At 43.4% G+C, this 72089-nt stretch overlaps 1 protein-coding gene and 1 long non-coding RNA gene across 2 annotated transcripts; one reads left to right on the top strand and one right to left on the bottom strand.

Moving 5' to 3' along the window:
* Window positions 1-14506: 14506 nt before the first annotated feature.
* ddias (DNA damage-induced apoptosis suppressor) lies at window positions 14507-46831 on the top strand. Its single transcript, XM_034188207.1, has 6 exons — window positions 14507-14671; window positions 20860-21021; window positions 23697-23805; window positions 39052-39359; window positions 44973-46175; window positions 46221-46831. The coding sequence occupies exons 1-6, from the start codon at window positions 14550-14552 to the stop codon at window positions 46741-46743; spliced, it is 2427 nt and encodes an 808-aa protein (XP_034044098.1). The 5' UTR covers window positions 14507-14549; the 3' UTR covers window positions 46744-46831.
* Window positions 46832-55108: 8277 nt separating this feature from the next.
* LOC117502407 lies at window positions 55109-56423 on the bottom strand. Its single transcript, XR_004558289.1, has 3 exons — window positions 56413-56423; window positions 55681-55685; window positions 55109-55194 (listed from the first exon to the last, which is right to left on the bottom strand). It is a non-coding gene; the product is annotated as an uncharacterized LOC117502407 (long non-coding RNA).
* Window positions 56424-72089: the final 15666 nt, after the last annotated feature.

Raw genomic sequence — 72089 nt, 5'->3', positions numbered from 1 at the left:
GCCGGGAACTCGACCTTGTGACGTTTGTTTGTGAGACGCTGAGGACCGCGCCTGGGTTTGACATATCGAGCCCGTGAAGCAGGGAAGGGTGAGGACACATGCTGTCAGCACACGCTAAAGGTAATTAAGTGATTAAGCAATTGTTGATAGTATCTTGGTGTTTTGTTACACAGTAAACTGAGACTGTGAAGAGAATTGTGCAGCTTGCTTCTCACTGCGGTGGCGTGCAGGATAAGTGATCCTCCACTTGTTGTGAGAGGCTGCTCATTTGCCTAAAGTTAAAAAGAAACATTGACCTAAGTGTGTTGCTGATAGCGTGTGTTATGCGAAAGATAGAGTTGTATCTGCTGACTCATCTCACCTTCTCTTTGCTCCACAGAGAATCGGTTTGTCGTGTCCACCTGGGGGGTGTTTGGCGATGGTAGTGAGTCCAGGAGCGCCGGGCTTTAATCCTTGCGGGCGCTGGAGAACGTGCCACTTATCACTCCACCAGAGGGACGCTTTTTATGTTTTACATTTGTAAGCACAGGTGAAAAATAAATTGTTTTCTGTTGGGAACCGCCTTCTGGTTATTTTAACTGCTGGGTTCTGTCAGACGCAGGTCCGCTCCTCAACCCGCGTCGACACATAACAGACAGATTTAATCTGTCACAAGCCTAGTAAATTAGTATATGTCTGTTTACGCTTTCCATATTCTGTCATTGTATTTTTGGTTTAAGCATCAAAACCAAATTATTGTTTTATTTTGGATTTTTTTTAAAGGTAGAATTCAACAGGGCATGTTTATTTCCATTTTAAAAACATTTTTTGTCCATAATACAACCAGAACTGCTTCATCGCGAACTACTGTCTGAATAATGAACTATTGTCTACTGTTTAACTTCACACCGGTAACTGTTAGTGCCATTTTACGCATCACTTTGTGCACGCTTTTATATCCATCTGTATAATTGCAAACACGTGAATGTGTTAAATGCTCATCACTGTGTCGCTGTTGTGCACATCACTCTGATGACTTTTTGTTTTCACGCTATCAATGGTTCCCAGCATCACCTCTGTGTACCGAGGTCAGCAGTGGAACAATAGATGTTAGGACAATAGTACAATAGAAAGGTTTGTATGCCACCCAGGATTTTTGCGTGACGCACTGCACATTTCCACAGTCGCTTCACTTTTGATCATAGGCGTAGGAGGGGGCGACCACCCCCCTGGACTCGGCAAAATGCTCAAATTCGGGCAGATGGGCTGGGAAATTCGGGCATGGGCCATGCTAAGGAAAATAGGTTTATGTCTAAAAAATATTCCAAAAGCCAAGAAAAAAAAAAAATTGATGATGAAATTTTACTCGAAAGTGTGATGACCATCATCAGTGTAGAAGTAAAACAGATGTCTTCAACTCTATAGAGTCTAGTGCCAGGGTCTAGGGTTGTAAATGCCAGCATGAAGCCCATTCCTTCCAGTCCAAAGCCCAAGCAGTGCTGGCTTCTGGTGGAGAGTAAGAGAACTAAAGGCCACCGGTGGACCAACCAAAAGAGGTATACAGTGAGGAAAATAAGTATTTGAACACCCTGCGATTTTGCAAGTTCTCCCACTTAGAAATCATGGAGGGGTCTGAAATTGTCATCTTAGGTGCATGTCCACTGTGAGAGACATAATCTAAAAAATAAAAAAAAATCTGGAAATCACAATGTATGATTTTTTAATAATTTATTATTAGTATTTCAACACCTGAGAAAATCAGTGTTAATATTTGGTACAATAGCCTTTGTTTGCAATTACAGAGGTCAAACGTTTCCTGTAGTTTTTCACCAGGTTTGCACACACTGCAGCAGGGATTTTGGTCCACTCCTCCATACAGATCTTCTCCAAATTTTTCAGGTTTGGACTTTCAGCTCTCTCCAAAGATTTTCTATTGCGTTCAGGTCTGGAGACTGGCCAGGCCACTCCAGGACCTTGAAATGCTTCTTACGGAGCCCCTCCTTAGTTGCCCTTGCTGTGTGTTTGGGGTCATTTTCATGCTGGAAGACCCAGCCATGACCCATCTTCAATGCTCTTCCTGAGGGAAGGAGGTTGTTTGCCAAAATCTCGCAATACATGACCCCATCCATCCTCCCTTCAATACGGTGCAGTCATCCTGTCCCCTTTGCAGAAGAGCACCCCCAGAGTATGATGTTTCCACCCCCATGCTTCACGGTTGGGATGGTTTTCTTGGGGTTGTTCTCATCTTCTCAACATGGTAAGTAGAGTTGATTCCAAAAAACTCTATTCTGGTCTCATCTGACCACATGACCTTCTCCCATGCCTCCTCTGGATCATCCAGATGGTTACTGGTGAACTTCAAACAGGCCTGGACATGTGCTGGCTTGAGCAGGGGGACCTTGCTGCCCTGCAGGATTTTAAACCATGACAGCATCATGTGTTACTAATGTAATCTTTGTGACTGTGGTCCCAGCTCTCTTCAGGTCATTGACCAGGTCCTCCTGTGTAGTTCTGAGCTTTCTCAGAATCATCCTTACCCCACAAAGTGAGATCTTGCATGGAATATCAGACTGAGGGAGATTGACAGTCATCTTGTGTTTCTTCCACTTTCTAATAAATAATAACAGTTGTTGTCTTCTACCAAGCTGCTTGCCTGTTGTCCTGTAGTCCATCCCAGCCTTGTGCAGGTCTACAGTTTTGTCCCTAGCGTCCTTAGACAGCTATTTGGTCTTGGCTATGGTGGACAGGTGGAGTGTGACTGATTGAGTGTGTGTGTGAACAGGTGTCTTTTATACATGTAACAAGTTCAAACAGGTGCAATTAATACAGGTAAAGAGTGCAGAATAAGAGGGCTTCTTATAGAAAAATTAACAGGTCTGTGTGAGCCAGAATTCTTGCTGAGACTGACGTATGAGGCTTAGCATGTGTTTTCTCATTGTGGGGGGAACTACAATCCGCATCCCTTTGTACACTATGCCATCAATGACCACTAGTTAGCTTCTTGAGTCCCAGTATGGTTGAACTTGTGTGGGAACTTCTCTCCTGTGTTCTGGCCAACCTTTCTGAATGACCTGCTGGAGAATACTCAGTTCCCCTTTGGTGCGTTTTTGTAACTCAGCATATTTCTCATCACTCACAGATAGGAAACTTAGCATAGAGACACACTCTAAAGTACCTGCCTCTGGCTTTTTGTCAGACAATTGTACTCTGGACAGAGCACAACATGCGCATTGGAGTAGATAGCAATGGTTTCTTATAAATGTCCTCCAGTGGTTTGTGATCATTGAAGACTGTGACATGCTTTCCAAATATGTAGTGATGAAACTTAGTGCATGCATGGACGATGGAGAGCATCTCCCTCTCAATCTGCGCGTAGCGCGTCTCAGCATCAGTCATTGATCTCGAGGAGAAGGCAACAGGCTGGTCATCTTGTACCAGCACAGCTCCTAGGCCTGTGCTGCTAGCGTCACAATAGATCTGTACTGGTTTGGATACATCGTAAAACCTCAGCACTGGGTGATGAGTGCAATGGTGTTTGAGCTTGTCAGATGCTCGCTGTTGTGCAGGCTGCCATGCAAACTCTACATAACTTTTGATGAGCTGTCTGAGTGGGGCGTCTGTCTCAATTAGTTTGGGGATGAACTTTGACACTCAACAAAAATATGAACGCAACACTTTTGGTTTTGCCCAAATTTTGTATGAGATGAACTCAAAGATCTAAAACTTTTTCCACATACACAATATCACCATTTCCCTCAAATATTGTTCACAAACCAGTCTAAATCTGTGATAGTGAGCACTTCTCCTTTGCTGAGATAATCCATCCCACCTCACAGGTGTGCCATATCAAGATCAATCAATCAATCAATTTTTTTATATAGCGCCAAATCACAACAAACAGTTGCCCCAAGGCGCTTTATATTGTAAGGCAAGGCCATACAATAATTATGTAAAACCCCAACGGTCAAAACGACCCCCTGTGAGCAAGCACTTGGCTACAGTGGGAAGGAAAAACTCCCTTTTAACAGGAAGAAACCTCCAGCAGAACCAGGCTCAGGGAGGGGCAGTCTTCTGCTGGGACTCGTTGGGGCTGAGGGAGAGAACCAGGAAAAAGACATGCTGTGGAGGGGAGCAGAGATCGATCACTAATGATTAAATGCAGAGTGGTGCATACAGAGCAAAAAGAGAAAGAAACAGTGCATCATGGGAACCCCCCAGCAGTCTACATCTATAGCAGCATAACTAAGGGATGGTTTAGGGTCACCTGATCCAGCCCTAACTATAATCTTTAGCAAAAAGGAAAGTTTTAAGCCTAATCTTGAAAGTAGAGAGGGTGTCTGTCTCCCTGATCTGAATTGGGAGCTGGTTCCACAGGAGAGGAGCCTGAAAGCTGAAGGCTCTGCCTCCCATTCTACTCTTACAAACCCTAGGAACTACAAGTAAGCCTGCAGTCTGAGAGCGAAGCGCTCTATTGGGGTGATATGGTACTACGAGGTCCCTAAGATAAGATGGGACCTGATTATTCAAAACCTTATAAGTAAGAAGAAGAATTTTAAATTCTATTCTAGAATTAACAGGAAGCCAATGAAGAGAGGCCAATATGGGTGAGATATGCTCTCTCCTTCTAGTCCCCGTCAGTACTCTAGCTGCAGCATTTTGAATTAACTGAAGGCTTTTTAGGGAACTTTTAGGACAACCTGATAATAATGAATTACAATAGTCCAGCCTAGAGGAAATAAATGCATGAATTAGTTTTTCAGCATCACTCTGAGACAAGACCTTTCTGATTTTAGAGATATTGCGCAAATGCAAAAAAGCAGTCCTACATATTTGTTTAATATGCGCTTTGAATGACATATCCTGATCAAAAATGACTCCAAGATTTCTCACAGTATTACTAGAGGTCAGGGTAATGCCATCCAGAGTAAGGATCTGGTTAGACACCATGTTTCTAAGATTTGTGGGGCCAAGTACAATAACTTCAGATTTATCTGAGTTTAAAAGCAGGAAATTAGAGGTCATCCATGTCTTTATGTCTGTAAGACAATCCTGCAGTTTAGCTAATTGGTGTGTGTCCTCTGGCTTCATGGATAGATAAAGCTGGGTATCATCTGCGTAACAATGAAAATTTAAGCAATACCATCTAATAATACTGCCTAAGGGAAGCATGTATAAAGTGAATAAAATTGGTCCTAGCACAGAACCTTGTGGAACTCCATAATTAACTTTAGTCTGTGAAGAAGATTCCCCATTTACATGAACAAATTGTAATCTATTAGACAAATATGATTCAAACCACCGCAGCGCAGTGCCTTTAATACCTATGGCATTCTCTAATCTCTGTAATAAAATTTTATGGTCAACAGTATCAAAAGCAGCACTGAGGTCTAACAGAACAAGCACAGAGATGAGTCCACTGTCCGAGGCCATAAGAAGATCATTTGTAACCTTCACTAATGCTGTTTCTGTACTATGATGAATTCTAAAACCTGACTGAAACTCTTCAAATAGACCATTCCTCTGCAGATGATCAGTTAGCTGTTTTACAACTACCCTTTCAAGAATTTTTGAGAGAAAAGGAAGGTTGGAGATTGGCCTATAATTAGCTAAGATAGCTGGGTCAAGTGATGGCTTTTTAAGTAATGGTTTAATTACTGCCACCTTAAAAGCCTGTGGTACATAGCCAACTAACAAAGATAGATTAGACACCATGATTAGTGCACAGGTGTGCCTTAGACTGTCCACAATAAAAGGCCACTCTGAAAGGTGCAGTTTTGTTTTATTGGGGGGGATACCAGTCAGTATCTGGTGTGACCACCATTTGCCTCATGCAGTGCAACACATCTCCTTCGCATAGAGTTGATCAAGTTGTCAATTGTGGCCTGTGGAATGTTGGTCCACTCCTCTTCAATGGCTGTGCAAAGTTGCTGGATATTGGCAGGAACTGGTACACGCTGTCATATACGCCGGTCCAGAGCATCCCAAACATGCTCAATGGGTGACATGTCCGGTGAGTATGCCAGCCATGCAAGAACTGGGACATTTTCAGCTTCCAAGAATTGTGTACAGATCCTTGCAAGATGGGGCCGTGCATTATCCTACTGCAACATGAGGTGATGTTCTTGGATGTATGGCACAACAATTGGCGTCAGGATCTCGTCACGGTATCTCTGTGCATTCAAAATGCGATCAATAAAATGCACCTGTGTTCTTCGTCCATAACAGACGCCTGCCCATACCATAACCCCACCGCCACCATGGGCCACTCGATCCACAACATTGACATCAGAAAACCACTCACCCACACGACACCACACACGCTGTCTGCCATCTGCCCTGGACAGTGTGAACCGGGATTCATCCGTGAAGAGAACACCTCTCCAACGTGCCAAACGCCAGCGAATGTGAGCATTTGCCCACTCAAGTCGGTTACGACGACGAACTGGAGTCAGGTCGAGACCCCGATGAGGACGACGAGCATGCAGATGAGCTTCCCTGAGACGGTTTCTGACAGTTTGTGCAGAAATTCTTTGGTTATGCAAACCGATTGTTTCAGCAGCTGTCCGAGTGGCTGGTCTCAGACGATCTTGGAGGTGAACATGGTGGATGTGGAGGTCCTGGGCTGGTGTGGTTACACGTGGTCTGCGGTTGTGGATGTACTGCCAAATTCTCTGAAACGCCTTTGGAGACGGCTTATGGTAGAGAAATGAACATTCAATACACGAGCAACAGCTCTGGTTGACATTCCTGCTATCAGCATGCCAATTGCACGCTCCCTCAAATCTTGCGACATCTGTGGCATTGTGCTGTGTGATAAAACTGCACCTTTCAGAGTGGCCTTTTATTGTGGGCAGTCTAAGGCACACCTGTGCACTAATCATGGTGTCTAATCAGCATCTTGATATGGCACACCTGTGAGGTGGGATGGATTATCTCAGCAAAGGAGAAGTGCTCACTATCACAGATTTAGACTGGTTTGTGAACAATATTTGAGGGAAATGGTGATATTGTGTATGTGGAAAAAGTTTTAGATCTTTGAGTTCATCTCATACAAAATGGGAGCAAAACCAAAAGTGTTGCGTTTATATTTTTGTTGAGTATATGTTACAAATCCCAGGAAGCGACGTACCCCCTCTTTGTCCGTAGGTGGCGTCATGCACCTGACAGCCCCTGTTTTAGCAGGGTCGGGTTTCAGTCCTTCAGATGTAATCAAATATCCCACGTATGGCACTTCACTTTGTCGGTTGTGGCATTTGTTGAAGTTAAGTTTCACGTTGTAACTTGTAGTTCTCTCTACAACCTTTTTCAGGATTTCATTGTGTTCTTTCATTGCTGGCGCTGCAATCAGGATATCATCCATTATGCCAGTAGCTCCGCTGATGCCCACGAGCATTTGGTTCATGATGCGCTGAAAGATCTCTGGTGCACATTTGACACCAAATGGCAATCTCAGCCATCTGTATCTCCCTATTGGAGTGTTGAAGGTCATCAGGAAAGATGAAGCCTCATCCAGTTCAATTTGTAGAAAACCTGACTTTGCGTCAAGCACAGAGAATACTTTAGCATTAGGCATTGTGGACACGACTTCTTCTATTGTGCGCATTGGATAGTGCTCTCTTTTGCTGTCATTATTCAGGTCACTAGGATCAATGCAGATTCTGAGATTGTCCTTTTTTGTGACTGCTACCATGGAACTGATCCACTCAGTTGATCAACTTTGGTGATGTGGCCGTCCTTAACCATCTCATTCAGCTTTCTGATGATTTTGGCTCTGAGTGCAACTGGCTGCCGGCGCACAGGATGAACGACAGGTTTTACTTCAGGATCAATCTTGATTGTGTATTTACCTGGCAATGTTCCTGTAGTACACACGAGCTCTGGGAAAGTTTTTAGACCAGCAGGTGTGTTTGTGGAAGTCTTGTTTACTTGGCCCACTTTAGACACAACATTGCTGTTTTGTAGAGAGTCCAGTCTCAGGATCAGGCCTAAAGCCTCTGCCGTTGTGCCGCTGAGCACATTCTCTTGTGCAGTGTCCACTATTTCTAACTCTGCTTTGGTTTTGCTCTCTTTATACAGGTCGACTGCTGCAACTGGCTTTATTTTGTGATTTGAGTAGGTTCTGAGCACTCTTTTAGATGACTTCAGCTCACCTGAGTGGTCGAGAGACTGATAGCAGTTCAGAGTCAGTGTGTTGCACTTTGCACCTGTATCTATCCGAAACTGCACCATTTGAGGCAATATGGCAATGTCTACTAACCACTTATCACCCACCACTGCAATTGGAACTGCATCTGTTGTCAGATTTATGTCCAAAATTTCCCCCTCACTCTTGTCATTCAACTCAACATTGACTGCTTTAACAGAGCGACTACGACATACTGACGCCCAGTGGTTTGGTTTGTGACAGCAGGAGCATATTGAGCCTTTAGCCCACTTTTGCTGATTCCACTTGTATTTGGGGTCTTTTCCACATTTTGACCAAGTTTTATTTTTGCCATGCACACCTTGTTTTGAATGTACGGGCTTTTGCTGACTGGATTTGTATGACTTGTTTTGTACAGTGAACTTTGGTTTGTTTGACACTGCGGAGACCTGCACATCCTGCTTCCTGTTAATTCTAGAATAGAATTTAAAATTCTTCTTCTTACTTATAAGGTTTTGAATAATCAGGTCCCATCTTATCTTAGGGACCTCGTAGTACCATATTACCCCATTAGAGCGCTTCGCTCTCAGACTGCAGGCTTACTTGTAGTTCCTAGGGTTTGTAAGAGTAGAATGGGAGGCAGAGCCTTCAGCTTTCAGGCTCCTCTCCTGTGGAACCAGCTCCCAATTCAGATCAGGGAGACAGATACCCTCTCTACTTTTAAGATTAGGCTTAAAACTTTCCTTTTCGCTAAGGCTTATAGTTAGGGCTGGATCAGGTGACCCTGGACCATCCCTTGGTTATGCTGCTTTAGACGTAGACTGTGGGGGGGTTCCCATGATGCACTGTTTCTTTCTCTTTTTGCTCTGTATGCATCACTCTGCATTTAATCATTAGTGATCGATCTCTGCCCCCCTCCACAGCATGTCTTTTTCCTGGTTCTTTCCCTCAGCCCCAACCAGTCTCAGCAGAAGACTGCCCCTCCCTGAGCCTGGTTCTGCTGGAGGTTTCTTCCTGTTAAAAGGGAGTTTTTCCTTCCCACTGTAGCCAAGTGCTTGCTCACAGGGGGTCGTTTTGACCGTTGGGGTTTTTCATAATTATTGTATGGCCTTGCCTTACAATATAAAGCGCCTTGGGGCAACTGTTTGTTGTGATTTGGCGCTATATAAAAAAAAAAAGTTGATTGATTGATTGATCCTCCTCCCGAACAATTTTCATTTGCATTTGTGACAATTCAAACTGCTGGGGGATTTCTATTGCTTTTGTTGTGTGGGCCGCCAGAAGAGGAGGTACTGCTGGCCCACCACCAGAGGGCGCCCTGCCTGAAGTGCGGGCTTCAGGCACGAGAGGGCGCTGCCACCCCACAAGAGCGGGTGACAGCTGTCACTCATCGGCTATGACAGCTGTCACCAATCATCTGCTCCTCACCCCTAATAAAAGCAGGACGACACCTCCACCACATCGCCGAGATATCGTTCTACCAAGGAGGTAATGTTCTCAGCCTGAGTGTTATCACTACTAACGTTTCAGTGAATACGTTGTTGCAGCTGCTTTCCTGAGGAACCGGCGTATGCTGCGACTGCTTCGCTCTGCATCCCGCCAGTTAAGTGATTGACAGTAGCTACACGAGTGTGGATGAGAGGTGGAGGTGGAAGAACCACCATACTTGTTACAGGGTGTACACACACCCACACCTGACTGTTTTTGCTCTTCGCCAGCAGTACCAGATCCGACACGCAGAGACGGTGGCCACCTGGGGACTCGGAACTTGGCGGCTCCAGTATTCTCCTGGTTCGGTGGCGGAGGAAATCGTGTGGTTCCGGTTCTTCTCCAGACGGACGTCTCCTATCGTCGAGCCTGCCCACACGACACCTTGATTGATTGATTCTGTATTCATTCTATAATCTGCTGTGTGTAGTTGTGGCATTCACAACAGTAAAGTGTTCATATTTGACTTCTTCTATTGTCCGTTCATTTGCGCCCCCTGTTGTGGGTCCGTGTCACTACACTTTCACAACAGCTTTGGCCAGTGTCAAATCTTCACCTTTGTCAAGTAGCCTCTCTTGGACACGCTTTTCTCTGACGCCCTCTATTATCGCATCAGTCAGCAGGTCATTGGGATCTCTGTACTCACAGTCCAGTAGAAGTAGCCTCAAACCCTTCAAAAAGTGATCAAAACTTTCGCTTGGTCCCTGTTTCCTTTGCTTGAAACGGTGCCTGGCAATCCGCTTATTTTTCCGCGGTCTCACGTAGCCAGCAAACTTATCCAGGACTTTATTTGGGTCGTCTTTTCACCCTCAGCCCAGTCGAACGTTGCATCGATTTCTCTGCCCTGCTCACTGATACATATGCCGATCCAGCCTGCCTTGTGTTTTGGCTCCAGCGTGGCTAGTGGACCCGCAAACACAAAGCTCACATGGCTGCGAAACCTCTGAAACTCCTGATACAAGTCCCAGTCGATTTTAGGGTGGCCAAACTGCATTGTCATAGTTGCGTGGGTACTGTTCTTGACAGTTTTCTGACACCATGTAATGTACTTATGGTGTGTAAGTACGAGAAGACAAGAATGAGACCGGCATTGCTCTAGCTGTGTTTTATTTTTTTGAAGAACCAGGAAGTACGGGCAGCAGTCAGGGACATACAGCATATATGACTTTTCACATGCATACATTACATTAAGAACATTCTACACTCCCATTAAAAACTACACAAAAGTCTTTCACAGCGAATCAACACGTATTAAAAAAAAAACAAACAAACAAAAAACAAATTCAGTGACTTTTATACAATTTTACAATCTCAGTGGTATTTTTACAACTCTCAGTTAAATCAGATTTCAAGACAAAGTAAGTGGATTTGTCTAATACAGAGGTTTTAGTTAAACTACAGAGTTGGCACATGATATAACTAGTCACTTGCCCAATTCCAGATCATTGCCTGTTCCGGATCACTGCTGTAGTATTTGCGCTGCCATTTCTCGTAATCAGCGCAAATAAGCTAATACTTGGTACCAATGGAAAGACTGATGTTTTGTCTACAAACGACCACAAGCTCGACCGGATCCAGCCACCCTTGTGATCAGCAGAGGAATCAAAACATTCGGTGTCTGTGGTATGCACGCTTTTTCTCACTCACTCATTCCTGCAAGTTTTAAAGTAACAATCTCTAAGACGTAGCAAAGGTGAGTTAGCCAATCTGTGTTTTTGGTTCTAGAGTGGGAAAATACTTACTTACTTGGGCAGAAAATGTCAGTGTTATGTGTTGCTGTTTAATTGCTGCACGCATTTACTGTATCTCCAATGCGAAAATTTGCCAGTTGTGGATCACTGAAGCAGCAGCCTCGTGTCAGTACTTGTGAGCCATGTGTACTTTGGGGGTCATCTCAACATCACCAATGGGCATGAATGTGGGGGCTTTTACTTTTTAACCCCTTAATGCCCATCGTTGCATATATGCTACAATCTCTGACTCAAATTGACTTGTATGCCTGTTGTCGCAAATTTGCAACATACCATCATTATTATTATAACATAAAGTCATTACCAGAATACCCAATATTACTATCTAGGTTTTGTGCAAAAGTGAAATTAATAATCTCAACATTATTTACCATCTACTTAAAGGCAAAAACACACACAAAACATTTTTTTATATACAGCTATATAAATTCGGGCATTAAGGGGTTAATTCAGGAGAAATCTCACCTCCACACTTAATTTTTTGCTCGTAAAAACGTATAACAGTGCCATTCGAAACTAAGTAAATTCTCATTTAATAAGTATAATTTATATCATTTTGTGTTCAAAACACATTCTCGGGCACAGTGTGTATTGTTCTGCATTAGAAGGGCTCCAGCCAGATCCCAGGAATGCCCTCAAAGTGACACACTGTCGTGATCCAGAACGGTGCAAAGTGATCCATTTCCGGCAAATATTTTGCACCACACATAATGTGGCTTCACACTTTAAGTAGAAGGGCATCCAGACTTTTTCAGCTAGATAACATCCAAATACCCAATACAACAATACCCAATAAAGGACATTCAGTTGCATTATGGCTCCGTATAGCAGGACTTTATAAAAGGTGATCTGGAACTGGGCAACTGTCTGTAACATGATATAGCTAACATTTTCAAAAATCAACAGATAATACTTTCATTTGCAAATGCACAAAAGACTCAGGTATTTGTGTGTCGATTGCTGGAGACTGATTGGTTTTGTGTCTCCAAGCAGATTATCTAGGCCAGAATTAATCTTTTGATCAATGCCAATCAGTTTATTATTATTATTATTATTATTATTATTATTATTATTATTATTATTCTTTAACTAGATGCCCCGAAAAAATAGACCAGTCTGGTTAATTTTGGAGCAAGATGGGGGATGATGACCTTTGAATGACCTAAAAAGTAATCTTTAATTTCTCAAAAAACGCAGCACAAACGAAAATTTGAACGGTACAAATTTGCACAAACGAAGCACTAACCACTCAGTGTGTTTGCTTGGATTTTTTACATGGATGGGGGGGGGGGGGGTCAGCTTCACAGAGCTGGTTATGGTTAGGGTTATTTTTTTTGTTTTTGTTTTTCCCCTCTCCTTCCCTTATATCCGTAAGACTTCATTAATGCTTCACCCTACCAGGTGGTGGCGGTAATGCACCGTGTCGGTTTGTAACCCTTAGTGATGGCAATTTCGAAGCCTCATGAACCAATGAGCCACTGCAACACAACTGGCTGAAAATCGACACACTGCTTCGACGCGTTTGATACAGTTTGAAGGGTGACATCTGCTGGATTGCTTTGAGAATTACCTTGAGCGAGTGCCCTGACAAATGTTTGTATTAATTCATGACTGATGTGGTTTGTTCTTGAAAAATAATAATAAAAAAAATGTCATATGTATTATTGTGTCTTTTTAAAAGTGAGAAAGACATGTGCTTCTGCATCTGGTGCTTATGTTACTGTAATTTGTAAATTAGAATAGAGGGGATAGGAGACAGTGATTGTGCAACGTTCAACAATTTTTATTCAAAAAAAGAATAATTTCAACAGTGCTGGACTTTAATCGGCTCCTCTTCTGCCTCACCACCTCTCCAGCTTTGGAGAAGACCTGCTCGCAAGGCACTGATGTTGCTGCATCGACAAATATTTTTTGCCATTCTCTGTAAATTGGGATAGACTGCGACTTGTGTCGCCCAGTATTTGAGCGGCTCTTCTTCTCTGGAGGTGGGCATGTGTTGGGTCAAACCTTTGTAGTAAAGCCCTGAAGGCTTTGCTCTCCACTATGTTGAACGGTTGTGCATCTTCCACAACATAGTCCACCAGTGCCTCATCCAAACCAGCTTGTCTGCCTTTAATGGAAATACAGTCTGACATGCTGAGCTATTTTTGTTTATGAGTATGTTTTAATCTTAGATAAAGAATAAAATACAGGTTACATGGCCTGATTCCTGCTCCAGGAGCAGCAGCCATTGTCGTCTCGGGATGTTTGGACCTCAGGTGTTGCAGCATTGAAGACGTATTGTTACTGTACCTCAACTCTTGAGCACAAATCAAGCACTTGACCTTTTTGAGGCTTATTAGAGCAAAGTGCTCCCAAGCGATTGATTGTGCTCTTTTTGGAACTGGCTCCTCCATGTCCCTTCCTCACCACTACTCACTCTCTCACACTCACACACACACACACACACACTTCTCACACCTTTCACTTCAACAAAATCACAGCTCTTCAGTCACTCAGCTCAGTCTCTGATCTACCTATAGTCTAACCTATAACCTATGTTGATGTACTGTGTGAATGTTGTATATGAGTGGATGCCTGTCTATGTTAGATCCTATGTATGTAGCTAACTATACTAAATAAACTCTAAACTAGACCTAAATATAAACTAATGCTTTCCTTGGCTTCGATTCACGTGGTAATTGGCAATAACAGTGTCGCTAGCAATCTCCTCCTCGCAATAACCCACGGTTTGAGCTGCGATTCAGATCTCATTTAAATACTTGGCGGGTCGTATTGAAACCCCCAGATTATTCGAATTTTCCGCGAAGCTCGACACGTGGTGTGACGTAACGAGGCCTAGCTCGCAGTGGTCACGTGATGGGGGCGTGCTCGAAACGCTGCTCACTGAAACTTCTGGTTCAAAAAGCTCGATGCTGTGTCGAGCAGACTGACTCGAGCTTAACAGTGGCTTAACATCACTAGCAACCCCCCCCCCCCCCCAAAAAAAACCTCGTGTCGGAACCTTTGTTTCAATCGTTTACTCCTTCGGAATGTTTTTGGTGAAACACAGGAAGAACGCAGCGGGTGTTTTGATTTTTTTTTTGTAACCAACGATTGAAGAATCGAAGTCGGCGCTTTTCTGTTTGCTGTAAAACTAATGATTATGTGTTTTGGGCGCGCAATGTTAGCGATTTTATTGTATTTAAATGTCTGTCAGACGGATTTTGGTGCAGTGCGCTGTTTTGTCTCTACAAGACACATGCATGTTTTATCCGTGTTGTAAATGCTGCTTCTCACGGATAGACGTTCAACAACATGACCTGAAAATGTAAGTCAAAAACACCATTTAATTCATGACAGTTTGAACCGCAAACTCTTGCCGTAAGTTGTCAAATGTTCTTAAAAGGCACAACTTCACATTTGTTTCCAGGACCTCAAAGCCTGACTGTTAAGTGCCACAGTCTAGGGCACTGGCAACGCAACTGACAGATACAAAAAAAAAAAGGAAGAGAAGGCGCGAGTGCAAGGTGCTCAAAAAGTATAACACTTTATTATTAACAAAACATAACAGAAGAAAATACGGCAAAAGGTTAAAAACATGCTGCAGCAAAAGGAAAACCCAGACGCCCTGGAGCATGTGGCACGCTGGACTTTTATACTCCCAGGTGGGCATCAGCTGGCAGGTGCTGTTGATCAGCTGGTCAGATCTGAGATGTGGAGGCAAGGCAAAACAAACAAACAAACAAACAAAAAAAACATGCGTAACACCTCCCCCCATAAAAGCCGAGCCTACACTTTCCAGAATAAAAGTTACAATAACACCCTGTCTTAAGGCCTCAACCATGCCAAAAGGATATAGATACCCACCACCACTCACAACAAAGTGGTGATGGTGGTCTTCAGTCTAGCGATACAGCATCAGCTATGATGTTAAACTTCCCCTTCTTGCGCAGGTTGTAGCTCTGAGCCAGGAGGGCTCACCGCATCAGCCGTTGGTTCTGATTGTACATCTGAGCTAAAAAAAAAAAAACGAGGGTTGTGGTCTGTTGACACAGAAACCGGAACATTAATAGAACCAACATACACATTAAAATGCTGAAGGGCTAGGAGCATGGCCAATGTCTCCTTTTCATTTGTTGAATAATGGAGCTGGTGCTTTTTAAATTTGGTAGAAAAGTATGAGACTGGATGGGAAACTCCAGCCTCATCCTCCTGTACAAGCACGGCACCAGCACCAATGGCACTAGCATCAACTTCCAAACTGAAAGGTGTAGAGCAGTCTGGAGCTAAAAGAACAGGGGCACTGCACAAGAGTGACTTAGCTGCCAGGAAAGCCTTTTTACATTCTACTGTTCAAACGAATGGTACGGACGGGCTACAAAGAGCAGTGAGAGGGGCAATTAGCACAGATAAATTCTTGCAAAAACACAGGTAATAGCCAACAAGCCCCAAAAACCGGCGCAACTCTAGGCGAGTAGTGGGAGTTGTGTAGGAAAGTATAGCTTCAACTTTTGCATTTACAGGCCGTACCTGTCCATGACCAACCATTTTCCCAAGATAAGACACGGTAGCCCTGCCAAAATCACATTTGGTCATGTTTAGCGTCAAGTTAGCTTGAGACAAATGCTCAAAAACCTCATATAGGGTACGAATGTGCTCAGCCCAAGTATCTGAATAGACAACAATATCGTCCAAATACACATTGCAATGAGCTACATCACTTAACACTAAGTGCTTAAGCCGCTGGAAAGTAGCTGGTGCATTTCTCATACCAAACGCCATTACCGTATACTGTAAGAAATGGTCAAGCGTCACAAAGGCAGAGATCTCCGAGGCTCTAGCTGTAAGTGGAACTTGCCAGTAGCCTTTTAACAGATCTAACTTGGTGATGTGTACTGCTGGACCAATACTGTCTATACAGTCCTCCAAATTAAACATAGCCATCACTCACCAAACCACAAAACCGTCTCCAAACAAGCCACAGCTAATCGCTACACAGCTGATCCCATTCACAACAGATTACACACACAGCTGACTCACCAAAACGCTGCGCGCAAAACCACGAAGTCATCCAATCACGTCAATTACGTGCACCCACGCTCCACTCACACAGGGCCACAAAAGACAAAACCAGCACACTATAATCACTTGGCAGCCCACACAATTATAAAGGAATCCCAGAACCCCAGAAAAAGAAAAAAAAAAACCTAGTCTATCTTCTGGAGCTTGCCGGGCTCGAGGCCACTGTGAAGCCCCCACCAGTGAATACACACCGCCCAGGATTTGCCCCCAAAATAACAAACTAAAACAAAAAAACGGGCGCCCGATGGAATGGTGAACAAAAATCCACCAAGCTGGACACCCCCCTAATCTAAACTTCACAGCAAAAAACAAACCCACAAAAGCACAAACACACCCACACAGAGTGTACACACACAGACAAAAAAAAATGCCATACAAATCAGCCCTCGATCCGATCCAACCTAACAGCAATCCCGGACGAGCCCCCAAATCTGTTACCTGCCACAGTCTAGGGCACTGGCAACGCAACTGACAGATAAAAAAAAAAAAGAGGAAAAGAAGGCACGAGTGGAAGGTGCTCAAAAAAGTATAACACTTTATTATTAACAAAACATAGAAGAAAAGAAAATACGACAAAAGGTTAAAAACATGCTGCAGCAAAAGGAAAACCCAGACGCCCTGGAGCATGTGGCACGCTGGACTTTTATACTCCCAGGTGGGCATCAGCTGGCAGGTGCTGCTGATCAGCTGGGCAGATCTGAGATGGAGGCAAGGCAAAGAAAAAAAAAAATCAACATGCGTAACACTGACCATGAATCAAAAAGTTTTTCTCAAATTTAGCCTGTTACATACATTTACATATACATATTTAAAACTTTTACTATTGCTTTAAAACAGTTTTTTTAAAATAATTGGATTAAAAAAAATCTGTTTAAGTCACATTTGAAACAATTTAAAAACAGTTTTAATGATTACATGATCATGGGGTTAGATGTGTTCCACAGAGGTAGCACCAAAATGTCCATTTGGTGTCACTGGGTCATTCTGTCTCAGATCACCCAAAAAAGGTGACTTTTTTTTAAACCTCACCCCTCATATTTTGATGAAATTTAGTATATACAGTGAGGCAAATAACTATTTGATCAAGTGTCAATTTTGTAAGGTTTCCCACCTACAAAGAATGGAGAGGTCTGTAGTTTTTAATCGTAGGTACACTTCAACCGAGAGAGAAAGACTCTAAAAAAAAATAATAATAATTGAATTCATTCAGAAAATTACATTGTATGATTTTTAAATAATGAATTTGCATTTTAATGCATGAAATAAATATTGAATACAATAGAAAAACAGACCTTAATAGTTGGTACATAAACCTTTGTTTGCAATTACAGAGGTCAAACGTTTCCTGTAGTTTTTCACCAGGTTTGCACACACTGCAGCAGGGATTTTGACCCACTCCTCCATACAGACCTTCAGATCTTTCAGGTTTCCAGTTTCAGCTCCCTCCAAAGAGTGAACTGAGTTCAGGTCTAGAGACTGGGGAGGCCACTTCACTACCTTAAAATGCTTCTTACGGAGCCCCTCCTTAATTGCCCTGGCTGTGTGTTTCGGGTCATTGTCATGCTAGAAGACCCAGCCACATATCATCTTCAATGCTCTTACTGAGGGAAGGAAGTTGTTTGCCAAGATCTCATGATACATGGCCCCATCCGTCCTCCCTTCAATACGTGCAGTCTTCCTGTCCCCTTTGCAGAAAAGCACCTGCAAAAGTGATGTTTCCACCCCCATGCTACATGGTTGGGATGGTGTTCTTTGGTTGTTCTCATCCTCCAAACACGGAGAGTGGAGTTGATACCAAAAAGCTCTATTTTGGTCTCATCTGACCACATGATCTTCTGGATGAACAGAAGGTCATGTTCGCTAGTGACCATCTGATATTCAAATGACCATAACTCAGCAACCAGTGGTCTGATTTTCAAAAGTAAGGTATCTTTGGAAAGGATTTTACATATTTGATCTTCTGAGACTATTTAGGCATGATGACCTTTTGACCTACTTTTTGACCTTGAAATTTACATATTACATTGCGATACTATTTAATGAAAACTGGAGCCCATATGTTCTGTATAACATACTAAAAAACTGTGAGGGTAACATTTTAACTTTCAAGCAATTTGAAATTGAAGTTGGCTTACCTGTTGCTAAAATCAGTGTCCCTGTATTTTCTACATACAAAAAGTACTAATTCCATGAACAAGCTGTAAATCTGATAATCAGATCAGTTCCTGAATATGAAGAAAACTGTAACGAGACAAACGAGACAAGGATCCATTAGTGATGGTTAGTAGTCCGAAATGCTCAAACAGGAGGTCGAATTTGGGAAACTTAAAGGACATGTCACACAGAAATCATAACAACTTAGATTATACAACAGAACATAGGCTGTTAGTGGCCATCCGATGATACACCGGGATTAATTTGTTTACTTCTGTGACCATTTTCAAAATATACGACATTCGCAACAAACAGCTACGGAGACTGCTGAAAACAAAGGACTTGTGTTTCCAACAGAGTTTACATAGATTTGAGGAAACGTCCCAGCACGCGCTTGATTGGACTGTAGCTGCTAATGTTAAGAACAGAGCCGCAGATTAATTGCAAAATTTGATGTTGCGTATTGAAGATTTGTTTTTAAGTGATAATTGTTAATTTTGATGCAGTCATGGCAAAAGCAACAGCCACTCTCCACTGTGACAAGACGTAGCACACATGCACATCTATCAAGAACGCAGCCTGTTAAATACATTCACTGCTTGAGGCTCAGCATTGTGCACACAGTACACAGTATTGTTATTGATGTAACTGAAAAATCTAAGAAATACATCTGTGTGATCAGGCAGCCCGAAAAACAGCTGACAGTTCCACATGCATATCCATAGCAGTAGCTATAACGGGGTTAAAATGGTGTGTTGCTCCAGTACAGACAGCAGACTCTGCACACATTGAGATCCAAAATCTGACAGACTTTCTCAAAGTAAACTAAAAATAACAAAGCCTACCAGCTCCACTGAGGAGAAAAAATACAAAAAGGGGGGGTGGAACTGAACAGGGCAGCCATCCACTTGTAGAATAATTTCCAAGATTAAATATGTAAAGTCCACGCGACCGAAGAAATTGTCACCCACAGATCATGCACGATTGCCAGCCGGAGAATAATGTCCAGGTCCATGCCATCAAAGAGGTCCTGACTGGCACCGTATCACCCTCACAGCTTGTAAAATCAAGATATAACTGAGCGTTATCTTCCAATGTACACACAGTATGAAAATAATTATTAATTTTGACCTTCAAGGTTTTTGCTCTTTGTGAAATAATGTTTCTGTATGCACAGTAAAACAACTGTAAGCATCCAAAATAATACTTTATGAATGTGTTGAAATTTACTCCCCATGTTTACAAATTAAAAAAATCACTTGGAAAATTTTGGATTACCTTAAATTAAATTAAAACATTAATTTTCACAGGGGGCTAATAACTTTGTCCTCATCTGTATTTGCTGTTAGTATAAGCATAAACAGTGCAGGCATACAAAATTAATTATCAGTGATTTCTCAACATTTTGTAATTCCCACACAATCATCCCCAACAGCTACATCCTCCATGTAAGCGGCAGCGGCCCACTGCTGGACCTCTGGCTCCAAGTGGTAGAGCAGTATTTCGGCAGACCCTGCTGCAGCTCCCTCAAATTCATTATCATATTCGCTGCCAGTTGTCAGGGTAACATGCCCGACCATATCTGATAAATCCGAGCCATCACTTTTGAATGAAAACTCAGAATCTTTGTTATCAGATGTAGCAGCATTCATTTCAGTATGTCTGTTGGCCATTGGGATATTTTTGCTTTTCCTAAAAGCTGCGTCACAAGCCGAGAAACAGCGAGAAATGCAGAGTAAGGTGTTCTCCGGAAATGCACCTGCTGACTTGCTGAGTGAGAGGGATAATTAACAATAAAATACATCAGCGACCAGTAATTATTACCACATGATAGACTTGCAATCACGAATACTTTCATATTGTGTTGCTAACTGGGACATTAAATAACGTGTGACATGTCCTTTAAATGCAGAACATAAGGAATAGGAGTTGGACTACCAATATACAGACCTGGGTTCAGTTCCTGGTCTTGCTACCTGTCTGTGTCTTTGGACAAGACACTTTATCTGCATGGTCTCAGTCCACCCAGCTGTATCTGGTTAGTGGCCATTGCTGGGGATGGACCTGCGATCATTTTCATCATCAATGACTTGCGATGCATGGGCATTGTCCAGGACAGAGGGAGTTGTATGCTCACATCTGGTCCATGCTATGGTGTCTAAAGATAAGCACAGATGAGTCTCAGGACCAAAACAAGACAAAAAAAAAAAAAAAACAGCCACTGAACCCCCCCCCCCCCATGATTCACATGTTCTGTCTTTGCTCTCTCCCCCTGTGTAGATGCAGATGCTCCAAGTGTGGTTACAACTGTCTGAGGGAAGAGGTTGATTACAGATACCGCCTGTCACTGAGGGTGTCCCGGGACACCTGTATATTTGGAGTCACAGTTTTTGGAACATGCTTGAATCAGTTCTTCGGCATTCATGCAAGTGGTTTACAGAGGTGAGTATAAAAAAAGGAAACAAACTTTATTTAAATTTTTTATCAGTCAGTTATGACCACAGAGCTGAGGGGAAAAAAACATTTTATCATCTCCAGCTGCACGCCAAAATTGCCTACATTATTTATTTATTTTATAATCACCATTCTGTGTTCTGAACTCTGCCAGTATCATCACTGTTGTCAGACTGAAGATTTTCCTCCAAGGTTTCTTCTCCCTCATTGTGGTCTAAATAAGGCTCAAAACCACAAGGCTGTCCCCCCACAGCTTCTTCAGAATCACCTTCAGACTGGACATAAAAAAGAAGCTCCACACTAGAAAAAAAATTGCCCAAAAACAGCTCGAATTCCAGTGTGTTTGCAATTGATTTGGGCTAGAATAATCAGGTGCCGTTCTCCCGCTGATGTAGCAACAATATGACTGCGGCTGAGGGCTGAAATAGAGCGCACGCTTCAGACATCTGTTGCTTATCCTTCACCTGCGCACGTGTCATCGACTTTTATTGTGCAGGATTTTTTTAAATATCAAAATTTCATCATTTTTAGTGATTATTTGTGCACATTTTTGGTGTCACCTACACTTTAAATTTCATAAATGTAATCAGATTTTACAAGTTTCTGTTTTTTGTTAAAGAAAGCAGTCTATTAAAAAAATGAACAGTTTAATGAAAACCCACTCAACAAAAATATAAACGCAACACTTTTGGTTTTGCTCCCATTTCGTATGAGATGAACTCAAAGATCTAAAACTTTTTCCACATACACAATATCACCATTTCCCTCAAATATTGTTCACAAACCAGTCTAAATCTGTGATAGTGAGCACTTCTCCTTTGCTGAGATAATCCATCCCACCTCACAGGTGTGCCATACCAAGATGCTGATTAGACACCATGATTAGTGCACAGGTGTGCCTTAGACTGCCCACAATAAAAGGCCACTCTGAAAGGTGCAGTTTTATCACACAGCACAATGCCACAGATGTCGCATGATTTGAGGGAGCGTGCAATTGGCATGCTGACAGCAGGAATGTCAACCAGAGCTGTTGCTCGTGTATTGAATGTTCATTTCTCTACCATAAGCCGTCTCCAAAGGCATTTCAGAGAATTTGGCAGTACATCCAACCAGCCTCACAACCGCAGACCACGTGTAACCACACCAGCCCAGGACCTCCACATCCAGCATGTTCACCTCCAAGATCATCTGAGACCAGCCACTCGGACAGCTGCTGAAACAATCGGTTTGCATAACCAAAGCATTTCTGCACAAACTGTCAGAAACCATCTCAGGGAAGCTCATCTGCATGCTCGTCGTCCTCATCGGGGTCTCGACCTGACTCCAGTTTGTCGTCGTAACCGACTTGAGTGGGCAAATGCTCACATTCACTGGCGTTTGGCACGTTGGAGAGGTATTCTCTTCACAGATGAATCCCGGTTCACACTGTTCAGGGCAGATGGCAGACAGCGTGTGTGGTGTCGTGTGGGTGAGCGGTTTTCTGATGTCAATGTTGTGGATCGAGTGGCCCATGGTGGCGGTGGGGTTATGGTATGGGCAGGCGTCTGTTATGGACGAAGAACACAGGTGCATTTTATTGATGGCATTTTGAATGCACAGAGATACCGTGACGAGATCCTGAGGCCCATTGTTGTGCCAACATCCAAGAACATCACCTCATGTTGCAGCAGGATAATGCACGGCCCCATGTTGCAAGGATCTGTACACAATTCTTGGAAGCTGAAAATGTCCCAGTTCTTGCATGGCCGGCATACTCACCGGACATGTCACCCATTGAGCATGTTTGGGATGCTCTGGACCGGCGTATACGACAGCGTGTACCAGTTCCTGCCAATATCCAGCAACTTGGCACAGCCATTGAAGAGGAGTGGACCAACATTTCACAGGCCACAATTGACAACCTGATCAACTCTACGCGAAGGAGATGTGTTGCACTGCATGAGGCAAATGGTGGTCACACCAGATACTGACTGGTATCCCCCCCACCAATAAAACAAAACTGCACCTTTCAGAGTGGCCTTTTATTGTGGGCAGTCTAAGGCACACCTGTACACTAATCATGGTGTCTAATCAGCATCTTGATATGGCACACCTGTGAGGTGGGATGGATTATCTCAGCAAAGGAGAAGTGCTCACTATCACAGATTTAGACTGGTTTGTGAACAATATTTGAGGGAAATGGTGATATTGTGTATGTGAAAAAAGTTTTAGATCTTTGAGTTCATCTCATACAAAATGGGAGCAAAACCAAAAGTGTTGCATTTATATTTTTGTTGAGTATAGGTTTACAGTGAAGGCACTATTCCACAAGGGATAGAGTAATGAATTGATCGACACAATACCTTCCTTAAAGCATCCAAAAAACATCTGTTATAAAAGGTAGACACAATGTATTCATATATTTTGTTTACCTTCAATATTTTGCACTGATGACTGTAAATTTGTATCTATAAGCATTTTTTGCATCATTTTTGCTTTGATATCTTTTCTTTTTAAATCCAGCCTTCTTCCGGTACATTGTACGAAATGGCTCTAATCCTCAGACAGTTGGTACTCCTAGATTATGAGAATGAAAGCACAATACTGTATATTGTTTCTAATAATGTGAAAGATGTCAGACTGGAAAAACAGACTGGGTTATTGTTGTGTCTGTGACATTTTAGGTTTGTAGAGGACTTGGATTATCCACCTGAAGCACCAACCAGATCCAGATTGTTGGTAAAGGCCGTTGAGGACTGTTTCATTGGAAGACATTTTATCTTTGGGATAAAGGTACAGTAGAAATTGAGTACTGTTGTCCTTTTGGATTTGAATCTTCTTCATGTAATCTGAAAGATTTCCTGGAGTGAATGCAAAATGTTTGTCAAGGAATCACACCAAAATATATACTTTATCTGCAGTAAAATTAGTTTTTTGATATAGGTACCACAGACATCAAGGTAAAAGTCCCTTTGGCTGCTTCCTTGTTGTCATGGCGGCATGGTGGCTTAGTAGTTAGCACTGATACCTCACAGCAAGAAGGTTGTGGGATCGCCTCCTGTCGTTTCAGTGTGGAGTTTGCATGTGCGGGTTTCCTCCAGGCACTCCAGTTTCCTTCCACAATAAAAAAAAACATGCTTATTTAGGGTCTGCTCCTTTTTCTGCCCCTGACTATGGCAGCGTCTCTACATCTGGACTTGATCCCCGGGGGACCGTTCTGTGGCTGCCCACTGCTCCTAGTGGTTGGATTGTGTCTAACTGTAATGAGGATGGGTTAAATGCAGAGGATGCATTTCATTGTACATATATGTACAATGATGATAAAAGCTATATTATTATTAGATTAGGTGTGTGAAAGTACTGCTCATTGACGATTTTCTTTTTTTGTAAGTGTTTATTATTATTTTTTTTTGGTTATTTCAATTTAATTGTTTTACTTGCAAGTGCAAATAGTTTGCAAACAAACAATTTTTTGAAGTAGTACAACAGCATTGGGGGTGTTGCAGACTGAATAGTCCCCCCTAAAAATCGGTCCACCCTGCCTTTACTGTGCATGCGTAATTTTGGAGTGTCATCAGTATTTCACTGATTTTTGCTTAAAACTGCAATCCAGTCATCATCTATTTGCAGATTATTGGTTGAGCTAATAGGATTAATAAATGGAATAGTGTTGACAGTGTTGAATGCTTGGTCTCCAAAGTAAAAGTCAAACAAGGTCTATGTAATCCAGCCTTTGGGGAAGTTTATTTGCTGGTTGGATTTTGGAGTGCCGCTCCTTGATGGTTGCTACGGTAACTGTGGGCGCACCTGATTTCTTTTGGATCTTTGCAATCAGCTCACCTGGAGTGTGAAGTGGTATATACAAAAAGGGGTTTTGTAGTGTGAGGGGAGAACTTCACTTCATTCCACTTCACTTCACGGAAAGGAAAGGATTTGGTGGCGGAAGGCATGAAGAGCAGCTGGTGAGGACAGCGACTGGATTACGGGAGTCGTGTTGACGGTGATGTTACTGGTTCCAGCTGAACGCTCGCGCCGGAGAAACACCATGAACGTGGATTATCCGCAGCGGCAGGGGAGAACCCTGCCGTGTCTGTGAGTACGCTCTCATGTGTTTGTGAGGTGGTGCTTTTAAGCAGAAAGTTGGAGTTTCCCGTGGGGACGGAGTTGTGTGCTCGCTGGCCTGGGTGTGTGTGTGTGTAGGTGCACAGAAGGCGAGGTGATGGAGAGAGACGCCAGGAGGAGAGACGAGCGACGAGGGACGTTACGTGCCACAGCCGGGGAGGAGCCTTCCCTCGGCTGAGAGAGTGCGTCGTGCCACGTCGGAGGAGAGGAGGACACACCCCTAAGCTGACAGTGGGAAAACGTCCGCGGATTGGTGGATGTTTGGTTGGGTCCGGATTGGTTGGCTCTGCTCGTTGACTGCTCGGCTCTGCTGGAAGTTGTTTTTTAATATTTTTTTCTCTTTTAAGAATTGTATTTTAAGATTTCTCTTTTTTTTACGTTGTAAAATTGGTAATAAATTATTAATATAAGGTTTGCCTTGTTTGGTCACTCCAGCTCTATTTGACAATAACCAGTAAATTGGACATTTTGTGCTTTAACTTACCATTCAAAACTTAAAATAATACATAAACCTTGCTTACATCTACATCTATTGGATTGTATGACATGTGACCAGGCTTGGGGAGTAATGGAATACATGTAACGGCGTTACGTAATTAGGATAAAAAAAAGGTAACTGTATTCCGCTACAGTTACAGAAAAAGACGTATTCAGATTACAGGTATATTTAGTAAAAATGGGGATTAGTTCGCAGGATTACAATTTTAATGCATTTTATGATATTATCTGTATATAATTTTTTTTTTCTTTGAAACGAAAACGTGGACAGCATGACGTCTCCTAACCGGACAAAATATTGATGAAGTACCCGGATGTTAATGCATTTTCAATGGAGATTCGCGACAACACACTCAGAAAAATGCTCGCAGAATACGTGTTAAAAAATGCCATTTTGACCTGGATATCGAGCCAGTAAAATTAAATTGTCAGGAAAGTATTAAACTTACTCTGACACACGCACACATTCTCAAATATTAGTGTTGAAAGTTACACGGATCTGCGCTGTTCAAGCTGCTGAGCTGATTCGTCCTGCAGCTGCTGTTCAGCGCAGCGCGGCTCCTAAAACCATTAATATATATACACTCAACAAAAATATAAATGCAACACTTTTGGTTTTGCTCCCATTTTGTATGAGATGAACTCAAAGATCTAAAACTTTTTCCACATACACAATATCACCATTTCCCTCAAATATTGTTCACAAACCAGTCTAAATCTGTGATAGTGAGCACTTCTCCTTTGCTGAGATAATCCATCCCACCTCACAGGTGTGCCATATCAAGATGCTGATTAGACACCATGATTAGTGCACAGGTGTGCCTTAGACTGTCCACAATAAAAGGCCACTCTGAAAGGTGCAGTTTTGTTTTATTGGGGGGGGATACCAGTCAGTATCTGGTGTGACCAGCATTTGCCTCATGCAGTGCAACACATCTCCTTCGCATAGAGTTGATCAGGTTGTCAATTGTGGCCTGTGGAATGTTGGTCCACTCCTCTTCAATGACTGTGTGAAGTTGCTGGATATTGGCAGGAACTGGTACACGCTGTCGTATACGCCGGTCCAGAGCATCCCAAACATGCTCAATGGGTGACATGTCCGGTGAGTATGCCGGCCATGCAAGAACTGGGACATTGTCAGCTTCCAAGAATTGTGTACAGATCCTTGCAACATGGGGCCGTGCATTATCCTGCTGCAACACGAGGTGATGTTCTTGGATGTATGGCACAACAATGGGCCTCAGGATCTTGTCACGGTATCTCTGTGCATTCAAAATGCCATCAATAAAATGCACCTGTGTTCTTCGTCCATAACAGACGCCTGCCCATACCATAACCCCACCGCCACCATGGGCTACTCGATCCACAACATTGACATCAGAAAACCACTCACCCACACGACGCCACACACGCTGTGTGCCATCTGCCCTGAACAGTGTGAACCGGGAATCATCTGTGAAGAGAACACCTCTCCAACGTGCCAAATGCCAGCGAATGTGAGCATTTGCCCACTCAAGTCGGTTACGACGACAAACTGGAGTCAGGTCGAGACCCCGATGAGGACGACGAGCATGCAGATGAGCTTCCCTGAGACGGTTTCTGACAGTTTGTGCAGAAATTCGTTGGTTATGCAAACCGATTGTTTCAGCAGCTGTCCGAGTGGCTGGTCTCAGATGATCTTGGAGGTGAACATGCTGGATGTGGAGGTCCTGGGCTGGTGTGGTTACACGTGGTCTGCGGTTGTGAGGCTGGTTGGATGTACTGCCAAATTCTCTGAAAGCCTTTGGAGACGGCTTATGGTAGAGAAATGAACATTCAATACACGAGCAACAGCTCTGGTTGACATTCCTGCTGTCAGCATGCCAATTGCACGCTCCCTCAAATCTTGCGACATCTGTGGCATTGTGCCGTGTGATGCGGCATCTTGATATGGCACACCTGTGAGGTGGGATGGATTATCTCAGCAAAGGAGAAGTGCTCACTATCACAGATTTAGACTGGTTTGTAAACAATATTTGAGGGAAATGGTGATATTGTGTATGTGGAAAAAGTTTTAGATCTTTGGGTTCATCTCATACAAAATGGGAGCAAAACCAAAAGTGTTGCGTTTATATTTTTGTTGAGTGATTTTTACACAATTATCCTTTATTGACCGAGTTTCATTCATGAAGTCAGTGATGTGGGTACACATCTCTGTGTGTGGGTGTGACTGTGAGCGGCACAGCACGGGTCATTATAATCTCATTATTTTAAGGTGCAAATTAAAAAAAATTCCCAGTCTTGTCAAACAATTTTAATCACTAACGACAAGTATTTTAACTAGGCATTGGTCTAGCAGTGGAAAATATCAACTAGACATAAGTGAAGAATTAATGGTCCGTGTCATGGGGAGACACAGGTATGGCAGGAAACATACAGCTGTTTATCATCCAAATATCACGGACAAAGTGACAAGAAGAACCTAAACCACTTACTTATGGAAGGAAATATTGTCTCCCTTGTTCCTCCTTTTGTGGCTTTGCCAACATGCGCAGCTTTCCGGCATATTCCACCTGTTTCTTGAACTTCTATGCACGCAAATCACTTACTTGCCCGGAATTAAAATGGCGACCACGCCTCCTTACTGACAGTATTTACTTAATGGTTTTCATTATGCTGCTGTTCTGATTTTAAAAGTTCAATAAGTGGACTGATACGTTAAACATGGTGTGAATGCCATGTGAAAGACTAAAATAAGATAATTTTATGTTTACTGAACAAGTAGCAGAATTTTTTTTTTTGTTTTGTATATTGTTCTGCAAGCCACTTTTAATTACAAATTCATCCGCACACTGCCTGAGTTTTCATTATCCTTCATTTGTTTGGCATTTTTTGTTGAAAATTTAACAGGTGAACAATGGGTCATAATGTGAAGTAAAACAGAGCATGCCATGTAAAAGAAACAGTTTTATTTTTGCTTAATAAACTGTACTATGTGGTCAAGACTATTTCTATTTAGTTTCTTTTGTCTGTATTAGCATATTTGATATTGGAGTAATCCAGAAGTAATTGAAAGTAATCAAAGTACAATACTTTAATATTATGGTACTTGGGTTACGTTACTGATTACATTTTTCAACAGGTAACTAGTAACTGTATCGGAATACATTTTTAAAGTAACCCTCCCAACCCTGTATGTGACATATTTTACCCTGTAATGTGATAAGTAAGGATGATACATGATCCAAACTATTCCTTTTTAAAACCGTGTTAACTCAACTAGTAATTTGCATCACTTTTTTACCAAAATTGGAGCAACTTTAACTTTTGACCCCTGTACAAAATGAAACTGACCTTTGTCACCATTCTTGTTGTTTTTATCCCGTATCTCCATAGAATTCAGTCACAGATAGTCCAAACTATACCTTTTTGGAATCTTTATGATCAGGCAAATAATGTGGAATATTTTTCAATATGATTGGAGCATCTTTTAATTTTGACCTCTGTGTAATTCTTTAATTGACCCCTACCTGACCACCGATTGAAAATTCAAGTGGCCAATCGTTTTTTTCAGAAGAGGGGTGTTTGAGGAGTATTTCTGCCAAATTTGATGCTTTTATCACCATTTGCAGGATTCCCCTCTAAATATTCTCTTATCCGCTGCACTAAGTGTGGTGTATGACACACGAGCCTAGGCTAAGCGTTAGCTGGTCAAATTGATGCCAATGTCTCACTGGACCAAGAACTATCATTTCAGTCTTATCAGAGTTTAAAACTAGGAAGTTGTTGGACATCCAGCTTCTCACTGATGCAAGGCAATCTTCTTATGATTTTATGTGGATGAGATTACCAGTAGTTATTGGCATGTATAACTCAGTATCATCAGCATGGCAATGAAAGGTAACCTGAAATGCCACAGTATGTGTCCAAGGGGTGCTATATAAAGGGAGAAAAGCAGGGGGCCTAAGATGGATCTCTGTGGAACCCCAAATTTCATGCCCCTAAGGTTACAGGTAGTGTTATTTTATAAAACACAGTGAGAACGACTGGTTAGGTATGATGTCAACCATGCAAGGGCACTCCCAGTAATCCCAAAATGATTCTCCAGTCTATCAAGTAGAAGATGATCTATGGTATCAATCGCAACACTAAGATCTAACAGCACCAGAACTGTAGTGGTGTCCGAATCCATTGCAAGCAGAAGAATTCACCACTTCAGTGAGAGCTGTCTCTATGGAATGATATTTTGTAAAAGCAGACTGCAGTGGCTCAGAAAGATTATTCTCACTAAGGTGGTCGATGAGCTACCGTGAAACCACATTTTCAAGCATTTTAGAGCAAAATGATAGATTCGATTTTGACCTATAGTTTTTCAATACACTAGGGTCAAGATTAGAGTTCTTAAGTCACGGTTTAATCACTGCTGATTTGAAACATTTAGGAACAGACCCAGAAGTTAATGAGAGATTAATAATTCCCAGCACAGTTGGGCCAAGAGTGGGCAACAGGTCCTTAAACAGTTTTGTTGGTATATATGTGCTTTTTGTAGATGTTATGGGTTTTGTCAGCACGCCTAGTGAGATACTATCAAATTCTGTAAATCTGTAAACCTCAGTGATGGCACCCACCTAAATAGCAGGGTGTAATGGCTGGGTTAAGGCATGCTGGGATATGTTTAACCTAATGTCTTCTATTTTCTTCTCAAAATAATCCAAGAAATCTTGTGCTGTAAAAGGAGAGCGACTTCTCCATGAATAAGTGTTGCCACCGCGTCGAACCAGAACTTTGAGTTGTTTGGCCTTCTTATGGCCTCAGACAGTGGACTCATTTCTGTGCTTGTTCTGTTAGACCTCAGTGCTGCTTTTGATACTGTTGACCATAAAATTTTATTACAGAGATTAGAGCATGCCATAGGTATTAAAGGCACTGCGCTGCGGTGGTTTGAATCATATTTATCTAATAGATTACAATTTGTTCATGTAAATGGGGAATCTTCTTCACAGACTAAGGTTAATTATGGAGTTCCACAAGGTTCTGTGCTAGGACCAATTTTATTCACTTTATACATGTTTTCCTTAGGCAGTATTATTAGACAGCATTGCTTAAATTTTCATTGTTACGCAGATGATACCCAGCTTTATCTATCCATGAAGCCAGAGGACACACACCAGTTAGCTAAACTGCAGGATTGTCTTACAGACATAAAGACATGGATGACCTCTAATTTCCTGCTTTTAAACTCAGATAAAACTGAAGTTATTGTACTTGGCCCCACAAATCTTAGAAACATGGTGTCTAACCAGATCCTTACTCTGGATGGCATTACCCTGACCCTCTAGTAATACTGTGAAAAATCTTGGAGTAATTTTTGATCAGGATATGTCATTCAATGCGCATATTAAACAAATATGTAGGACTGCTTTTTTGCATTTGCGCAATATCTCTAAAATTAGAAAGGTCTTGTCTCAGAGTGATGCTGAAAAACTAATTCATGCATTTATTTCCTCTAGGCTGGACTATTGTAATTCATTATTATCAGGTTGTACTAAAAGTTCCCTGAAAAGCCTTCAGTTAATTCAAAATGCTGCAGCTAGAGTACTGACAGGGACTAGAAGGAGAGAGCATATCTCACCCATATTGGCCTCTCTTCATTGGCTTCCTGTTAATTCTAGAATAGAATTTAAAATTCTTCTTCTTACTTATAAGGTTTTGAATAATCAGGTCCCATCTTATCTTAGGGACCTCATAGTACCATATCACCCCAATAGAGCGCTTCACTCTCAGACTGCAGGCTTACTTGTAGTTCCTAGGGTTTGTAAGAGTAGAATGGGAGGCAGAGCCTTCAGCTTTCAGGCTCCTCTCCTGTGGAACCAGCTCCCAATTCAGATCAGGGAGACAGACACCCTCTCTACTTTTAAGATTAGGCTTAAAACTTTCCTTTTTGCTAAAGCTTATAGTTAGGGCTGGATCAGGTGACCCTGAACCATCCCTTAGTTATGCTGCTATAGACTTAGACTGCTGGGGGGTTCCCATGATGCACTGAGTGTTTCTTTCTCTTTTTGCTCTGTATGCACCACTCTGCATTTAATCATTAGTGACTGATCTCTGCTCCCCTCCACAGCATGTCTTTTTCCTGGTTCTCTCCCTCAGCCCCAACCAGTCCACGCAGAAGACTGCCCCTCCCTGAGCCTGGTTCTGCTGGAGGTTTCTTCCTGTTAAAAGGGAGTTTTTCCTTCCCACTGTCGCCAAGTGCTTGCTCACAGGGGGTCGTTTTGACCGTTGGGGTTTTTCCGTAATTATTGTATGGCCTTGCCTTACAATATAAAGCACCTTGGGGCAACTGTTTGTTGTGATTTGGCGCTATATAAATAAAATTGATTTGATTTGATTTGTTTTTGTTGATCAAATCAGAGTAATAGCTCCGCTTTGTAGCCAGTAGTGCATGCTTATACTCTAAGATAGCATCATACCACGCGAGGTGGAATACTTCTAATTTTGAACTACGCCATTTCCGTTCTAGACCTCTAGCCTTATGCTCGAGGTCACGCAAGTAATCATTGAACCAAGGTGACTGTGTTTTGGGAAGGCGTGGTTTTAATATAGGTGCCACAATCATGTTGAGTGTAGTTTTGAGTTTAAACTGTCCACAAGATTGTCTACTGATTGGGCATTTTCCAAATGTGAAGCTAAAGGCCTTCACACATAGTGCTAAGTTTGGACGTCATTTGGACAAATACGTGAAACCGTTCGGATATGCGCACCACGAAACATTGCGCCAACGGGCAGGCATGCACAATTCCAGTGTGAGAGCTCATGCACGTGACGGTGTCTGTCGAGCTGGAACAGCGGTTCACAGTGTTAGCTGCTGCAGCTGCTCGCATTGTGTTCCATGGGATGAGCTGCACCACATCATACTGCTGATGTGAAGGAAAATGAAAAAAAACAGCTGTATAATTAGTGTACAAGGTCTATTAGAAAAGAAACAGACAGTTTTTATCTTTTAAAAAACTATATAGATTTGAATCACATGTGATTACACCAGCCAAACTTGAACCCTCGTGCGCATGCGTGAGTTTTTTCACGCCTGTCGGTGACGTCATTTGCCTGTGAGCACGCCTTGTGGAAGGAGTGGTCCAGCCCCCTCGTCGGATTTTCATTGTCTGAGAAGTTGCTGAGAGACTGGCGCTGTGCTTGATCAAAATTGGCGTGTCGGCTCGCAGCCGGCGCGGCGTGCCCGCCACAGGAAAAACACCTCCGTGTTGATAACCATTTGTAAAATCCAGGCGGCCTTTGGTGGCTTTCAGTTGAGTGAGTATCTGAGAAATTGTTTAACAGCAGGGCATGTTCCAACTTGTCCTTAAGGCTTCCAACGGAGGTGTTTTTCCTGTGGCGGGTGTGCCGCGCCGGCTGCGAGCCAACGCACCAATCCGTTCGCACCTCTTTCATTAAAAAAATCTCCTTTAACAGTGGAATGTCCGGATAAACTGGTGATTCCGACCTCTTCTGAAAGTTCTCTGTTCTCTCACGACGTCCTGGGTCAACAGAGGCTTAAATTTGGAGGTTTTCAGCTTGAAACAGGACGACGACATCGCCTCGGAGCGCTGCGCGACGTCCCGGTCCATGGGAAGTCCTTACAGCGATAGAAACAATCTAAAATCTCTCATCAGCCGTTAAAAGTTTCACCGAAAACCAGCTGAATTTCTCGAATGGTGTCCACTCGGATGTGCCTCACAGTTTTTGAAAAAATTTTGATCAAGCACAGCGCCAGTCTCTCAGCAACTTCTCAGACAAAGGAATTCCGACGAGGGGGCTGGACCACTCCTTCCACAAGGCGTGCTCACAGGCATTTGACGTCACCGACAGGCATGAAAAAACTCTTGCCTGCCCACGAGGGTTCAAGCTTGGCTGATGTAATCACACGTGATTCAAATCCATATGGTTTTTAAAAAAAAAAATAAGGTCGGATACTTTTCTCACAGACCTCGTATATCACTGGGTTGATATAAATAATACATAATGGGGGACACAGTACAGAACCCTGTGGTTACATAACCCTGGTTTAAAAAAAAACACTCACAGGATTTGAACCTACGCACTCTGATTACCAGATAGAATAGAATAGAAAATCTTTATTGCCCCCAAAGGGAAATTTGTCCTGGGCACAGTGCTACATATTGTTTAAAAACAGTACAAAAAAAAAAAGATGGACACTCTACCACTGCACCACAATCACGATCACGTAACAGGAGCATAAAATAACTACAGTCAACAAGCAGACAAACGTATTTACTAAAAAAGAAAAAGAGCCCTGTGTTAACTGACCAAACAGCGTTTCCTACGGTGTATTTCTGCTGCTATGTGACTGAAAGTGGTGTATTTGTCGTACTGTTGGCCTAGTCATATGGTTCTGTGGCACGCCGCTCACGGTCCTGTCAGACAGACGTGATGTCCAGATTGCCTGCTGCGTGTCCACATGAACTGACAGGCCAGTGCCGCTGGAGCAGTCTGTCAGTGTGCGCGCTGTGCAGCCCGTTGCAGAAGTAATATTTGTTTTATGTTTTTGATGTGAGGACCGCAAGCGCACACATGTGCGTGTCCGTCAAAACACGGTGCGTGTCAACAGCTGCCACTCCCCCGTCCTTTCAGCGCGCATACCAAGGTGTCACTCTGTGATCAAATGAGAGGGGCTTCGCCTACTGGGGGGGGGGAACCACACGCATGCACGTGTTGGGAGAGGAGCAGGGGGAGTGTGCGACACACGCACAGGTGTTGTGGGGGGAGCCGACAATCTGTGACACACCACATCTCGGTAACTCCACAGTCGTGGGGCACTTAGACAAATTTCACAGCAGCATGACAGTGATGGTCTTCAGTCTGTTGTCGTGCCAAGAGTGCGACTGGCCACACATTTTCTAAGTTCCATGCGAGTGGTGTTAGATGTTCGTGCGTGTCACTTGGAATTTGGCTGACACCTGCCGCGAGAGGGTGCGATGGGTTTGCACAGCGCACACTCTACGTTTCAGCCCCTGGTGTGAGCAAATAGTTATAGCAACAGGTGTATGAGGTGTTAGAGGCAGTTACGATTCCACGTTTTGCATACAATTCCTGCTTTGTGTGCACTTCAACCAAACTTCGCACTATGTGTGAAGGGGCCCTAAGATATCAGGCAGTCGAGCTTCAAGTTCAGTCATAGTTGAGGAGTTGATGCGTTGCCACGGTGATAAATAAGGTTGTTGTTCCACAAAACACGGCAGCGACACTGTAAACTTAATAAGTGAGTGATCAGAGACCACCAATGCAAGAGGCCTGTATACAGTGACAAAGTAATATGGCTGATTTTTATGCTTCTGACCTTGGCAATACGTAGCATTGTGGGCAGAGCAGAGAATCAGATGTTCAAATGAGTTATATTTGTGACCCCAAACAGCTAATAAGCTAAACCTAGATTTATAAATAAGAGCTGAGCTCTGAAATGACGCATGCACGGTGGAGATAGGGCAGACCAGTTTTTAGGAGGGGACTGTTTGGTCTGCGACAGGGGTTTTCCATGTCAGTTGCAATGATAATCGAAGCTCTGTTAAATGGGCTACATTTATATGCGGTGAGGCAAATAAGTATTTGATCCACTGTTGATTTTGCAAGTTTTCTCACCTCCAAAGAATGGAGAGGTCTGTAATTGTTATTATAGGTGCATTTCAAATGTGAGAGACAGAATCTAAAAAGAAAATTCAGAAAATCACATTGTATGATTTTTAAATAATTTATTTGCATTTTATTGGATGAAATAAGTGTTTGATCACCTACAAACCAGCAAGAATTCTGGCTCTCACAGACCTGTTAATTTTTCTTTAAGAAGTCCTCCTATTCTGCACTCTTTACCTGTATTAACTGCACCTGTTTGAAATTGTTGCCTGCATAAAAGACGGCTGTCCACACAATCAATCAATCACACTCCAACCTGTCCACCATGGCTAAGACAAACAGCCTCCTTCCTTCAGTAAGATCATTGAAGGTGATTCATGGCTTGCTCTTCCAGCATGACAATGACCCGAAACACACAGCCAGGGCAACTAAAGAGTAAGAAGCATTTCAAGGTCCTGGAGTGGCCTGGCCAGTCTCCAGACCTGAACTCAGAAAATATTTGGAGTGAGCTGAAACTCAAAACCTGAAAGATCTGGAGAAAATCTGTATGGAGGAGTGGACCAAAATCAGTGCAGTGTGCAACCTTGGTCAAGAACTGCAGGAAACATCTGACCTCTGTAATTGCAAACAAAGGTTTCCGTACGACATATTAAGGTGTGTTTTTCTGTTATATCAAATACTTATTTCATGCAATAAAATACAAATTAATTATTTAAAAGTCATACAGTGTGATTTTCTGATTTTTTTTTTTTCTTCAATTCTGTCCCTCACCGTTGAAGTGTACCTACGATAAAAATTACAGACGTCTCCATTCTTTGTAGGTAGCAAAACTTGCAAAATCAATAGTGGATCAAATACTTATTTGCCTCCCTGTAGTGCTTTTCCATCTGCATCAGATGCTCAAAGCGCTTTACACATCAATGCCTCACATTAACCCCAGTGTCAGGCTGCTGCCATGCAAGGTGCCTACTCCACACGCTTGGTGTAAACGCAAATAACAGATCAATCTGGAGACCAGCCAAGACTTGTGAGAGCTTGTTGATGGCTACCAAATCCTTTATGTAAAAATCTACAAGCTTCTGGGATAACTGGATGTTTGACCACTCTTTTTGGCAAAATTGGTAGAGTTCATTTAAATTGGTTGATTTCTTGGCACGGACCTGGTTCTTCAGTGTGGTCCAGAAATTTTCAATAGAGTTGAGGTTGGGGTGTCACAAACTGAACGGTCCCCCAAAAATCGGTCTGCCCAATGACACGGTTCACGGATTAACACCTTTCTGCTTCAAACTGCACTTCTGTCATCATCTGTCTCAGCGACAGATATCTGAAGCTTTTGTACAACAATCATTTACACATAAATTCAGCATTATTTCATCAGAAAAGATGGAGGAAGTGATCAGAACACTGCGGCTAAACGAGCTGCTAGCTGATGCGTTCACTGCACATTGGACATTTCAAAGCGTCACAGATTTTCGCCTTGTTTCTGCTTCAAACGGCCTACTTTCTGCTTAAAACTGACTTTAGTCAGTTTTAATGATTTAAGAGGTTTTGCCTTGTCATCTGCTCGTTAATAATCACATTAATCCATTTGATTTTTTTGGTTGAAGAGACTCCTTCTCAGATGTGCTGCTGTGGTCCGAAATGACGCATGTACAGATGCAAAAGGTGGACCATTTGGTCTGCGACAGGGGCTTTGGAACAGCCACTCTAGCAGCTTGTTAGCCTGCATTATCCAAGCCACAATCAGTTTTGATGTGTGTTTGGGGGGTCTACTGGTCCTAACCTCTTTGTAATTATTTAGTGATGTATATTACAACCCCAAACTGATTTTAAAGTTCAATTTACAAAAATAAAGCATATGATTCTGTTGACATACACAATTAATCACCTTTAATTGTATTGTTGTCTATAAATCTGTTAAATTGAAAATGAACAAATATTGGTAAACCTATTTTAGTACAACATATAGCCTACCATAAATGTAAAAGCAACTTCAATGTGCTCTACCTAACACTAGGACTAGTGGGAAGTTTCCGTGTTGGGGGATCACTGTTCTATTGGAACACCCAATTGTGGCCAAGGTTCAACCGTCCAGCTGTTGATTTGAGGTGATGTTGAATAATATGGGGGTAGTTCTCCTTCATTATTTCAACCATGTGCTAGTACCACTGGCAGTAAAACAGCCCCAGAACATGATGCTACCACCACCATGCTTGACAGTTGTCAAGTGTTCTTAGGTTTTAAAGCCTCACCTTTACTCCTCCAAACATGCCTCTTATCATTGTGGCCACATTGCTTGATCTTTGTCTCAGTTTACCATGAAACATTTCTGCAGAAGGCATTCGGCTTGTCCATGTGGGTAACTGCAAATTTCAGTCTGGCTTGGAAGTGTCGATTTTGGAGCAGGGGCTTCTTCCATGGTCAGCACCATCTTAGTTCATGATGATTTAAATCTTGCTTCACTATGGACAGTGATGTTCGTGTTCCAGCAGTTTCCAGTTCAGGGGAACTGAGCCCCAGTGGGTCCTGGGTTGTTCCTGAACATACTAAACAACTTCCCCTCATCTGAGGGCGACGTGTTTGGTCTACTTTTAGACCTGGGCAAAGTGGTGACACATCCGACTAACTCGTATTTAACATACAATTGTTTTTATAATTTTGAACCTGTGTGGATTGGAGAAGATCCAAAATAAATTCAGACTTGTGCACCCAATTCTTGTTTTTTAAAGTCACTGAATTATGCTGTACATTAATTTCACCCTGACAAAAGAACAGTTCAAAGACATCATTAAAAGCCCCAAACTACCATGACATTCATGCCTAAGATGGGTGTATGTCAACTTCCGAACACAGCTGTATGTTTTTCACACGTTTTTGCTGAGTTTGACCTTTTTCCGATCCTCTCCGAAGGTCAATCACATGTGGACAAAAATTGTTGGCGCCCCTCTATTTTGTGAGCACACTTTAATATCATCAGAAATAAGTGCAAACAAAGCAGTTTTGTTTAATCAAAATATTGGACACAGCTATTGGCACCCTTTGATTAATTTACAATAAGCCACCACTTTTACAGCCAGTTTTCTTTTGACAAGTCAGGGGATGGATACACACACATTTCCAAGTCACTGAATATTGGACTTTTTCTACACTAATTATAATGAAATGCAAACAGTATTGTACTCTCTGTTAAATCTGTGTGGAGCAGACAGTTCTCAGAAGGGGAAAGCCACCAGCACATCAATCTTGCAGAAGTTAAAGGTTTCTGTGGCTGCCACTAGAGAAATTGTGCATAGTGCAAGTTTGAATTTTGCATCACCAGTTATACAGCTTCATGGTGGAGTGAGACACCTATTGCTTCTTCAGAGTTGTCTTGGGTGTCTTGGTGGCTTCCCCCACTAGTCTACTTGCACAGTCACTCAGTTTTTGAGAATTGCCTCATCCAGACACATTTATGACACAGCACCATGCTGTTTGTATTTCTTAAAGGAGGACTATCTAAGTTTAGTCTTTTTTTTTTTTTTTTTGGCTATCTGTTTTTGATTGCATTCTTCTCTATGGAGCTCCCCCTACAGCTTGGGAGTGAAAATCCTTCCAGCTGTTTTTTAAGTTATTTTTGACACACACATACACAGACAGACAGACAGACACACACTACTGATTACCCCACTTTACTGTTGAACGGAGTAATAAACATGAAGAATAGAGTGACAATGAAGTTTTAAACTCCATGTCTGTTGTTTTATTCAAATTTCATTGTTTTTCATTGCATAAGTTCCTGCTTTGATCTGTGCCCTTCAGGTCACTGATGCAGAAAGTGGTCCATGGTTCAGAAGACATGTTAGCTCTGCTAATGAAGACATGGCCCAGTTTATAGCCAGTCAGATGCTCCTCCCAAAGCCTGCAGTCCTGGGAAGCTGCACAGTGATCAGTTATTACAAAGTCCTTCTTCAGAAAGTTGCTGAATATTTGCAAGGAAATGCTGATCCCAACAAAACCTCCAGACTCATAGCAGAAATACCACTGCTGATTTCCCATCAGCGTCCAGACAACAGCTCCAGTAATTCCACATTCCTTGCCTTGGGGCTTTTATCTCAATCACTTCAAAGGTAATTACACTGTGACTTTATCTATTGGTTTGTAGTGCTTTGAGGTCAAGAAACAATACAAATGAATAGGAGTGGTGAGACTTAAGCCCCGTTTACACACAGACGGTAAGAGCTCCCGGAAGCATCCCGGAAGAGTTTTTGGCTGTCTTGATCACACGCCGTTGTTAACGCCGGCACTAGGGGGCGTGGCTTAGCTCCGGCTTTACTGGGAATCGTCGAAAAAATTATTCATGTCGAATAATTCCGGGAACGCTCCCGGAGACCTCCCGTGACGACAGCGATAACGCGAACAACGGCGTTTGATACTTTTTAATCGCCGTTTCATCCTGCCGCTTCCTGTAGTGCCGCAGTTCTCGTCGTGCCGCAATGACCAATCAAGGACTGAATATGTAGTGACGTGGAGATGTCTGGAGTTTGAAGATGTGAACATGTCCTGTATCTGGTGGCAGCCTGTGAGCAGGACTTATGTCTCTTTTGTCCTTTATTTTACAATCATGACAGAGTTTTTGGAGCGAGCAGCAGCACCACAGCAGCGTGGAGCAGAGGTTTTTTATTTTTATTTTACGTGCGTGCGCACGCGAATCGTCCTGGAGATTATTTTGCTTATTAGCTACACAGCTGTATAATAAAACAAATGGTGACTGGCTTCTAAACACAATTATGACAGAGTTTTTTGGGGGAAAGAGTGAGGAGGAGCCCCGCTGCAAACAGCAACAGCAGGGAGTGGAGTTTCTTTATTTCTTTCTTTCTTTTTTTACATGCGCGCGAGCGAATCGTCTGTAGAGAATATTTTATTAATTAACTACACAGATGTATAATAAAGCAAATGGTGACTGGTTTCTAAACACAATTATGATAGAGTTTTTTGGGGGAAAGAGCGAGGAGGAGCCCCGCTGCGCACGCTCCGCCCCTCTCCACCGCGAAAACAGCCGGAACTACCACAAACTTCGGTCTGCGTACTACTCGCCGACAAAACCGTCTATGTGTAACCAAGCCTTTAAGCAGACCCCTTCCACACTGACACAGTGATGCAGATCAAACCTGTGATTGCTGTTGATCTGAAATTATCAACAGTGACTCATGTCGGCGAACGTCATCTCGGCCTGGGGCAGATCGGGTTTATTCCGTGTCCTCTTCCTTTTTTCTTATCTCCTGTTACAGCTATTTAGGATCACAGTGTGGTTGTAGTAGTGATGATGCTGTTGCTACACAAACTGTCCCAGAGGAGTACCGACTTTAAATGCTTGAATAGAGAACTGGGGCCTCATGTACAAAACGTGCATACACACAAAAACGTGGCCTAAGTCCATCTCAACGGCAATGTTCAGATGTATCAAAAGTGAAATGACTGTGAAAATTTGTGGTGCATCACGCAAAAATCCTGGCTGGCGTACATATGTTTCTATAGCTGTTGTTCCTCTGCCAACATGTAGAGGACACAAAATAGCCAATAAAAACACACACGCATCGAGGACTGATCAACAAAAAAAAGTGGCTCCCTGCCACTGCACTAGTCAGTGGCAAGCAGGCAGACGGCAAAGCACAACAGGGAGCTCCAGAGCAGGACCGGTACATTATGGGGAGATTTCAGGTGAGACATGCTTCACATAATTAATCAGATTCTTCCAGTGGTGATTATTTTATTTATTTATTTTTAATATTGAAGATGTTTTCAAAAGTGGACCTTTACTCAAATGTGGGAAAGGGGGCTTTCATCCCCTCGCCCCTCCAGCTACATACCTGTACACAGAATTGGTGCATATTTGAAGCAAATGAGAATGAAATATGTTTTTTAAACTTGCTTTGCTCCAGCACTGACTGTGATACTGAGTGATAACAGGCACTGATTGTTATCGCTGCATCTGCACTGAGCTTATTAAACAAAGTGATAAAAGTATTGATGATCAGTGTAAATGAAATAGACTTGCTACATATTTACAGAAAAGGAGAGTAATGGCAGTTTTACAATGTGACAATACAGTAAAACTTACATGTAATGAATTCAGGTGGACTGCTGCGGAGTGGTACCTTAAAATCCTAAAGGCTGATTTATGCTATTGTAACTCAGTGGCCATGCAGTGACGTCGATGTGCATTTGACCCTGTTAAACTTCTCCGTTGCATCTTGATGGAATTTACCGCAGGAACAGTGGCTTTTACTGGATTCATTTGTCCCTCAACGAGCTCCACTTATTTATACAATCATCAACCTCCAAACCAACGATATGGTACGTACAATTTCCTCCATGAATTGCGGATCATTTGAGTGTCTTTTTCCAACTCCATGTTGTGAAGTTTGCAGACTTTTCTGCCAAACATATTTGATCCATGATCAAAATGTAATCTGCATGCGGACTGCAAAATCTTTAAAAAATATGACGGGAGATGAATGAGTGAAATCACAAAAGTGACAAATTGCAGTCTCAATCATTTAGCAGGTGTGCATCAGCCTACGGAGAGGGTTTGTAACCACACACTGGGCTCTGATCGAAAGTGGTTTGGTTTGTCATACCCAGGGATATCTGTGAAACTTAACACTATATTTCAGTGAAGGCAGCAAAGCAGCATTTTGTCAATAATCACCGGACTTGAATTACAGCCTGCATTGTTTAGGTGCTTTGTCTGACCACGGTTTGAAAAAATAAATGCCCAGCTTTTTTAATCACAGAAATACAGTGCTCACGTTCCTCGAATCGGCAAGTGTCAGTGCTGAACTTAATTTCGTACCTCTGTTAGACTGCTCTGTCCGGTATATGGGAGGGGTTTTTAATTGAAATGCATTGCGATCGGACAGAATGTTTTGTCCGAAAATCTTTTATACAAAATCTGTTATATACAGTGTTTATTACATGGAAAGCCATACAAAAGCATTGGGAGTTTTGCTTTTGGCCATTGAGTGCAAATATCCGGTTTATATGATGACAGATTAGGAAAGTTGAACCGCTGATTGAAGAGGAACAATGCGGTTCCGTCCTGGTCATGGAACAACCAATCAGCTCTCCACTCTCGCAAGAGTCCTGAAGATCCTGGAGGGTGCCTGGGAGTATGCCCATCCAGTCTACATGTGTTTTCTGGACTTGGAGAAGGCTTATGATCGGGTACTGCAGGAGATACTGTGGGAGGTGCTGCCGGAGTTTGGAGTGAGGGGGTCCCTTCTCAGGGCCAACCAGTCTCTATACTCGCAATGCAAGAGGTGTGTTCGGCTGCTCGGTGCTGTTGCTTTATGCCAAAGAGGAAATACCCTTGAAATGAGTGTTTAAACAAGACAACCCCAAACACACCAGCAAGTGAGCTGGTTCCAGACCAACAAGGTTAATGTTATAGAATGACCAGCCCAATCCCGGGACCTTAATCCAATAGAAAACTTGTGGTGTCACATCAAAAATGTTGTTTCTGAGGAAAAATAAGAAATGCAAAGAAACTAAGATTTGAGGGAGCGTGCAGTTGGCATGCTGACAGCAGGAATGTCAACCAGAGCTGTTGCTCGTGTATTGAATGTTCATTTCTCTACCATAAGCCATCTTCAAAGGCGTTTCAGAGAATTTGGCAGTACATCCAACCAGCCTCACAACCGCAGACCACATGTAACCACACCAGCCCAGGACCTCGACATCCAGCACGTTCACCTCCAAGATCGTCTGAGACCAGCCACTCGGACAGCTGCTGGAACAATCGGATGCATAACCAAAGAATTTCTGCACAAACTGTCAGAAACCGTCTCAGGGAAGCTCATCTGCATGCTCGTTGTCCTCATCTGGGTCTCTACCTGACTCCAGTTCGTCGTCGTAACCGACTTGAGTGGGCAAATGCTCACATTCGCTGGCGTTTGGCATGTTGGAGAGGTGTTCTCTTCACGGATGAATCCTGGTTCACACTGTCCAGGGCAGATGGCAGACAGCGTGTGTGGCGTCGTGTGGGTGAGTGGTTTTCTGATGTCAATGTTGTGGATCGAGTGGCCCATGGTGGCGGTGGGGTTACGGTATGGGCAGGCGTCTGTTATGGACGAAGAACACAGGTGCATTTTATTGATGGCATTTTGAATGCACAGAGATACCGTGACGAGATCCTGAGGCCCATTGTTGTGCCATACATCCAAGAACGTCGCCTCATGTTGCAGCAGGATAATGCACGGCCCCATGTTGCAAGGATCTGTACACAATTCTTGGAAGCTGAAAATGTCCCAGTTCTTGCATGGCAGGCATACTCACCGGACATGTCACCCATTGAGCATGTTTGGGATGCTCTGGACCAGTGTATACGACAGCGTGTACCAGTTCCTGCCAATATCCAGCAACTTCGCACAGTCATTGAAGAGGAGTGGACCAACATTCCACAGGCCACAATTGACAACATGATAAACTCTATGCGAAGGAGATGTGTTGCACCGCATGAGGCAAATGGTGGTCACACCAGATACTGACTGGTATCCCCCCCAATAAAACAAAACTGCACCTTTCAGAGTGGCCTTTTATTGTGGACAGTCTAAGGCACACCTGTGCACTAATCATGGTGTCTAATCAGCATCTTGATATGGCACACCTGTGAGGTGGGATGGATTATCTCAGCAAAGGAGAAGTGCTCACTATCACAGATTTAGACTGGTTTGTGAACAATATTTGAGGGAAATGGTGATATTGTGTATGTGGAAAAAGTTTTAGATCTTTGAGTTCATCTCATACAAAATGGGAGCAAAACCAAAAGTGTTGCATTTATATTTTTGTTGAGTGTCAATATTAGTTCAGTGATTTGAAGGAAAGCTAAATCTTAAAGCATTTTTTAGTTCATACAGTAAATGTTTGTTTGTAAAGAAAAATGCAGATACTGCTACTTTTAAGATTTGGAATAGAATGTGCAGTGTTTGCAATGTATTTGTGTGTATGGAAAATAAAAGCTATTATAAGGATTTTGAGCTTTACTCACTTTTCTAAACACACTGCTATTACTTTGAACACAACTGTAAATGGCTCATGTGATGCCCCCACGTTATTTTGCATATGGCTGACCTTGACAAACCTTTGAAGGTCACAGGTCAGTTAAGCAATTTTTTTTGAGAAACCTTGCTGAATCCAACCATAATTTCATTTGTGGATATAGCGCTTGACAACCCTACTAACATAAACATGATTTCCTGCTTAATGATCAGTCACAGCATGTTAAATAGTCAATAAAACACTTATATCATCAAGAATCGTATTTCCCAAGGAGGAGGGCATACCTCGTGCATTCTCTGAGCACCACTTTAATTCTTTTAGCAATCTAGTACTTGTGAATTCATTATTATGCAGATTTTAAAATGTCACTTCAAACACAGATATTAACATTCCCCATGATGAATATGCAATTGCAGCCTGCTACAATGGAATGCAGTGCGTCGACCCGTAAGGATTGGGTTTGGATATGATTTGGATGGTGTCAGGATAAGTTTGACGTTGTCTGGCATTGACTTGAATGGATCCAACATGGCTTCAACCTGCATGCGGTAGACCTGGATCTCTTGTATGAAATGGGTTATAAAGAGTATATTTAGCCACTGAGTGCAGAACCCTTGTCTCTCTGACACTTGATGAATTGGTCCCTTTTGTTATTTTGACAGATACCTTTGGTTTGATTTCAGGTCACAGCACCAAGACTACACTCTTAATCCCACCCCTCCATGGCAACAATCACTGGGCCTTGTTACTTCATCAGCAGAACAGGATGAGAGTTGCAGTGCCCTCGACCGTGATGACAAGAACGAAGGACAGACAAACAACAAAAGTGTATCTTGCCATGCAGAGAAAACCTGTTTGGAGGATAATAATGATACAGAGTTAATTCATTTTTCTTTAGAGAGCTTTTCAGATAGTAATTCATCACTGACCAGTTCATTGATGGACAAGGCTGACAGTAACACCCCCCTGCTGACCACTTGGTTCAGTCCATCCCTGTCACATGAGAGAAAACCTTTTCCAGTGACCCCCATTGCGAAGAGATTAACGTCTGGACATCACAGCAAAACATCTTTATCAGGTGTCTTGGCTTGGGATGATTTGCCTTTCTCTGAGAGTCTTACAGAGTTTTTGCAGGAGGAAGACAAATTGTGTGAAAGAGTTCATCAGACAGAACCGAATCTAAATGTGCAAACTCAGAGTGAAGCAGCAACAAATGACCTGCAAATCATAAAATCACAAAACGACAAATCAATGAAATCTGTTTCAGTTCACAAAAGCAACAGGCGCTCACAGGACATGTTATTCGACAAAACGGAGGCACCTGCAGTGAGTCATGAAAGGGACTTGATCCAGTATTTATCTGACCAGAGCAATAAGGAGCCCTTTGGATGTCTGAAAAACAGTCAAGCCAGCCATCTTTGTTTCTGTGGGCAAGAGGAGTCTCATGAGTCTTTGTCTTCAGGCAAAAGCAGCAGTGATCATGTTGAAGAGGATGTCTATGATTGTTCAGCAGACCTATTCAGCACCTCACTTGACAGTGATATGAACAGAAAGGCACCTGACCAAGAAGAAACTGTGATACAGGTGCACATACACAGAAGAACGCAGACAGTCAATGCAGAAACAAGCCAACTTCTTTCCTCACCAGAAACAGATCAGGGATGGTGTGAAAAAGCCAACACATCGTCTTCAGCAACACCAGAAAAAGGTCTCAATGAGAAATTACAAGATGTCACAAATGTTAACAGTGATAAACTCACCAGTGTAGACATGATTCATTACAGTTATTCACAGTCTTTTGATTTTATCCCATCGTCTCAGTCCACTCCCATTGTAAAGGTGGCTGCTTTTACCCCAAGAAATGAAACATCTACTCAAAAAGACAGGCAAAATTCTTATGCTTTTTACAAAAAACAGCCTAAAGTTGAAAGTTGGACAGAGAGTGCTGGTGCAAACTTAGTGTGCAGTGTGACATCTAGCAAATACAGCCAGACCTTCACCCCGAAGAGAAAGTTCTGGAAGGGGAACAAGTATCAGTGCAATCTACTGGCCTGCAGAAAACGGGCTGAGCCTACAGGAGTCCATGAGTGTGATGTGACTGCCTGTGACAATGACGATACTCAGTTAATAGTTCCGCCCACTACTGTGAAAACGCAAGTACGTATGAAAGCCAGAATGAGAAAATTGGCTGCTAACCAACGCTGCACCTTGTGTTTCACTCAGGAGGGGCAGCAGGAAAAGAAAAACAGTCATAAAAGAACTTTGTTGGATAAATGTTCGGTATCACCGAGAGCTCTGGCACAAACAGAAACCCATGTATTTTGTCAGATGCATGGCAGTGAGACAGCAGAGTGTGATAACACAACAGTCAATGAGGGGAATCTGGGGGAATCTAATGGCCACATCAGTGAGGCGTGTGATTGCTCAAGGGATTTGTTCTCTGACTCTGTCTGAGAAATTCACGAGCAGATCTTACAAAAAAAAAAAAAAAAATTATCATAAGCTCACTCACTCAGACTTTGGTCTTGGCTCTGGCCTAGCCTGGGGTACATCCTTTAATGGGAAAGTAACCTGTGGTGGGCTGGCATCATGTCCACAACACACTCCAGGTTCCAGGGATAAACACGTACATCAAGGTCCCAATATGACTTGCTTCTTCTCTTTTGTATGTGTGGTATGTATCTCAGAATTATGGAGTTCAATTTGTCTCATTAATACCTGCAAATGCACAGAGGGTGATCTACGAATAGTCCTTGATTTGTAACTTGTGTGTTGGTTTTAACAAATAAATATGTATTTGTAAATTTTATATATATATATATATATATATATATATTTAGAAAAGTATCTGACCTTTTTATTTTTTTCAAAAACCATATGGATTTGAATCACGCGTGATTGCATCAGCCAAGCTTGAACCTTCGTGCGCATGTGTGAGTTTTTTCACGCCTGTCAGTTGCGTCATTCGCCTGTGAGCAGGCTTTGTGTGAGCACTGGTCCACCCCGTCGTCGGTTTTTTATTGCGAATAAATGTCTGAACGATTTGGAGCTTTGCTGCATCAATTTTTTTCCAGAAACTGTGAGAGACCTCCAGGTGGACACCGTTCAGAAAATTAATATGGCTATCAAGGACAATTTTATGGGGATTACACAGATTAAGGAGTAATCCAGACGGTTTAAAGACTGCCCACAACTGCTGAGAGCACGCCGCGCTCCGAGCGCCAATCGACAGGCTCAAACCCCGCTGAAACAACCAGATCATTTCCAACGTGAAGGCTTTGTTGATCCGGGACGTCGTCTGACTTTCACAAAAAGGCAGAAGGCGTGGATATCAGCACTTTTTCGGCACATTCCACTGTTACAGGAGTTTTTTTTCATGGAAAGAAAAGCGGAGGGATGCGCCACGGAGCCGTTCATTACGCGGCACAAAACCACCACCGTGTTGGTCTCACAGGACGGCTTTCAGGTGGATTTCAGACGGCTGTCGGTTGATTTTCAGTCGTGTGATTATCTGAGAAATTGAGCATGAGCTGGACATGCCCCAACATGTCCTGTGAGGCTTCATCACGGTGTTGCTTTGCACCATGCGGCTCCACCGCGACGCGCGGAACTCCTCCGCACATCTGTCTCAATGGGCCTCATGTATCAACGTTGCGCACTTGTGGCGTAAATTTACGGTGTAAATTTGAAGTACACCAAAGTTGCCGTGACATGTATCAAGCAGTGCGCACCTGCCCAGTTCAGGCGTACGCCTGACGTGACCTTGATAAATGCGGTGGGTGAAAACAATTGTAATTATAATAAACACGCCCATAAATATTCAGACTCCGCTTCAGACACACCCTCATTTTACGTCATGGAAACCAGGAAGACGGCAAAGAAAAAGAACTTCACCAATCATGACGCGTGCCAATAGAGCGTCAAAAGCGGCCGTCGTATTAATTGTTTTGTAGTATAATCAAAAAAGTGTTACAGTGGTCCCTCGTTTATCGCGGGAGTTAAAAATAGTCCGCAAAAAGCGAAGTACGCGACGTAGTCAGCGTTATTTTTTTATAATTATTATAGACGTTTTAAAGCTGTAAAACCCCTGTAAAACCACTTTATACACTTTTCTCAATCAGGCATGAACATTTTCTAACTTTTCTCTCGTGTGTAAACAGTCTCAAAGTTCAAACCAACCTGTTTTCAGGCCGAAACATTTGTTTGACAAATAAAAATAGAACGTTTTCCTATAAATAATTATGATGGCTTTTAGAACTAACGACTGTAATTTTAACGATCAACATACGAGGTTGGACACATAAGAAATTATTAATAGTGACTGACCAGTATTTCACAGATCGCGCCTCTGCATCCTGACGCCGCGCCTTTTTCCACTCACACCTGGCTGCAGATGTCTGTTTCCGAGTGACAAACACAGTTATGAGTAGTTGTTGGCGCTCTTTTTTCTTCTGGGCGAGAAGATTCTTATAAACAGACACGCAGAACACAGAACACTGTAAAAAAAAAAAAAGCCATGCAAAATTGGACTAAAAACTCCGTGAAACGGCGAGGCCGCGAAAGGTGAACCGCGTTATAGCGAGGGACCACTGTATTGTCTTTTCACATGTCAATATTTCTTGACGTGGATATTTGCTCGCTCATTTAATAAGACACGCCTAATTTTTCAGATTTCTTTATTCTTAAGATGTATTTCTTTATTTTATTGTAACAAACGAATGGAGACGACAACCTGATTGCAGCACGGACGAAGGGAATGACAACACTACAGTTGTAATTATCAATTTCATTGTCTAAAACGATCATACCACATAAAGTTAAGCTCAGCGCTGCTCTGGCTCCAGGCTCTGGAGAAAAAGATGCGCAGCGCTTTCTTTGCAGTCTGCGCTGTGGCCACGGCTCCTGCTCGATAGACCAGCAAACCCCGCAAAAGCGGGATTTGTATTAATTATTATGTAGTATAATCAGGAAAGTGTTATTTATATAACATATGCATTGATTTGTATAATGGCACTGTTTATCATGTTGATCAGTTTCATTTTTATGTGGATTCCAGCGCTGGTTTATTTTGGTGTATAATTTACGCCACCTCTCGACCTGGTGTATATTTTCAGCGCAGCGTACGCCAATGACCACATTGATAAATGCCAAGTAGCGCAGCCGTTTTGGCGTACACCCCATATACGCTCAAATATCGCCGTACGCACGTTGATACATGAGGCCCAATGTGCCGAAAAAGTGCTGATGTCCACATCTTTTCACAATTCCTGTGCTAGTCAGACGACATACCGGATCAAGACAGCGTCCAGTTTAGAAATGAACGGCACATTTCACTGTTACAGGAGTTTTTGTCATGGAAAGAGGAGCGGAATTCCGCGCGTCACGGTGGAGCCACATGGCGCAAAGCAACACCGTGATGAAGCCTCACAGGACATGTTGGGGCATGTCCAGCTCATGCTCAATTTCTCAATTTCTCGGATAATCACACGACTGAAAAGCAACCAACAGCCGTCTGAAATCCACCTGAAAGCCGTCCTGTGAGACCAACACGGAGGTGGTTTTGTGCCGAGTAATGAACGGCTCCGTGTCGCGTCCCTCCGCTTTTCTTTCCATGAAAAAAACTCCTGTAACAGTGGAATGTGCCGAAAAAGTGCTGATATCCACGCCTTCTGCCTTTTTGTGAATGTCAGACGACGTCCCGGATCAACAAATGTTGTGAAAGTGTAGGAACACGGACCCACAACAGGGGGCGTAAATGAACGGGCAATGGATAAGCCAAACAGTAACAATTTAATGTTGTAAATTGTGCACAATGGAATACAGACAATAACAAGTTTGGAACTACAGTCAATTACACGTTGAGTGACGTGTGGGCAGGCTTGAGGATAGGAGATGCCCGTCCAGAACCGAGCCGGATCCCACACGGCCCTCACCGCCAACGGATCTGAAGAACACCGGAGCCGCCAAGTCCTGGGTCCCCAGGTGGCCACCGTCTCCAGCTGTCAGACCTGGCACTGCTGGCAGAGAACAAAAACAGCACAGATGAGTGTGAGTACACACACACAGTAATCCCACAGTTCTGTGTTCCTTTGGGAGGGAGGACCTCCACCTCCAATCACACACTCGTGCAGCTCCTGTCTAACCACTTATCTGGTTGGGGTGTGAAGCAAAGCCGTCGCTGATCACACCAAACACCAATCCCACAGATAAGGCAACACCACAGGAAAACGGCTGCAAAGAAGTTCAGACTATAAGTCAGTGTTTAGTTCAGCAGAGAAATTACCTCTAAGGTAGCTGATTTCTCGGCGGGGAGGTGGAGTGGCAGTCCGGCCTTTATGGTGATGGTGATGTGGATGAGTGACAGCTGGTGCTGATGATGAGTGACAGCTGTCACTCCCGGTTGCTATGATGCCCTCTAGTGCTTGAAGCCCGCACTTCAAGCAGGGTGCCATCTGGTGGTGGTGGGCCAGCAGTACCTCCTCTTCAGCAGCCCACATAAACAAAACCTTCACGTTGGAAATGATCTGGTTGTTTCAGTGTGGTTTGAGCCTGTCGATCGGCGCTCGGAGCACAGCGCGCTCTCAGCAGTTGTGGGCGGTCTTTAAACTGTCTGGATCACTCCTTAATCTGTGTAATCCCCATAAAATCATCCCTGAAAGCCATATTAATTTTCCGAACGGTGTCCACCTGGAGGTCTCTCACAGTTTCTGGAAAAAAATTGATGCAGCAAAGCTCCAAATCATTCAGACATTTATTCGCAATAAAAAAACGACGAGAGGGGTGGACCAGTGCTCACACAAAGCCTGCTCAGAGGCGAATGACGCAACCGACAGGCGTGAAAAAACTCACGCATGCGCACGAAGGTTCCAGCTTGGCTGATGCAATCACACGTGATTCAAATCCATATGGTTTTTGAACAAAAATAAAAAGGTTGGATACTTCTCTAACAGACCTCGTATATATAGCTTTTTGGAATCAACTCCACTTACCATGTTTAGAGGATGAGAATAACCCCAAGAAAACCATCCCAACCATGAAGCATGGGGGTGGAAGCATCATACTCTGGGGGGAGCTCTTCTGCAAAGGGGACAGGACGACTGCACCGTATTGAAGGGAAGATGGATGTGGTCATGTATTGCGAGATTTTGGCAGACAACCTCCTTCCCTCAGTAAGAGCATTGAAAATGGGTCATGGGTCTTCCAGCATGACAATGACCCCAAACACACAGCCAAGGTGACTAAGGAGGGGCTCCGTAAGAAGCATTTCAAGGTCCTGGAGTGGCCTGGCCAGTCTCCAGACCTGAACTCAATAGAAAATATTTGGAGGGAGCTGAATCTCTAAACCTGAAAGATTTGGAGAAGATCTGTATGGAGGAGTGGACCAAAATCCGTGTTGCAGTGTGTGAAAACTTGGTCAAGAACTACAGGAAACATTTGACCTCTGTAATGGCAGACAAATGTTTCTGTACCACTTGTTAAGCTCTGTTTTTCTAGGGGATCAAATACTTATTTGCAGCAGTAACATATAAATAAATTATTAAAAACTCATACATTGTGATTTCCGGATTTTTTTTTTTTTTTTTTAGATTATGTCTCTCACAGTGGACATGCACCTAAGATGAAAATTTCATACCCCTCCATGATTTGTAAGTGGGAGAACTTGCAAAACCACAGGGTGTTCAAATACTTATTTTCCTCACTGTATTACTCAAAATTGTTGACGTTCTAATAAGTCATCTATGGGCGGGAGGGGATTAATTGTGTATAATTGAGTATACAAATGTTGGGCGTTCGTTGTCGTCCGCAACAAACGTGGCCAAAAATGACAGATGTCTCAGTATGAATTACAGATATATTAATAATGTACAGCGAATATGTGACAAACAGTCACGGATGTATAATGTATGTATTGAGCAAACGGATCGGACGCATTGCAATTATCACGGAGGTACAGTAGCATTCAGAATAATAGTAGTAGCTCTATGTGACTAAAAACATTAATCCAGGTTTTGAGTATATTTCTTATTGTACATGGGAAACAAGGTACCAGTAGATTCAGTAGATTCTCACAAATCCAACAAGACCAAGCATTATTTTGTGCACACTCTTAAGACTATGAAATTGGGCTATTAGTAAAAAAAAAAAAGTAGAAAAGGGGATGTTCACAATAATAGTAGTGTGGCATTCAGTCAGAGTTCGTCAATTTTGTGGAACAAACAGGTGTGAATCAGGTGTCCCCTATTTAAGGATGAAGCTAGCACCTGTTGAACATGCTTTTCTCTTTGAAAGCCTGAGGAAAATGGGACGTTCAAGAGATTGTTCAGAAGAACAGCGCAGATTGATTAAAAAGTTGATTGGAGAGGGGAAAACTTATACGCAGGTGCAAAACATTATAGGCTGTTCATCTACAATGATCTCCAATGCTTTAAAATGGACAAAAAACCAGAGATGCGTGGAAGAAAACGGAAAACAACCATCAAAATGGATAGAAGAATACCCAGAATGGCAAAGGCTCACCCATTGATCAGCTCCAGGATGATCAAAGACAGTCTGGAGTTACCTGTAAGTGCTGTGACAGTTAGAAGACACCTGTGTGAAGCTAATTTATTTGCAAGATTCCCCTGCAAAGTCCCTCTGTTAAATAAACGATGTGCAGAAGAGGTTACAATTTGCAAAAGAACACATCAACTGGCCTAAAGAGAAATGGAGGAATATTTTGTGGACTGATAAGAGTAAAATAGTTCTTTTTGGGTCCAAGGGCCGCAGACAGTTTGTGAGACGGCCCCCAAACTATGAATTCAAGCCACAGTTAAAGACTGAAGCATGGTGGTGCAAGCATCATGATATGGGCATGTTTCTCCTACTATGGTGTTGGGCCTATATATCGCATACCAGGTATCATGGATCAGTTTGGATATGTCAAAATACTTGAAGAGGTCATGTTGCCTTATGCTGAAGAGGACATGCCCTTGAAATGGGTGTTTCAACAAGACAATGACCCCAAGCACACTAGTAAACAAGCAAAATCTTGGTTCCAAACCAACGAAATTAATGCCTCACTGATGTGAAGAAATCATGAAAAACTGTGGTTATACAACTAAATAGTAGTTTAGTGATTTACAGTATTGCTAAAAAAGCAGTTTGAACATAATAGTTTTGACTTTGTAGCGTCAACAGCAGATGCTACTATTATTGTGAACACTCCCTTTTCTACTTTTTTTTTTTTTACTAATAACCCAATTTCATAGCCTTAATGAATGCTTGGTCTTGTTGGATTTGTGAGAATCTACTGAATCTACTGGTACCTTGTTTCACATGTAACAAGAAATACACTCAAAACCTGGATTAATCTTTTTAGTCACATAGCACTACTATTATTCTGAACACTACTGTATTACAGATGTATTGAGAATGCATTGCGCATGTGTTGCACATGCACGGCATCTGCATTGCGGTCATAAATGAAGTGAACTCGGGCCTTTCGGCATTACTAGTCACACCAACACGACAGCCTCTGGAGCAATTGCTGGACTTGGACAAGTTGATTGGAGTAAAGAAGCAGTGAAGAGGGCGAGTGGTGACCTCAGCAGATGGCATCAGAGCGCAGTTCATCTGAATGATTATAACAAGAAGTTAAATCTGTTATAAACATAGGAATAAATACTGTAACAGCTGCAGACAAGAAAGAAAAAACATGCAACTATTTTATCAAGCCTTGACAATGTAAACAAATAAAATAATTACCTTTCAAGACAGCTCAAAGTGCTTTTTGCAGGTTGTTAGGCACATGTGCGCCTTGGGCTGCAGTCTCTTCTCTGATTCAGGAAGTGATTAGAGCCGTTTTCAATGGAGAATTTGTAGAAAACATGATTAATCCACTACAAAATAATTATTTTATATACACAGCGCAGAGCGCATGGCAGCTGGTAGAACAAAGAATGGCGTCCAGCTGTGAACACAGCGGTGGGATCATCAGGACACAGTTTGTGCTGCTGCGTGAAGCAAAACATTCTCCTGTCAGTGCACATTTATGTTGTTGGATGGCATTTTTGGGGATACATAACTACATCTGTACATTTCCACAGCTGGACTGGCACTGACTGGCAGGTATGTCGATGTCTGCCATGGTACTTTGGGTTTACGTGGAGTGTTTGTTGTGCATTCGCAAATTGTCCACAAATCAGATGCAAAGCTGATGTAATACAACGGCTTTATTCGTGGCCACTCTGTATGCAATCACTACATCTTATTTTATTTCGTGATGTGGATGTGATAGGCACGCAATATAACGGATAAAGGCAGATATACAGCCCATACATTGAGTATGTATTGAGTATGTAAGGCGGATGTCATCCGCAGCCAAAACGTCCTGGCAACGGAAAACGTGCCCACTTCCAAAGACATGAGACATATCACTTGCATAGTGAGGGAGCATCAACTTCAACTTTTGGCCATGCGTTTATCTCTTCTAGATTGGACTACGGCAATGTTGTATTTTCTGGTTTACCGCAGTCTAGCATTAGGGCTCTCCAATTGGTTCAAAATGCTGCAGCCAGACTTTTCACACGAAGCAGAAAGTTCAACCACATTACACCCATTTTTGCATCTCTTCACTGGCTTCCTGTCCCTGTGAGATCAGATTTTAAGGTTCTGCTACTAGCCTATAAAATTGTTCATAGACTGGCACCTCCCTACCTAGCTGACCTCATTAAACCTTACGTACTGGCCTTTTTGTTCTCAGGGTGCAGGACTACTTTGTGTCCCTAGGGTGAATAAGAAGTCTGGGAGGTCATAGCGCTTTCTCTTATCGTGCCCTGCGGGTCATAGCGCTTTCTCTTATCGTAGCCCTGTTCTGTGGACTGATCTCCCTGTGTCAATAAAACAGTCAGATACTTTGGAGACTTTCTGTTATGTGTCGGACGCAGCCCGGAGAACCGACCAGCGTTTGAAGGACCCAGTATAAAATAAGCAGAGCACGGTACAAAGGATAACAGAGTTTAATGAACATAACAGTGCTGTGAAAAATATAAAAGTGCGCGGTCTGGCGTGGTGGATTGCGGTGCGCTCCCAGCAGCGCTAACGGTCCGGAGCCAGAACTGGTTCGGACCCAAGGACCCCGCCGACACCCCCCAGGTGGCCGCGACAAACCGAGTCTGTGAAAGAAGGAATCATTATGTGAGTCCACACTCAACACACAGAGAGAACGCTCAAAGGTGCACAAACAGCAAACACTTCCTGGCTTAATTACTAATCAGCTTCCCACCCTGCAGGCATGGAACATCCAGTTCACAAAACTCCACTGCAGTGGAAGCTGATTTAAACGACCAACATACAGCTCAATATAATAAGGTGTGAGGGACACCACATTTACTGACTATAAATGTTAGTCACAAAATCTAACGTACCTCAGGAAGTGTGCTGACGAGCGTGAGACCTCACCCCCTCCTCTTTCACAGACCATGCATCAAACCTGGACGTTCTCTGCATCCACTGATGATGAGATGGCTCCCGAGACGACGATCTCACCCGTCTGGTCACAAGGTCGAGTCTCTGGCAAATACACACTGTGTACTCCAGTCTTAAATGCCACCATGTTCCAATCCATGTAGATGCACCACAGCTGTGAGTCCTGACGAGCCGCAGGTGATCAGGGTGAGGTCCTGATAAACTCAGCTACACAGCCACTCAGTCCCAAATGCAAGCCACCTGGAAGGAAAAACAAAAGACAGAAACAAAAAGGCAGCCAGGCCCCCCAGCCATACAACAGTACCCCACCCTCACGGGAAGCCTCCCGGCGACCACACAAACCTGGCCCAGGCGAAACACCCCCCTCCAGGGACCATGGCTGGAAACCGTATCCGCATTCATCTTCCAACAGAATCTTCATCTAACAGAATGGTAGATGTCTTCTCCTCTGGCTGCATCTTTGCCCTTGTTTCCATCAGTCAATTAGCACAGGTGTGGCCAGGAGTTCTTGAACCTGTGCGGTCAGCCTTTGTCCAACCATGTTCACAGTCTGATTAGTCATAAAACAAAAAAGACAAACAGAAACAACCAAAACACCCCCCCCCCCCCCCCAGAGGACCGTTCCATCAAACCCCGGGAAGGGGAGAAAAGAAAAACCCAAACTTAAGCTTGCAAATAAAAATGCTAACACCCCCCCCCCCCCCCCCCCCCCAACGACATGTAGGGACCAACACCCCCCAGAGGACATCCCGCCAGCTCCAGGAGTAATAACCACAGCCGAGGTCCCTCTGGGATCCAACGTCACCCACGGGGACACCCAGCGCCTCCCAGAGGACCATTCCATCAACCCCAGGAGACGCCTCCCCTCATGACCAACGGACCCAGCCCCGGCCGTCTATGGCTAGATGGACCCACAGCCCTTTCCCCCCCAGAGGACACCACAGTCAAACCCTGAGGGCGGAAACTGGGGGGAAAAACAAAAGGAGAAAAAAAAACATACAAACAAAACAACCCCAACCCCACCCCCTTGGCGCAGTGGAAACTGGAAGCACGGCCAGTGTCACCAACCGTGACTATACCCCAGAAGCCAACTGGGAGGAGTGGAACAGCGGTTATGGCAGACGGCACAAAACGGCGCCACTCCTCCGACTTCTAAACCAGCCACCAGCTGCGGGTATATCCCACTGCCCAAAACCTCAGCCACGCCGATGGCAGACGGCTCAAAGGCGTGCTGAAGCCGGAGGTGGAACAGGGAAACAACAAACAAAAACACCCCCCCCCCCAGGTGCAGAGGTTACCTGGGAAACGCCCAGCATAACCAAACTGCACCACTCCAGCAACGCCGACACTACGGCTCACACGGCTGGAGCCAGAGGAGAAGAGAGGGAACAAAAAGAAAATACCCCAAACCCCCCCCCCTCCCCTCCCGGGTGCAGAGGTTACCTGGGAAATGCCCAGCATAACCAAACTGCACCACTCCAGCAACGCCGACTCTACGGCTCACCCGGCTGGAGTCAGAGGAGAAGAGAGGGCATAACAAAAAACAAAACAAAAAAAAGAAAAAAGAAAAAACAACCCAATTACCCCCCCATGACCCCCCAGGGGACCGTCCCATCAAACCCTGGGAGGTGAAACTGAAAGAAATAAAAAGAAAGACTAACAGACTAACATAAAGTTGCTTGGGTCCTTTTTCTTTTTTTCCAGACAGAACTGTAGGGAGACGACCCCAGACACTAATAGTGTAAAAAAAAAAATCCCACACAAAAACCAACTCAAAAAACACCCACACAAAATGAACTAACACAAAACAAATAAGTGATTTATACCGTCAAGCTCAAACAAATGGAACACACCTGTTCCAACTTAAGAGCTTGACGGTAATGTGACTCAGTCACCAACAGAGGGAGCCAAAGTGCTAAAAATGAAAAACCCCCTTTGGTGACAGAAAATAATTCATGCTGCTTTTCCTGTGAGCAGCTGTGAGCAACACACAACCAAAAATGTGATTCAACTAAATAACACCGGAGCTGACACAACAGACGCAGTAGCTATCATTACCTGGGGAAACGGGGCTACGACTGTAACACAGGAAGCACCGCGACCCGTGCCACAGAGCTCCGCCGTGCGCGTTCACCCATTACAGACCAACTCCTGCAGCTCCCGTTCAAACCTCTTATCCGGTCGAAGTGTGACGCGAAGCCGTCGCCAGTCACACTCCACCACGACCCACAGATAAGGCACAAACACAGGAAACACGGCTGCATGAGCGCTCAAGTCAGTATTCAGTAATGGGTTCTCCAACGCGCACCATCCCGGCGGAGAGCACCCGCAACTGATCCGGATAACTTCTGAACGTCTGCTGCCGCCTTCCCGGCGCGTTACCGTCTCTGCTACCGCTGGGTCCGCGATGTTTGGCCAGAGACTACTGTTATGTGTCGGACGCAGCCCGGAGAACCGACCAGCATTTGAAGGACCCAGTATAAAATAAGCAGAGCACGGTACAAAGGATAACAGAGTTTAATGAACATAACAGTGCTGTGAAAAATATAAAAGTGCGTGGTCTGGCGTGGTGGATTGCGGTGCGCTCCCAGCAGCGCTAACGGTCCGGAGCCAGAACTGGTTCGGACCCAAGGACCCCTCCGACACCCCCCAGGTGGCCGCGACAAACCGAGTCTGTGAAAGAAGGAATCATTATGTGAGTCCACACTCAACACACAGAGAGAACGCTCAAAGGTGCACAAACAGCAAACACTTCCTGGCTTAATTACTAATTAGCTTCCCACCCTGCAGGCATGGAACATCCAGTTCACAAAACTCCACTGCAGTGGAAGCTGATTTAAACGACCAACATACAGCTCAATATAATAAGGTGTGAGGGACACCACATTTACTGACTGTATAAATGTTAGTCACAAAATCTAACGTACCTCAGGAAGTGTGCTGACGAGCGTGAGACCTCACCCCTTCCTCTTTCACAGACCATGCATCAAACCTGGACGTTCTCTGCATCCACTGATGATGAGATGGCTCCCGAGATGACGATCTCACCCGTCTGGTCACAAGGTCGAGTCTCTGGCAAATACACACTGTGTACTCCAGTCTTAAATGCCACCACGTTCCAATCCATGTAGATGCACCACAGCTGTGAGTCCTGACGAGCCGCAGGTGATCAGGGTGAGGTCCTGATAAACTCAGCTACACAGCCACTCAGTCCCAAATGCAAGCCACCTGGAAGGAAAAACAAAAGACAGAAACAAAAAGGCAGCCAGGCCCCCCAGCAATACAACACTTTCAAGTCCAGACTTAAGACACACTTATTTTCCCTTTTGTATGGCTAGCATACTGGCATAGTATAGTATAGTTCTATCCCTTTTACTTTTTTAATTCATTTTATTAGGAAACGGAACGTGACACTGCCTCAACTTTACCTAAATTCTGGGTCTTTTAGTGAATCTTAGTGCTAGTGACTGGCGATCACCTTCGTATTTCCTGTTTTTCTTGTTGTTTTATGCTTACAAATTATATTGTATTTCTTGTCTTTCTGTTGCCTGATTCTATTTTTTTCTCTCTCTAAGGTGCAGCTCCATCCAGAGATGGGTGTGGTATTTGTGCTGGAGACCCTCCTGCCCTGTGTACCAAGAGCATTTCCTGTACATTTGTTTTGTGAATTGCTCTCTAATTTATGTCTGTAGCATGGCCCAAGCATTGGGTCACCCCTTTGAGTCTGGTCTGCTTGAGGTTTCTTCCTCAGAGAGAGTTTTTCCTTACCACTGCTGCTCTGGGGGTTAGTAAGGTTACACCTTACTTGTGTGAAGCACCTTGAGGCAACTCTGTTGTGATTTGGCACTATATAAATGAAATGAATTGAAATTGTGGTTCGTTTACTGATGCATAATCTATTGGGTGTTTGAGTGTTGGCAACCCCAGTGGCTGGAGAAGGTCAAGGGTACACCCATGTTTCACCTGGCTGAAGCAGATAGATGGTTCTTTTAGAGAAGTGAAAGTGGACTGATTGTCTACCTGAGTGGTTGACATCTAGAACCCAAGGCGGTTCTTTAGTGTCATAATGACGCGGCAAATGCAATCTGCTTTCTGTTGACATTATGTGGTGTATAATGCACCTGCTGATCCACCTAATTTTAATGTTTTTCTTCATTCATTCCAGGCTTGTTTCAAAACACTACTGAGGTCAGTAATCCAGACTGGCACAGACATTTGGTATTTGACTTAATTCTGGATGGTAACTCACATATAGACAAGGAAACATTCACACCTGTGGTCAAATTCAAGTTTCCAGTTCTAACCTGCATGTCTTTGGAAATGGAAGGAAGCCCACACAAACATGGGGAGAACATGCAAACTCCACACAGAATGGACCAGACTGGAAGAGATCCTGGGACCTTTGCGCTGTGAGGGTTAACCACTAAGCAACCCAGCTACTCTTAATATATTTATATAGCACTAAATCACAGCACAAGTCACCACATAATGAAACACACTGAATGTTAAGAGTTTTTTGATTTGCTGAAGAAATCTCAGCAGACCAGACTCGGTGGCAAAATGAAAAGTGTGACACAATACTGACAGACAAGTTGCAACTAATCATTTATAGTCAAGTGTTCACAAAGACAGGACAGTAAGTTTCAGTGAGGTGGAGAATAGATTGTCTGTAATCCTGAAAAAAATCTTAAATTGTTTGGAATTTTTATATGCCTAGAGTGGCCATTCTGGGTCAAATGAAATCCTATATATATGTGTATGTGTGTGTATATATATATATATATATATATATATATATATATATATATATATATACACACGAGGTCTCTTAGATAATAAACCGACCCTTTTATTTTTTTTTTTAACTATATGGATTTGAATGACATGCGATTACACCAATCATGCTTGAACCCTCGTGCGCATGCGTGAGTTTTTTCACGCGTGTCGGTGACGTCATTTCCCTGTGGGCAGGCCTTGAGTGAGATGTGGTCCCGCCCTCTCGGCTGAATTCCTTTGTTTCACACGCTGCTCGAGACGGCGCGCATTGCTTTATCAAAATTTTTTCTGGACCTGTGAGGAATATCTGAGTGGACACTATTCGAGAAATTAAGCTGGTTTTCTGTGAAAAGTTTAACGGCTGATGAGAGATTATGGGGTGTTTCTGTCGGTGTAAGGACTTCCCACGGAGCGGGACGTCCTGCAGCGCTTCCAGGCGCTGTCATCGGCCTGTTTCGAGCTGAAAACATCCTAATTTAAGGCTTAATTCACCCAGGACATCGTGAGAGAACAGAGAAGATTCAGAAGAGGCCGGCATGAGGAATTTATGCGGACATTCCACTGTTTAAGGACATTTTTTTAATGAAAGACGTACGCGCAAATTCGCCGAGTCGTTTCCGTGACGACTCGGCAAATCTGTGTGCGCCGCGACAGGAAAAACACCTCCGTGTTGAAAACCATTTGTAGAATTCAGGCGGCTTTTAATGGCTTTCAACAAGTGAGTAACTGAGAAATTGTTTAACAGCTTGGGCATGTTCCAACTTGCCCGTTAAGATTTCCAACGGAGGTGTTTTTCCTGCCGCGACCCCCCGCGGTCAGGTCCACCCCGACATGCACTCTGCCCGCACGTTCTTTCATTACAAAATGACCGTTAACAATGGAATGTCCGAATAAACTCCTCATGTCGACTTCTTCTGAAAGTTCTCTGTTCTCTGACGACTTACTGCGTCAACAGAGCCTGAAATGTGGAAGTTTTCAACTTGAAACGGCAAGACGCTGCCGCCTCGAAGCGCAGATCGCCGTCAGGCGCCGTGGACCGTCCTTAAAGCGACACTACCAGACCAAAATCTCTCATCAGCCGTTAAAATTTTTACCGAAAACCAGCTGAATTTATTGAATGGTGTCCACTCAGTTGTGCCTTACAGTTTTGAAAAAAATTTTATCAAACAAAGCAACAGTCTCTGAGCCATTCCTAAACAATGAAAAAAATCGACGAGCGGGTGGACGACTCCTCACTCAAAGACTGCCCACAGGCGAATGACGTAACCGACAGGCGTGAAAAAACTCTTGCATGCCCACGAGGGTTCAAGCATGTCTGATGTAATCACACGTGATTCAAATCCATATGGTTTTTGAAAAAAATAAGGTCGGATACTTTTCTAATAGACCTTGTATATATATATTGTGTGTGTGTGTGTACAGTAGTGTTCAGAATAATAGTAGTGCTATGTGACTGAAAAGATTAATCCAGGTTTTGAGTATATTTCTTATTGTTACATGGGAAACAAGGTACCAGTAGATTCAGTAGATTCTCACAAATCCAACAAGACCAAGCATTCATGATATGCACACTCTTAAGGCTATGAAATTGGGCTATTAGTAGAAAAAAAAGTAGAAAAGGGGGTGTTCACAATAATAGTAGTGCGGCATTCAGTCAGTGAGTTCGTCAATTTTGTGGAACAAACAGGTGTGAATCAGGTGTCACCTATTTAAGGATGAAGCCAGCACCTGTTGAACATGCTTTTCTCTTTGAAAGCCTGAGGAAAATGTGACGTTCAAGACATTGTTCAGAAGAACAGCGTAGTTTGATTAAAAAGTTGATTGGAGAGGGGAAAACTTATATGCAGGTGCAAAAAATTATAGGCTGTTCATCTACAATGATCTCCAATGCTTTAAAATGGACCAAAAAAAAAAAAAACAGACGTGTGGAAGAAAACGGAAAACAACCATCAAAATGGATAGAAGAATAACCAGAATGGCAAAGGCTCACCCATTGATCAGCTCCAGGATGATCAAAGACAGTCTGGAGTTACCTGTAAGTGCTGTGACAGTTAGAAGACACCTGTGTGAAGCTAATTTCTGTGCAAGAATCCCCCGCAAAGTCCCTCTGTTAAATAAAAGACGTGCAGAAGAGGTTACAATTTGCCAAAGAACACATCAACTGGCCTAAAGAGAAATGGAGGAATATTTTGTGGAATGATGAGAGTAAAATTGTTCTTTTTGGGTCCAAGGGCTGCAGACAGTTTGTGAGACGACCCCCAAACTCTGAACTCAAGCCACAGTTCACAGTGAAGACAGTGAAGCATGGTGGTGCAAGCATGATATGGGCATGTTTCTCCTACTATGGTGTTGGGCCTATATATCGCATACCAGGTATCATGGATCAGTTTGGATATGTCAAAATACTTGAAGAGGTCATGTTGCCTTATGCTGAAGAGGACATGCCCTTGAAATGGGTGTTTCAACAAGACAATGACCCCAAGCACACTCGTAAACAAGCAAAATCTTGGTTCCAAACCAACAAAATTAATGCCTCGCAGATGTGAAGAAATCATGAAAAACTGTGGTTATACAACTAAATACTAGTTTAGTGATTCACAGGATTGCTAAAAAAGCAGTTTGAACATAACAGTTTTGAGTTTGTAGCATCAACAGCAGATACTACTATTATTGTGAACACCCCCTTTTCTACTTTTTTTTTTTACTAATAGCCCAATTTCATAGCCTTAAGAGTGTGCATATCATGAATGCTTGGTCTTGTTGGATTTGTGAGAATCTAATGAATCTAGTGGTACCTTGTTTCCCATGTAACAATAAGAAATATACTCAAAACCTGGATTAATCTTTTTAGTCACATAGCACTACTATTATTCTGAACACTACTGTATGTATGTATGTATATATCTATATGTGTGTGTGTGTGTGTGTGTGTGTGTGTCATTTGTATATAAAAGCAAAAGAACGAAGCTGTGAAATGGGGGTCATTATATACTATGATCGATTTATAACACGGATACAAGATAAGGATATGTTGGTCTTTTTTTATTATTTCAGTGAGATAATTTCAGGTCATGTATATAAATGGACTTCTTCGTAAACAGTCAAAAGGTAACGAACAAAGAGCGAGTTTCCAGAAAGGATGAGTTTGTCCCTTTGTCAGCTGCTGCTTTTCACTCTGTCCAGCCTCCAGTGCTGTTTGTATTTCACAGGCAGGTGAAGCTCAGTTTATTCTCCACTTCTGGTTTATTTCCCGCCAGGGGATTTAAAAAAAAACCTGTCAGAACTAGAGTGTACAGCTACTGTCTCATAGATAATGCTTAAAAATAATATTCAGATGTGTCCTGGATAATTATCTTAAAGGAAGACGGTGGAGGGAGAATCATATCGGGGTGGGGGGACAAAAGTATTAAATTATGATTCCAACATGCTGGTGAAAGGTGATTTAGATATGGAAGGCAGATGTTAGATTTCTTCTCTCCACTCTTCTGGTGGTTTCATTCAGGTGGTGCAGGTGTCATCACTACAATCGCCTAAAAGGGAATGAAGGAATTAACAAAGAATCATCCTGCATCTTTTTCTCTGTTTTATACATTGATATAAAGAGATGTTATTGGAAATTCAAAAGTCCACGTAAGCAAAGATGAATCATTTTGCATTTTAATTTGCAAAGCTTCTTACCTGACTCTTAGTTGAGCGCAGGGCAGCCCCTGCCAGGGCCGACATTCCAATTAAAATAAGTACCCCGATACAACTGTAGAACAGGTGGATCACTTCAACTGTGAACATCATCACCTGCACAAAAACACGTACTTGTAAACAGACAGAAGTGCACACCTGCAAGTCTCTCTCTCTCTCCACACACACACACACATATATATATTATATATAGCTTTTACATTTGTTTTTATTTTTTAGGGCATCAAAAAAATCAAGCTTTATACTCGTATATTAGAATTTCTAAAATTATGCCCTTTGAACTCAGCGAAAAGTAATCTCTACATCATGAATTAAAAAAAAAAATCGAAAAGCCAAAATTGTGGTGTTAATTGCCGACTTTAGTATAACACATACAAGTTGTATGTAAAAGTTTGGGCACCCCTGATGATTTCCATGATTTTCTTTTATAAATCATTGGTTGTCTGGATCAGAAATTTCAGTTAAATATATCATATAGCAGACAAACAGTGATATTTGAGAAGTGAAAAGTTTCTAGGATTTACCGAAAGTGTGCAATAATTCTTTAAACAAAATTGTGCAGGTGCATAAATTTTGGCACCCTTGTCAAATACAGGTCTACAGATGATTTGACTTCATGCTTGGTTTGTGTTCTGATAAGTACTGTCAACTGTCGGACCTTATATGTAGACAGGTGTGTGCCTTTCCAAATCATGTCTAATCAACTGAATTTACCCCACGTGGACTGCATTTAAGCTACAATTAAGCTGTAGAAACATCTCAAGGATGATCAGTGGAAACAGTGCACCCGGGGCTTCATGGCAAAGGCTAGGAATACTTACGTACCAGTGATTGCGTAGTGTGTGTGTGTTTTTGAATATAAATTTACAAAAAATCTTAAAACTTTTTTCACATTGTCATTATAAGGTATTGTGTCTAGAGGTTTGGGGGGTGAATTTCATCCATTTTGGAGTAAGGGTATAACATAACGTGGAAAAAGTGAAGTGCTGTGAATACTTTCTGGATGCTCTGTATAGTCTGGCAGGCCAAATTCAAAACAAGTCGGTGGTAAGCAACATGCAACAACTTCATGAAACGTCAACAGCTTCACCAAACGTGAGTTTTAGAACATTTCTATCGTTCAAATATATTAGTCATACTCCTACATAACCTAACATAATAATGATGAATGATCTCAACAGTTTATAGCAGTCCTACTCTATGATCATTGAACACATTTATTATGTGTTCAATGATCTCTCGCACACTCACACACCTGTCATCGGATTTAGCAAGATTAGTGTATTTGGCTACTTATGTACACTCATTTACCAGTTTTTTAGGTACACATAGTGAAAACTAATGTTGACCTGAAGCAAATCCTCCTTGAAGAAGTGAAGGTGCACCCTCTTAAAAAATGAACACCAACAGCTCCCACTGCTGTCTTTCCTTCTACAAAATACACACAGATCAAGTACAACTGGTTCAGACTGTCACCACATCATGACGACTCCTGACCAAATTACACAAATCAAAGGCTGGAAGAAGTGAGATAAAATTATCCTTGAGACTTGAAGTCTGATCTGGACAGAGAATTCCATATATTAAAATCTAAAAATAGCAACCCAAACCAAAAGCAACCCAAGGTTAATTTTCTTGCCTAAGGTGATGTAACACAGTGGTAAACATACTACTGTCCCAGCTTTTTTGAAACGTGTTGCAGGCATCCATTTCAAAATGAGCAAATATTTGCACAAAAACAATAAAGTTTATCAGTTTGAACATTAAATATCTTGTCTTTCTGGTGTATTCAATAGAATAGAGGTTGAAGAGGACTGTATTCTGTTTTTATTTACATTTCACACAACGTCCCAACTTCATTGGAATTGGGGTTGTAATTTAGACCAATACACACACAAAAAAAGGATTTTTAGAAATGTTGGCCAACTGAAAAGTATGAGCTTGAAAAGTATGAGCATGTACAGCACTCAATACGTAGTTGAGGCTCCTTTTTCCTGAATTACTGTAGCAATGTGGCATGGCATGGAGTCGATCAGTCTGTGGCACTGCTCAGGTGGAATGAGAGCCCAGGTTGCTCTGATAGTGGCCTTCAGCTCTTTTGCATTGTTGGGTCTGGCATGTAGCATCTTCCTCTTCACAATACCCCATAGATTTTCTATGGAGTTAAGGTCAGGTGAGTTTGCTGGCCAATGAAGAACAGGGATACCATGGTCTTTAAACCAGGTACTGGTAGCTTTGGCACTGTGTGCAGGTTCCAAGTCCTGTTGGAAAATTAAATCTGCATCTCCATAAAGTTGGTCAGCAGCAGGAAGCATGAAGTGCTCTACAACTTCCTGGTAGATGGCTGCATTGACCTTGGACCTCAGAAAACACAGTGGACCAACACCAGCAGATGACATGGCACCCCAAACCATCACTGACTGTGGAAACTTTACACTGGACTTCAAGCAACGTGGATTCGGTGCCTCTCCTCTCTTCCTTCAGACTCTGGGACCTTGATTTCCAAAGGAAATGCAAAATTTACTTTGATCAGAGAACATAACTTTGGACCACTGAGCAGCAGTCCAGTCCTTTTTATCTTTAGTCCAGGCAAGACTCAAGTCAGCAGTCTTCCCCATGATTGTGTAGCCTATAGAACTAGACTGAGAGACCAGTTAAAGACCTTTGCAGGTGTTTTGAGTTAATTAGCTGATTAGAGTGTGACACCAGGTGTCTTCAATATTAAACCTTTTCACAATATTATAATTTTCAGAGATACTGAATTTGGGGTTTTCATTAGTTCTCAGTTATAATCATCAAAATTAAAAGAAATAAACACTTGAAATATATCAGTCTGTGTGTAATGAATGAATATAATATACAAGTTTAACTTTTTGAACGGAATTACTGAAATAAATCAACTTTTTCATGATATTCTAATTATATGACCAGCACCTTTATATTACTTTAGTGACCCTGATCTTGATAGTTTGTATTTATTTCCTTAACCAGCTGGTTCAGGTGTGTTTGTGTTTGTTTTTGTGGAGTGGTGTTTTAGGCAGAATGCAAGAAGATATTTTCATTTTGTCACTAGTACTGCTAGTAGCATAGCAGCAAAGTTAGCGGTATGTACCTTATAATGTCCTGGCTCTTCTTTCACAGTCACTGTGTCATTATCATGATGAATAAATTCATAGTGGGTAAAGTTGTTGTTCAGCACATTAATCAGGAACTGTATGAGCACCCACCCTGTCACCAGCAAGGTCACAATGCTCAGAGCCAATGACATGGTTACCTACAGAAAGAGAGAAATATAAGAGGACGAAAGGACAGGTGCTATTGGTTGGGTGTAATTTCAAATGTCAACAATAGATGGTGGCAAAAACTCAGTCATGCTGCTTTAAAATATTGCTACAGTGGTATAACTATAAAACGATCCAGCAAGGAGCCTTGTTAATTTGTTGCTGGATTGTTTAGAAGAGTTTTCAGTTCATTATTTTGAGTTAGATTTTTAATTTCTTGTTTGTTCTTTGATTTGCAGTGATTGAAAGCTGCTGTCTTGATCTGTCTGTGTTAGGTTTCTGATTTTGTTTGAACTTTCAAAACAGTTTAAAAGGACATGCATGTCATTTAAATTGCAGTTCAGCAACATCAAAGAATTCATGATTGTAAGTCTATCCATGCACATGTGGTTACAGTTGGTGGTTGCTGACATATTTTATTGCTCATTAAACCTCTCGCTCGGTGAGCCAGCAGGTGCATTTCTAGAATACGTTTTACTTGGCATTTGTCTGCGCGTGACGTCAGTCCGAGAAAACAAAGAAACAGTACAATAGCAAACAGAATGAAACAAATGTTGCAACATCAGATCAAGAAATTACTGACCATTCATACAAAACTGATGACTCAGCATACATTCAGATCAATGAACTTGCAAGCAGACGCTTGGAAAAAGTCAGAATACGTTATTTTCAGGTGCTTCAGGACTTCCTACCAGTGCACAGATGTATACGAGTGTTGCGCATACCAATCTGTTCATTCAGTGCACTCTGTACAGAGACGAGATGACACACTTCACCCCATCTCTTTTAATTTTCTGAGAGTGTCTGTCGGATTTAGGTTGTTGGTGTGTGCTGAGTCTACTCTCTGTACTGGAGGACGACGCGTTATAATTGCCGCCCTGAACACGCACATGAAACTCTCCGTGACGCTCTTTTAACCTGGCTGTGTATGTGTGTCTGAAACTCCACCACGACACTGTTTTTTTCAGGCTGCCTGGAAATGTAGCAGTCAGGAATCTGTTATTTTTGGCAGATAATGAACTTTCTGCTAGCTGGCAGATGTGGATGAGCATCATGTGTACCTCTCGGTTGAGCATTCTGCACAGAGAGGAGACGAGCCACTTCACCCCCAACTCCTTTAATTTTATTTGACTCTGAGTGCATTGAAATGAACAGTTTTCACTTTAAAACCAAGTCAGCATGATGTGACATCACACTTATTCTGTTGTGTGGGCCGCCAGAAGAGGAGGTACTGCTGGCCCACCACCAGAGGGCGCCCTGCCTGAAGTGCGGGCTTCAGGCACGAGAGGGCGCTGCCGCCACAGACACAGCCGGGAGTGACAGCTGTCACTCATTAACTCCTGACAGCTGTCACTCATTCTTCATCATCGAACTCCATAAAACCCAGACGTCATCTCCACCTCATCGCCGAGATATCGTACTTCATTGGAGGTAATATCCTCAGCCTTTGTGGTATTTTCTGAATCTGTCTATTGTGAGTGTTTGCAGGAGTACCGGTCCTTCATTTGTGGAGGCTGTGCAGGACGGCACTCTTTTTCCTCTGAGGGACCGCTGCAACACATATTGAGTGAGAGGTGGAGGTGGCATTCCCACCGTTGTTGTTACTGGGTGTGCACACACCTACACTTGACTGTCTTTGTTCTCGCCAGCAGTACCAGATCCGACAGTCGGGGACGGTGATCACCTGGGAATTCGGGACTTGGCGGCTCCAGTATTCACCAGGTTCAGTGGCGGCGGAAATCGTGTGGTTCCGGCTCTTCTCAGGACAGACGTCTTCTATCCTCGAGCCTGCCCACACGTCACCTTTGTGAATTGACTGTAATTATATTCTGAGATTGTCTGTATTTCGTTGTGCACATTTCACAACATTAAATTGTTAATTTTTGGCTCATCTATTGGCCGTTCATTTGCGCCCCCTGTTGTGGGTCCGTGTCACTACACTTTCACAACAGGATATCTCGGCCAGCGTCATGGACTCCGAGGGGCATCACACGGCTGTTGAACGACCAATGGGAGAGCAGGGAGCGCAGGCGTCTGCAGGAGGCGTGATTGGTGAGCTGCAGCACATTCTCACCGCCTTTACGGCTCGGTTGGTTCAAATGACCGAGCAAAACATCCTCCTGAACCGCAGGGTGGAGGCTCTCTCCGCGCAGGTGGCGGCGAGCGCTCAGGGCGCTGCTGCAGCTCCTCCTCCTGCCGACCCTGTGCAGGATATGAACGTTCCAGTGGTGGTTCAACAACCCCTCCCACCATCCCCTGAAGCATACATAAGCCCTCCTGAGCCGTACGGAGGTTGTGTGGAGACGTGCGCGGACTTTCTCATGCAGTGTTCGCTTGTCTTCGCACAACGTCCCGTCATGTACGCGTCAGATGCTAGTAAAATAGCTTATGTGATTGCTCTGCTTTGGGGTAAGGCACGCGCCTGGGCTACGGCGCTCTGGGAACAGAACTCACAGTTGTTATCAGCATACACTGGGTTTGTGGGGGAGTTCAGAACAGTGTTTGATCACCCTAACAGAGGAGAGACCGCTTCAACAATGCTGCTGTCAATGCGACAGGGGCGCCGGTGTGCAGCCGAATATGCAGTCGACTTCCGCATCGCAGCTGCGAGGTCCGGCTGGAATAACGTTGCGCTCCGCGCCGCCTTTATAAACGGACTGTCGTTGGTCCTGAAGGAGCATCTGGTAGCTAAGGAGGAACCGCGGGATTTAGATGGGCTTATCGATCTCGTTATACGGTTAGACAATCGGTTGGAGGAACGCCGTCGGGAGCGAGGCGAAGGACGTGGCCGGATACGCGCCGCCCCTCTCCCTTCCGGGTTCGAAAAAGGGGCCGCCCTCCCCACGCTCCACAGCCGCAGCGCTCTGTGGGGCAACAGCTCCCCCTGCTGACGTTGTTAGGGAAACGCACAGGGCCAAAATGAGGAGGCTGATCCGCGGGGAGTGTTTTCTCTGCAGCTCAAAGGAGCACACACAGAAAAACTGCCCCAAACGGCCACAACAACAACCGCCCTCAGAGACTGGGCTAAGGGGGGGTCAAAACATTCATGTGAGACACACACAGATTGCCACACGACTCCCAGTTACAATCCTGAGCGGGTATTTAACCCTTCAAACCCCAGCACTGGTGGACACGGGGTCAGAAGGGAATCTGCTAGACAGCAGATGGGCAAGGGAGGTAGGGCTCCCTCTGGTGGCGCTTCCTTCGCCATTGCAGGTGCGGGCACTAGATGGCACCCTCCTCCCTTTAATCACACACAAGACACAACCAGTAACTCTGGTGGTGTCTGGAAACCATCGGGAGGAGATTGAGTTTTTTGTAACTCCTTCTACCTCCCGCGTGATTTTGGGCTTCCCATGGATGTTGAAGCACAATCCCCGGATTAATTGGCCGTCTGGGGTGGTGGTTCAGTGGAGCGAAACCTGCCATCGGGTGTGTTTAGGATCCTCGGTTCCTCCCAGTTTACAGGCTAAGGAGGAGGTCAAAGTCCCTCCCAATCTGACGGCAGTGCCGGTTGAGTACCACGATCTTGCTGACGTCTTCAGCAAGGATCTGGCACTCACCCTTCCCCCGCACCGTCCGTACGATTGTGCCATTGATTTGGTTCCAGGTGCTGAGTTCCCGTCCAGCAGGCTGTACAACCTCTCACAACCTGAGCGCGAATCAATGGAGACCTACATCCGGGACTCATTAGCTGCCGGGCTGATCCGGAACTCCACCTCCCCGATGGGGGCAGGTTTCTTTTTTGTGGGCAAGAAAGATGGCAGACTCCGTCCATGCATTGATTACAGGGGGCTGAATGAGATTACGGTTCGCAACTGATACCCGTTGCCATTGTTGGATTCCGTGTTCACCCCCCTGCATGGAGCCAAAATCTTTACTAAGCTGGATCTTAGAAATGCGTATCACCTGGTTCGGATGCGGAAGGGAGACGAATGGAAGACGGCATTTAACACCCCGTTAGGTCACTTTAAGTACCTGGTCATGCCGTTCGGCCTCACCAACGCCCCCGCGACGTTCCAAGCCTTGGTTAACGACGTCTTGCGGGACTTCCTGCACCGATTCGTCTTCGTATATCTGGACGATATTCTCATCTTTTCTCCGGATCCTGAGACCCATGTCCAGCATGTACATCAGGTCCTGCAGCGGTTATTAGAGAACCGACTGTTTGTGAAGGGCGAGAAGTGCGAGTTTCACCACACGTCTTTGTCCTTCCTGGGGTTTATCATCTCCTCTAACTCCGTCGCCCCTGATCCGGCCAAGGTTGCGGCGGTGAGAGATTGGCCCCAACCAACAAGCCGTAGGAAGCTGCAACAGTTCCTCGGCTTCGCTAATTTCTATAGGAGGTTCATTAAGGGTTACAGTCAGGTAGTTAGCCCCCTGACAGCCCTGACCTCTCCAAAAGTCCCCTTCACCTGGTCGGATCGGTGTGAAGCCGCATTCAAGGAGTTGAAACGACGGTTCTCTACTGCGCCAGTTTTGGTGCAGCCCGACCCTAGCCGCCAGTTCGTGGTTGAAGTGGACGCCTCTGACTCAGGGATAGGAGCCGTGCTATCCCAGAGCGGAGAGACTAATAAGGTT

Source organism: Thalassophryne amazonica, chromosome 2, assembly GCF_902500255.1.
Source record: "Thalassophryne amazonica chromosome 2, fThaAma1.1, whole genome shotgun sequence".
Classification (NCBI taxonomy): Eukaryota; Metazoa; Chordata; class Actinopteri; order Batrachoidiformes; family Batrachoididae; genus Thalassophryne; species Thalassophryne amazonica.
The sequence above is the reverse complement of the archived record's forward strand: the minus strand, read 5'-3'. Positions and strand labels throughout refer to the sequence as shown.

Bases quoted from the DNA above. Each gene is read 5' to 3' on its own strand.
- ddias (XM_034188207.1), top strand. From the start codon at position 14,550: ATGTCTGTCAGACGGATTTTGGTGCAGTGCGCTGTTTTGTCTCTACAA. The intron at 21,022-23,696 runs GTGAGTATAAAA...GTGACATTTTAG, and splicing joins CATGCAAGTGGTTTACAGAG to GTTTGTAGAGGACTTGGATT. The intron at 23,806-39,051 runs GTACAGTAGAAA...TGTGCCCTTCAG, and splicing joins ATTTTATCTTTGGGATAAAG to GTCACTGATGCAGAAAGTGG.